Raw genomic sequence first — 72,089 nt, 5'->3', positions numbered from 1 at the left:
GGTACATTCCAAAAGGGACGTTGCACTCTATAATGGGTCTAATGTGTGTCGAGAAGAGGGGAACAATGACCTCTTTTTGTCCTGGATGAGAACCCTTTTATGATGAGGTGTGCCACGTAGGACTTCCTGACTACTGTGGTGATGTGACTATCAAAGGAGAGACTACTGTCCACCTGGGTCCCAAGGTCTCTTATCACACATTTGGTGTTAAGTAGATTGCTGCCTATGTTGTAGTTCATGGGTACAGAGTTTTTACCAAAGGGGATGACACTGCACTTTTTTGGCATTGAGCTTGGGGCCATGGCTCTGACACCAGGCATCTGTCTCAGCGAGGCCCTTCTGTAGGATGTCCACATCATTTGGGGACTTGACTATGGCTCCTTGTTTGCAGTCATCTGCAAACTTCGTTGGCCAAAGGCCTTCTGTGTTAGCCTGTACATCAGAGAAGTAGATACCAAACTGGAGAAGTCCCAGGACTGAACCTTGTGGTACTCCACTTGTCACTGGTTTGAGGTCAGATTTGGAGTCTGCAACTTTTATAGTGTGGGTTCTGTCAGTGAGCCAGTTGGCAACCCATCTTGTGATGTAGGGATTTATGCCTAGTTTAGTGAGTTTATCTATAATTCCATTTATAATTCCATAATATTATCCATTTATATAATAAATCCAGCTTACTACTTCTTTAAAGGCCACCAACTCTCCAGAAAAAAAATATGTTCCTTACAGAAAAAACAATGTTCGCAGAGTGACCCTTCCAACAAGGTGTGGCTTTTCTTTCACATAGAGCACTGAAACTAGGAAGCATTTCATTCCCTTGCCCAGGTAGTGTGATTTTTAATCATATTGTAGTGCATGGAGTACAGTGATTGTGCCCTGATACTGTGATAAAAGCAAACCAGGTAAGCACTTCTGTAGCATGAGACCCAATCTTAACAAATGTTAAGCACCACTGCTTAAGCTGTTAAGACCTAGTATTGTGTTATGTGGTAAAACCTACCAGCAAACCACAGAGGCAGAATTAAAAACAGCTTTTTTCTGCCTGCTGCCTGTGCCAATAATCTGTCCTTGACTTTCTTTCCCTAATGTAAGATGTGGTTCTCTGTCTTTTTGACAGTGACTGCTAAGTGCTTTATGTTTTTTAAAGCCAGCAAAACACTGAGCTTTTTCTGTAATTAGTAGCACATAAAGCATATGAAACTCCATGCTTTATAAAGAATTATAATCAGGTTTCTACTAATAACCACGGTATTATGTGTTCTCAATATGGCGGCTAAGATCACTCCTTGAGCTTTACTGTTGAGGTGAACTTCTTGACATCCATATCTCTAACACATAATACCTTGCTTATGATCGGAGGCCCAGTCATAGTCCTCTATTTTACTAATTATATAGTTTTCATATAGAAAAAAATATTTTTAGAAAATATGCTTAGCTGGACGCATTAATAACTTGATTGTAATTTTTGGATTAAGAAGAGTATGAAGAAAAAGCATGTGCTGAATAAAACTGACTCTAGTACTAAATGTTTTAAACATTAATGTGAATTCAACATTACTCTGCTAATGCTTTTGAGATGGCTAGATGTCTCTGTCACGTGCTTCTATGTCATCACCGTGGCCCAAGAAATGAAAGGCTTAATTGTTAAATTGTTCCTTTTATAGCACATTTCAGATTTTGTGATGATGCTATCATTGACTCATTTCGGGTCCACCTAGTGGCCGTGTTACTTTGCATTCACTTATAAAAACTGTCTTCTTATGTACCCCTGTTTGTCAATGAGTTTCAGGGAATGTCCTACTATATCACTGTTGCAGTATCCTAAACAGAAGGGATCTCCTGCCCAGGACAACTCAATGCTCGGCCAGTATGTAAAAGCCTCATGATCTTGCAAGCATAATACATCGCATTTATGCTCCCCACACAAAACGTAGGGCAGGAAAGGGATATATGGATGCAACTACTCAGAACTTCTTTGCTGCCAGTTCAAACGCCATTATTGCAAACTGGTAACAGTTTCTACCATACAGTGATTAGACTTTTGAACACGGGCACTAGTCCCAGGGGTCTGGACACATAATAAGTCATTTTTTATTTATTTGTGCAATATATGCATACATATAATCCAGGTAAGTGCAATATTTAGTTATTATATCCATAGTCAGTATTATTTAACTCACTCAAGTGCAATATTAGACAAATTACTTATGCATTTCAATATGTAGTGTGTTTTGTATTACTTTAAATAGGGTAGTTAATTTAACTCCAGGGAGGATATTCTTTTCATATATGTGTATTGGTAAATGTATCTGCTCTTTCTTGTGTGTATTGGGAGTAGTGCTGTATTTATTTATTTATTTAACATTTGTTAACCGGGATTGTCCGACTGAGCTGAAGAGCCATTTTTCAGCGGAGGCCCGGGGAGAAAAGCTCCAACATATTATACAATTTTCATTATAAATTAGCATTAAACAGCAATGTTATAGGATTATTACAAGGCATTAAGTAGCAATATAATGTTATACAGTGTCAATAATCAGGAGTATATCATAACTTTTTCAAAATGTATAAAAAGAAATATGTCATTAAGATGAGTATAGTTTTTGGGGTAAGTGGTTAAAAAAAACCCAGTTTTTAGTTTAGTTGTTAGTTATGTTTATTCCTCTACTTGTATGTGTTGTTTCACTTTCCTTTGGAATCTCAAGAATTGAGCTGATACACAAATTTTCTTTTAGGCTACAAGTGTATAACTCTAAATGACAATAAACTTTACTTTGACTTGACTTTGACTTGGTCTGAATGCCTTGCTGCTATATTGAATATTTTGCCACCAGATAAGTGCCCAGCTGGGATTGTTTTTTTTTCTTGGTCTTGTATTTATTTTTACTATCTAGAGTGCATGTCATCCAAGAAGGGAGGCAGATTCCCGATAAGAATCATCACAAACAGTGTCTTTTTTTGTTTGGATGCTTCCCACAACCATTACTCTTGTAGTATCTGTAAGGCATCTGTGCCTAAAGCACCCAGAATCCATTTGTCTTCCCTGGCCATTTATCTTGAAAACCAATGGCTTAAACAGTTAGCCCAGGGTACCAGTGCAGAATCCTTTAACCCCAAGATACTCCCGCAAGGTAAGAAGAAGGCCAACAAGTCCCAGCCAGATTCTTTAGCTGGCCAGCCTCCACCGGATGCCCCTCTAGAGCTGGATGATTGCTCAGTAAGTCATTTGATGTCTACAGCAGATTCCTCTGCCATGACCCCACCAGAGACCTGCATGGATCTGTCTTTTCACACATCCTGTGAGGCTTTGCAAGCATCTGCTCCAGATGTCGGGGGGGAGCTGAGGTTGATTATCTCTGAGGGTCCTAGAGAAATTACTGATATAGTGGTCAAGGGGGAGGTTCCAGGCTCTCTTATTGAATCTCTGCAGGGGGTTGGAACCTCAGGTTTTTGTTAGGACTGATGTGCCTTCCAAGAAAAGACAAAAAATGATGCACGTTTCAATCCATCCTAAGGATCCTCAAAGGAAATGGCAAGAGTTTACTCACGGCTTGTTTTCTGCCTGGATGGTCCTAAAAACTCTTCAAGGGGCTTTGGATCCTGCTCCTTCTTGGACCTCTAGCCCTTCTAAATGGCTTAGGGAACCAGATTCCTCAGATTAGGATTCAGTGTCATAGGCTCATAGGTGTTTACTAGGCTAATGACCACAAGGGCCTTTTTAAGCCTAGCCATGCATCCCAAATTTCTGACAAGTTCTGATACCCTTGATAATTGTAAGCATGGGCCTGGGAGATAAACCATTTACAGGTTACCTGTTTGAATCAGAGACATAGGTGCCAAACCAGGGATGAATTTCCGGTTTCCCATACAATTGTCCAAGTTGCACTTGAATTGGATTAGGGAGGAACTCTGCTTCACATGGATGTGGATGGATGTCTGATGAGTGGTCTTTGGCCTATCCTTCACAGATGCCTTCACTTTTTCTTATGGTTCTGATGAAGAGGTGTCTGTTAGCCCCGAGTCTCCTTTTGATGAATTGTCCCTTGGGGACACAATTGCTCAGATGATGGAATTCTTTAAGGGGGATTCTTTTCATGCGTCTGATATTCAAAGAAGATATTATAGTTGCTTCATGTGGATAGTCATAAACCATCAGCTGTTCCTCCTGTGTTGGCTTCTTTATTAAATAACTCCAATTCTGCTTCCAAGTCTCCTGATTCTCAGCCTCCTACTCCTGAGAAACCTGACAGGTTCTATAAGTTTCCTGGGGATTGTCTGTTTTTATTTAAATGTCCTTCTGCTGATCCTGCTGTAGTGTCAGTCTCTTCTGATAAACCTTTTAAGCTTTTTCCCTCTTCCAAATTTCTTCCTTCTGATAGGATAGTAGGGCAATAGAGAGGATTGGCAAGAAAGTTTACACTGCTTCTGCTTTGGCCTTTAGGGCTGTTAATTACCAGACCCACATGACCAGGAATGCTCTGGCCTTGATTTCTCAGGTTTGTCATGTTATTTCTGACCTCCCTGATTCTGAAGGCAAATCCTCTGCCTTATCTATTTAACATTCTGCTTCTCAAGTGGCTCACCACTCTAAGTATAGCTATGATGTTGCTGACGCTTCTCCCAGGGCTGCTGCTTTTGGATCTGCCATGAGGCATTATTCTTGTCTTCGTCTCCAGTCTCTGCCTGAGGACATTAAGGCCAAATTGTTGTATGCTCCTTTGGATAATAAACTTCTTTATGGGACTGTTGCTGCTGAAATGTTTAAGTCTCTTCAAGAGAAAGGCAAAACCTTGCAGGACATTAAACATATTGTTGTCTCTCCTATCCCTAAGCTCCAGAGGAATTATCCTTCTAGATCTGCTTTTGTTTGCAGGCATCACCACCATGAAGGTGTGTAGGCAGTCCCCCTCTTCTAAGGCTTCTTAGATTTCTGAGGCCCAGAAGCCTCCTTTATCTGATAAACCTGCTTCTGTTTGACAACCCCCCCCTTCTTTTAGACCAGGTTCCTTTGTCCCTTCAGCTTTCCCTTTGTCTTATAAATTGGCATCTCATCCCTTCAGACTCTTGGGTTCTTTCTATCATCTGTCAGGGTTACTTCATAGTATGGACGTCTCTCCCTTGTTTTTCAGGGATTCTTCAACCTCCTCTAGAGCAACTTACTCATTTCCTGGAGGTTTTATGGTACCTGGGGAACCAAGGAACCATTCAACCTGCCCCCCTTCCCATGTGGGAAAGGGGTTTTATTCTAGGATGTTTATGGTTCCTCAAAAGGAGAGCAATTGGAGACCTATTCTAGATGTCTCCCAGCTCAACATCTTCCTCAAGGTCCCTTCTTTTCGAATGCTTACTCTTCAAATCTTGTTTCCTCTTTTATTACCCAATGCTTTTCTGGTGTCCTTGGAGCTGAAAGATGCTTACCTTCATATCCCTATTCACCCTCATTTCAGGAAGTTTTTAAATTTCTCCATGTCTTCCTTTAATTTACAGTTCTCTGCTTTGCTCTTTGGCCTCTCTACTGCCCCAAGGGTATTCACAAAATTCTTAGCTCCTGTGATTTCTTTCTGCAGGCTCCAAGGCATTCAGAATTTTCCTTATATAGATTACATGTTGCTTTAGGTGCCTTCTCTCAGTTCACTATCAATTTCCAAAAGTCTGTCCTGGCTCCCTGTCAGGATGATGTGTATCTTGGATGCAGGATTCAGACAGTGCCAGTGCTGACCTCTCTTCCACCTCCAAAAGTTTTATCATTGGCAGCCTTCTTTCAGTCTCTTCTTCCTCTGACTGCAATGCCAGCCAGAGAGTTTCTTCAGGACCTGGGATTCATGGCTTCTTTTATTCCAATGCTCCCTCTTGCAGGACTCCATGTGCAGAAGCTTCAATGGTACCTCAAGTCAGTTTGGCTGCAGCATTGTCACCCTATGGATCTCACTGTACCTCTCCTTCCTTGTCTGAAGGAATTTGAGTGGTGGATTCACCAGTTTGGTCTCAACCAAGGCTGGTCTTTTCTGCCTCCAGTCCCTTCTCAAGAGCTGTATATCAATGTCTCAGACATGAGGTGGGGGGGCTTCTTTTGGTTACCTGAAAGTTCAGGGTCTCCGACCTCCCCATCAGAAGTCAGACCATATCAGCATCAAAGAGAAGAGAGCTCTTATTCTGGCCCTTCAAGCTTTTCACCCCATATTCTCTCCAGGCCCCTTGAAAATGTACACAGTCAACACTACAGTGATGTGGTATGTCAACAAGCAGGGAGGCACAAAATCTTACCTCCTCTACAGGATGGCTCTTCAGGCTTAGGAGGTGTCTCTCAGTTATCAGTTAACTCTTCAGACAGTATGCATTCCTTCAAAGTACAACATAGTGGCAGACTCTCTGAGCAGGTCCAAAACGCAGACTCATGAATGGATGCTTCACAGAGACATGTTTTTGAACATTGTCCATCCTTGGAGTATTCCTCGGGTAGATCTTTTTGTCTCCCCTCTGAACAGGCATCTTCCTCTCTTCTGTTCCAGACTGCCATGCCATCTGGCATGGAAGATGGTTGCTCTTTATTTTCCTTGGAAGTGGATGTCTCTTTATGCTTTCCCTCCTCTTTCTCTACTTCCAAGAGTCCTGCAGAAAATTCAGTTGGGCTCCCCAAAAATGTGCTAGTGACTCCCTTTTGGCCAAGATAGCAATGGATCCCCTCTCTTAATGCAGCTGGCAAGGGGCAGTCACCACAAGTTACCTCACAGTTGGATCTCCTCACATAGGACAAGGAGTCTCTCATCCATCCTCGCTTTTCCACTCTTCAACTGACAACTGATTATAGGGTTTTGATCCCTTTCAGGCATCTCTTGTTTGAAGATGTACTCATGGTTTTACAGGAGACAAGAAACGCCTCAACCAGAAAATCTTATATGTCCAAATGGAAAAGATTTTCTGTCTGATACTGTGCTCATAACCAGCACCCTTTTAACTGGGGGGGTCCCTCTGGTCCTCTCTTGTTTGTGTGAGTTGCTCCATTGTGGCCTGGCCTATTCTTCTTTGAAGGCCCGTTTGTGAGCCATTTCTGCTTGTCTGCCCTTGAATCCTCCTTTGACTTCTCATTTTGGGGTCAAACAATTTCTTAAAGGCATCCTGCATATTAGGCCACCAAGGAAACCTATTCCTCCGGTGGACCTTAATTTTGTTTTGGAAAACTTGAATCAGGCTCCTTTTGAAACTGCAGATCCTGCTTCTTTTCAACATTGTACCTGTAAGACTGTTTTGTTGCTGGCTCTTACTTCTGCAAAGAGGGTTTTTGAGCTCCAGGCGCTTATGAGCTGGCAGGAAACATGGTTTAAATGAGAGTGTTTGCTTGAAACTTTTCTTAGCAGGTAAGCCACTTATTAGGTAATTACCTGCATTCATTTAGATATATGTTTTTTTTAAGTTTATTTTTACTTATATCCATTTTTGTCTGCAGCTGTGGATTATCACAGTATTGTATGCACTTGCTTCAGCTTTTCATATTACTATAGTTTAGGTGCATTTCGGACACATAGGTATTTCATATTTGTTAGATACATTTAACTTTAGATTTAGGCATTTTTATTATGTTTTTGCATATGATTTTTCATCCAGCTTTGTAAATTAGGCATATTCTCTCTCTCTTTTTTTTTTTTTGCATAATATGAGCATTTTTTTAGTTAGCTTAGTGAGACTGATTCACATTTTTCATTGACCACTAGAGGGCACTAGTTACACTAGCTATCCTGTAATGAATTCAGAGAGACACTTTCCTTTTGAATGCTGTTCACAACTCAGGTAGTCTTGTACCTAAGGAATCTTACACTAGTTCAGTAATTGGTCTGTAGGAACTCATCCATAAAAATTGAGTTTTTGGTGAGTAAAAATTAGAATAAAATTTTCATGTGCAATGAGGATGTTGGATAGCAGGAAGGTTTAACTAGTGAGCTGATCCATGTCTTCCACATCTGTATGCATAAACTGTATCAGTTGACTTTGAAAGGCATTAGTATGCCGATTCATTTACAATAGATAAACTTGTTGATTTATGACAGGATGTGCTTAGTAAAACCATGGGGGTGTCTATATAAGTAATTTTTATTTATCTTGCTGTTCTTTATATATACAAGACTGTTGTTGTTTAGATCTAAATGCACGGACTGTTTAACTTGATTTTGAAACGGCAAGTGTATGTAGATTCATTTGAAATAGATATATTTGCTGATTAGTTACACAAGTTGTGTTAAGTGGAAGCCATGGGGGTGAGTATATAAGTATTTTTTACAAACTTTGTTGTTTTTTAGATGGAAAGATAGTAGAAATTCAAACAGAAATGACACAACGATGCAGGCCTTATGTTTACATCTTGAAGGGGTCATTGAGCAGCCTTGTATGTGTTTATTTGCTAGTTCTTATGATTTTCATTAGGGGTGTCTGACTGCTATTAATATGATTATGCTTTTGATAGTATGAGAACTGTTTGTTATATATAAATATGTATGTATATTTTATTCAGGAACTTTATATGTTAATTTTACTAGCTTTTCAGCTTTGCATCATAGGCTGAATGTTTTATATTTATTTTTCATGATAAAGGTGCTATTTGGGATTTTGCAAGCTGTAGTTTAGGTCAGGTGACTAGTATAACTGAAGAGTCGGGTGATTGTTTTGTGTATCATGTGACTACTACTAGTATTTTTATTGGTTTATGGAGACTTAAATACAAGCATTTTGAGATGTCATTTTATTGTATCTGAAGAAGTGTGGTAGCAACGCAAAACTGCTTATACTTCATTAAACTCAAGTTATCTTTTAACTGCCATGTTTACCGCCTCCTTGGTTTTGCCTTTTGTTTCCGTTTTGTACTAGGAGTTGGTTTCATCCATTGACATGGTGAGATTTGTTTGTGACTTAGCCATTTCTGCTTGTCTGCCCTTGAATCCTCCTTTGGCTTCTCATTTTGAGGTCAGACACTTTCTTAAAGGCATCCTGCATATTAGGCCTCCAAGGAAACCTATTCCCCCTCCTTCAGACCTTAATTTTGTTTTTGGAAAAATTCATTCAGGTTCCTTTTGATCCTGCAAATCCTGCTACTTTTCAACATTGTACCTATAAGACTGTTTTGTTGCTGACTCTTACTTCTGTTTAGAGGGTTTTTGAGCTCCAGGCCCTTATGACCATTTCCCCTTTTTTATTTTTTCAAAGGGACATGATGTCCTTTCATACTAATCCTTCTTTTATGCCGAAGGTAGTAAACATGTTGCCCTTGAATCACCTGGTACAACTCCCTTCCTTTTTCCCTTCTCATCCATCTGCTAGTAAGAGAGTCCTACATACCATGGATTTGCACAGACAGCTCAGATACTATTTCGATAAAACTAAGGTCATTTGTAAGTCTGATCAGCTTTTTGTTTCCTTTCATCCCAGGATGTTGGGTCTGGCTGTATCTAAGCAAACCATCTCCTCCTGGATATCTAAGGCCATTTCCTTTTGCTATACTTTCCATGGCAAATCTGTCTACTTCTGTTATAGTTCATTCTGCTAGGAATGTTGCCTCTTCTGGTGCCTTCTTCAAGGGGTTGGGCACCAATTCCATCTTTAAAGCCACTACTGGGTTTTCAGTGCATACCTTTACTAAGCATTATAAGCTGTATATGGTTTCTAGGGCCAGTGTAGGTTTTGCTAAAACCATTTTATGTGGGTTTGTTGTGGGTTCTTCTCAGCCTTCCACCTCCCATTCTGTTCTTGAGCTTTTTTACTCTCCCTTCTGTTTAAGATACTACAACAGTGATATAAAAGGACATAGTACAGTTGTGTAAAATCTTACCATAATAGTAGATGTCGCTCTCTTCAGTGTTGCAGTATTTGCTCCCTCCCTTCAACCCCCTCCCCCCATTTGTTCTGGGATTTGTTTTAGATTCCTCTCTGGCTGAGGTTTTCCCCTGTTTCTTCTGCATTATTTCCTTCTGGTTGTGCATGGACTCCTTTGTCCTATGGAGACTGTCCTCTTACGTGGTAATTCAGTTCCAGTTAGTTGCATCTGTATGCTCTGTGCAGGAAGTATAAATGTGATGTACAGTGCATACAAGATCATTAGGCTTTTGCATACTGGCTGAGTGTCGGGCTGCCCTGGGCAGGAAATCCCTTCTGTTTAAGCTACTGCAACAGTGAAAACAAGTACATCTACTGTCATGGTAAGATTTTACACAACTGCAGTATTTTTTTGTTCTTTTTTAAATCTGTGCGGGGACTACAGATTATCACAGAGAATCATGACAAGTGTTTACTCCTGTTTTGTTCTATACTGCTTACGTTTAAGAAATAGTTTCTTTATGCTAAGTTCTCTCTGCCCGGATGCTTAATTACTGTTTTTGGCACTCATCTTTGGTGACAACTTTTTCTAACCTTTCCAACAGTTTATCCACACTAGAATCCAGTTGAAAATACAGGTTTATTAATCCGGTAATGATCAATATCTAAAGCTCATCTTTGCTATAAAGCAAAATGTAGTATACTCAAGGGTAACAATTCTCATATTCCAAAACCACTGTTTTGTGCATTGAGAAAGGTTAAAGTGCTAAATGGACAAAGAGGAATCCATTGGCAAAGTATAAAATTAATAGTAGCATGAAGGACCTTGGTTCATTGTCCAGACTAAAACACTTAATTCTTTCTGAGTCACCTTAGTAAAGTCTTGGTGTACTAAAATGGGTTCAAACTACATGATAAAACTGTAGTATCATCAGAATTTGGTCGACAACACCCTCCTCTCATCATATTGTCTACAGAACACACCTCTACAAAATCAAAAATGTTGTTAGAGCTCTAGGTACTTGGGTTGATAGCTCCTTCTCTTGTGACCATCATGTGATAATAGTTGTCAGGAAATCCTTTTATTTAGATCAGCTAATTGCCAAAGGAATGTCATGGTCTAACTAGGTATTCAGTCCCTTACTAAGCACTGATCAGACCAAGTATTAAGTACAATGCTCAGTTTCTGAGTTGTTTGGCTTCTGCTACATACCTACAATCAACTGCATTACTAGCTGAGTTAAGTACAGACTTGCAGTGTTAAAGATTGCACTGCATTTTATTTTATTTTTTTCTGTGTATTTAATTATTTCATTGGTCTGTGTGTCTCTGTAGTTATTTATTTTTCTATTTAACTGTTTCATAGAATACTGTGGTCTCTCTCGTTTCTGCAGTTAGTGGGGGCTGTTGTGTTTCACTTCACTGATATTCAATGTTAAACTCTTAACCTAGAGGATTTCTGTGTATTTATAAGAGTTAGTCACATATTCTTTGAATTTATTACTCCTCAATTTCTGAGTTGTTTAGCTTCTGCTACATTCCTACAATCAACTGCATTACTAGCTGAGTTCAGTACAAACTTGCAGTGTTAAAGATTTTACTGCATTTTATTTTATTTTTTTTTGTATTTAATTGTTTCATTGGTCTGTGTCTCTCTGTAGTTATATATTTTTCTATTTAATTGTTTCATAGAATACTGTGGTCGCTCTCTGTCTCTGCAGTTAGTTTCCCACCCAACCTCCCTGTTCTTGTTGTGGTATTAATCTTGGTGGCTTTGGAATTGCCTGCCCCTCCTGTAAATTTGTGTTTATACATTCCTCTTGGGTCTATCTCATTTGCTCACTCAACCGAGTACAGTGAGATCATATTTTGACTTCAGACACTCCTACCAGTCCTATCTGTTCAGCTCTATCCCAGCTCTATTCCAGTCTAGTGTCACTAGCTCATTCTACCTAATACAGAGAGAACATTTGTGAAGGGCAAGCCACTTAGGGCCTTCATTTTGAATTATCTTCTGTTTCTCCTTTCTCCCTTTCCACTTTCTAAAAAAAAAAATTCTAAGCTTGTTTCCTGCCTTTCCTGTAACTACTTTAACCAGGACTGTTTGTAAGCTTCTGAGCCCCCAAAGCCTTAATGTGCTGGAGAGAAGCCTTCTAGCTTATCAGTGGGAGTGGTAAGCACTAGGTAGCCTATCTACCACAAGAATGGTTTCTGGCCCAGAAATTGTAGTTTATTGGCCGTTTGGGCAGTTTTTCCATCTCTTTCAACTTTCTGATTTAAAAGCCTGTGTTTGCGCTTGTTTCCCACCATTCCTGTAACTAGTCTAGTCCAGATACAGATTTGCTGTATCCAGGACGGTTTGTAAGCTTCTGAGGCCCCCATACCTTTCTCTGTTGGTGGGACGCCTTCTAGCTTATCAGTGGGAGTGGTAAGCACTAGGTAGCCTATCTACCACAAGAGTGTTTTCTGGCCCAGAAATTGTAGTTTATTGGCCGTTTGGGCAGTTTTTCCATCTCTTTCAACATTCTGGTTTAAAAGCCTGTGTTTGCACTTGTTTCCCACCTTTCCTGTAAGTAGCCTAGTCCAGATACAAATTTGCTGTATCCAGGACTGTGTTTGCAAGCTTCTGAGCCCCCCAAGCCTTTCTGTGTTAGAGGGAAGCATTCTAGCTTATCAGTGGGAGTGGTAAGCACTAGGTAGCCTATCTACCACAAGATCCAGGTACAGATTCTTAGTTTTAGCACTTGAATTTGCTTATTCATTCTCCGCACGTGTTCAGAACTTGTTGTTAGCACTAAATAAGCTACAAATTACTACAGCACTCAACCTTCCTCTTTACCTAGAGGAAAAACTGTTTTTGTACTTACTTTCCTCACTTGCTTAGAGAAAAACTGCTCTTATACTCACTTTCCTCATTTGTCTATGGGACTGTAGTTTTTTATTCAGGCATGTCCAAGGGTCAGCTCCCAGTGTTCTTCCTGTCTATCTGATGAATCTGGGCATCTTGAGGCAATGTAGTAATTGCCTCATGTACACAGACAACCCTCTCCTCCTGCCACCCAACACCACAACCTGTGAGAGATGCACTTATCTAGCCAAACTAGAGGTAACGCTCTCTCCAACCAAGACTGCACTTGATAGTCAAGAGGAGAAGGTAAACACTTGCACCACACCACACTCATCACATAGTCCCACTAAACCTACACCACCAAAATCAACACATAAAAACACAAAAACATTCACAGAAGCTCTCAATAATCATCTGCTCAAGCAACAGAGACCTTCAAAGCAGAAAAGCAAGCAACCTCCACCCCCAACACAACCCAAATGACACATAGCCCACAGACTCAGTGTGCCAATAAACCAAGGCCCATAAGGCAAACCAACGTACCCAACACACTAGTCATAGGTGACTCTATAGTCAGGCACACTGATGTCCCACTCACCAGACTAAACAAGGAGAAGGTTACTGTCAGCTGCTTGTTGGGTGCCAGGATCTACCACATAACCCACGCACTCAGGTCACTCCACAAAAAGTACAAATATGACTCGGTCATTGTCTATGTTGGTGTGAACAACCTGAGATGTACCTCCCTGGACTACATGAAAAGAGCCATGGAAGAGTTCTCCGATCTTGTAACCCAGGCAGGTATGACCCTAGCCCTGAGTAGCATCCTGCCATTGCCCAGAATGATACCACAGAAAAAGGACAAAATTATTGAATTCAACAATTGGCTAAGCTTCTGGTGTCATTCTAATGGGATCCAGTATCTCTCTACCTGGGACGACATGGTCGACGGATCACGATGCTTTGCCAGAGGTGGCCTGCACCTGTCGCCCCTGGGATTCTGGATACTGGCTAAGACTCTTGCTGCCCCTATAGTGCCTTTTTTAGGCAAGGTTCAAATGACAAATTCACCACTGTAACAGGAACAGGCAAGCAAAAACTGAGGGTAATGCTACTCAATGCTAGAAGTCTAAATCTCAAAATGCACTCACTCGAGGTACTCCTTAAAATGGAGACCATCGATATCTGTGCAGTGACTGTGACCTGGTTCAAGGCTCCAGAGAGCACCCCTGCACTACCAGGCTATAACTCTCATACCACACTTTTCTAACCTGGACCAGAACACCAAAGGTGGAGGTGTACCCATATTCATTAAGGATATCCACACCTCCAGGCTAGTTGCGCAGCATAATGCATCCAAGGTTATCCAAGTGCAACTAACTCTGGGCAAAACTGCAATCCAAATTGTAGCTTGCTACAGATCCCCACCATGCCCCATGATTCCCACTTCTCTTTTCTTGATATACTGGAAAATATTAGAGTTCAACAAAACACCCTAATAATGGGCGATTTCAACTACCCCACCATTAACTGGGAAAACAAATCATGTACCAACTCCTTCACTCAACGCTTTCTGGAATTCATAAATTTCAATGCCCTGGATCAACTTATCCACACCCCCAACAGGGGCAACAATATCCTAGACCTAGTCATTACCAACATGAGTGACTGGTGTTCCACACCTGAAATAAACTCCTCGTTGGTCAGATCCGACCATAAGCTAATCACCCTAGATATCCACATCCCGCCCCCACCCACCATTAAGGAAACCACTGTAAAAAATTTCTCCAAAGCCAACTTCATGCTTTTTAAGACAGAAGTGGTGAACTTCATGACACCCATGCAGATGGATAATACAGTTACGACTGCTGAATCCTACACAAATGCACTCTATAAGCACTTACACGAGTGCATGAATCGTGCTATCCCAAACAGAACCAAGATGCTATCCTCCAAAAAAAGGAAGCCAATCTGGTAGTCTCCTACCATAAACAAACTCTACAACAAAAGGAAGAAACTGCTGCAAAAGAGAGTAAAATCCCATGAGTGGAGGAGCTACCTGGTCAGCCTCAGTAAGAAGCTGAGATCCCTTATAATATCCTCCAAAGCTAGCTATGAAAACAAAAATCACCACTGATTCTAAGAGCAACCACAAAGCATTCTATATTTATGTCAAGACTCTCAATGGTAACACCCAGATCTGTTCTGAGTTACAGCACAATGCCACAAAAATTACAGAACCAGCTGATATTGCCAACATCCTGGCAGATAGGTTCAGTGCTAACTTTACCCCCTCTCACCCCCTAAAGGGCCCATAACTATACAGAAAGAATGCAGAGTCCCTGTAATCACATCTATGCAGGTAAAAGCTGCACTCTCTAAAACCAAAAACACAGCATCCATAGGACCGGACAACATCCTATTCTGTGTTTTACACAAACTTCAGAATGAACTGGCTCCCCACCTAAGCACCATGTTCAATCATAGTCTCATGTCAGGCTTTGTGCCCACTGAATGGCACACAGCAACAGTTATCCCACTTCACAAAGGGGGAGCCACCACTGATCCTGGGAATTATCGCCCTATTAGCCTGACGAACTTGGTTGGCAAGGCCATGGAACGTATCATCACAGAACTCATAAACAAAGACATTTGTAACCTCCAAACTCTGGATCCCACTCAGTTCGGGTTTGTGAAAGGCAGATCATGCCTTCTGAACCTGATCAACTTTTTTGAGGCAGTCACCAAAGCCATAGACAAGGGTAAGGTGGTTTGCACAGCTTATTTTGACCTCGTCAAGGCTTTCAACACCATCCCACATTCTGGAATTATAGCTAAACTCACTAAACTAGGTATAAATCCCTACGTCACAAGATGTGTTGCCAACTGGCTCACTGACAGAACCCACACTATAAAAGTTGCAGACTCCAAATCTGACTTCAAACCAGTGACAAGTGGAGTACCACAGGGTTCAGTCCTGGGACCTCTCCTTTTTGGTATCTACTTCTCTGAAGTACAGGCTAACACAGAAGGCTTCTGGCTAATGAAGTTCACAGATGACTGCAAACTAGGAGCCATAGTCGAGTCCCCAAATGATGTGGATATCCTACAGAAGGGTCTTACTGAGATGGATGCCTGGTGTCAGAGGCATGGCCACAAGCTCAATGCCAAAAAGTGCATTGTCATCCCCTTTGGTAATAAACTTTGTACCCATGAAGTACCACATAAACCGCAGTCTACTTAATGCCGAATGTGTGATAAGAGACCTTGGAACCCAGGTGGACAGTAGTCTCTCCTTTGATAATCACACCACCACAGTAGTCAGGAAATCCTTCTATGTGGCACAGCTCATCATAAAAGGGTTCTCATCCAGGAAAAAAGAGGTCATTGTTCCCCTCTACTCAGCACTCATTAGACCCATTATAGAGTACAAATCCCCTTTTGGAATATACCTCACAAGACATCTGCAGCAACTGGAAAGACCACAGAAGTACCTCACAAAGAGGATTAATGGCCTCAAACAGATGCCCTACACTGACTGTCTCAAAAAAACTCTCTACCTAACATATAAAGCTATGTTAAACCCAGAGCTGTTGGACATGCTACACCTTAAGAAATCCCAGTCCCTCCGAGCTGCATGCTCTAGGGACCTAAACCTTGTCACCACAATAAACAGGACATGCTGGAGGGATAGATTCCTGTCCCAGAGACTTCCTATACTCTGGAACAAGCTACCCATCTATGCCAAGCAAAGTTCCTCATTAGCACTCTTCAAGAAAAATCTTGATGAGTGGATGGGAAATGGGAAATACACCCCGGGATCACTTCTGTGGCTCTGCTCGACAGGGGCACAGGAAATTAACTTTCTTGGGTGGAGTAAACCAGGGAACCTTGTTGGCTATGCTTACTTATGCCCTTGGGCCGATAGACTAATACCTACCTATGCTTCCCATGGGAAGTCCGTCACTAAACATATCAAACAATTAGAAAGACCCCAAAGGCTCCTAATCAAGAAGATGACATAGCTAAAGTTCCTGAGCTAGCAAGAGAGACTGGATGATCTATCCTTTTGTTCAATGTCTTAAAGATATTTTTGAGGTGATCTCTGTCTTTCTTACCATGCCATTAGAGACCAAATAGTCCTGGACCTTTGGATAGGAGTAGTTTACTGGGACTGGCTCAAAGTTTGATTCAGGTTATTAATCCTTCTTGTATAGTAGTTTCTGGTAAAAGAAAGAGGGTTACCTCCTTTCCTGAATAGATTCAAGATTATGAATCTTATCAGGAAGAGGCAGGGACAGATGCAAGGTTTTGTCCTCAGATTTCTGATTCAGACGCGAGCTCTCTTTCTGATTTTCCCTATTGGGGTGGGGGGGTGGGTTCTCTTTCTCTGAGACTATTGCTAGAATGTCCCAGTGTTTTCAGTGGGAAAACACTGAGGTTTCTCAGTCCCTAAAAAATACTATGAGTTGTTACAGAAGGATTTTCCAGAACCTACACCCGTTTCCCCTGTCTTGTCTGCTTTAAAGTATGTGTGCCTTTCTGCCTGCAATGTTCCTTATAGTCAGCCAGCTGTCCCCAAAAGGGCAGATAAAGACGCATAAAGTTCCTCAGTTTTTTATTTGTTTATACAGTACTGCCAAACCTGACCCAGCAGCTATAGCATTAGTTGTCTCATCTGCTAAGCACTTAGTTAATTACAGTCCTACTCTTTCTAATAAGGATGGGAAAATTAGTGACAGGTATGAGATAAAAGTGCATACTACTGCAACTTTGAATTTCAGAATTTTAAATTGTCGGGTTTATATGTTAAAGTTTATTCGGGCATACTGTGAAAGTATGAAGAATGTTTTATCTACAATTTCTTCTTGTGAAAAAAAATCTGTTTTAAATAACGTAGTTTCTTCTATTGTACAGGTCACTACTCATTGCTTGCAGTGTGTGTGTGTGTGTGTGTGTGTGTGTGTGTGTGTGTGTGTGTGTGTGTGTGTGTGTGTGTGTGTGTGTGTGTGTATGTAAGACTTTGTTGATACTTCTTTCAGGACTATGGCCACTGGTACAGTTTTAAAGAGTTTTGCTTTGCTGCATTCTGATGTTAAAATGTGATTTTAAATTCTCCCTTGGATAGAGACTTAGTGTTTTGCCCCTCTACTGCAGAGGTGACCAAAAAGTGTGATGAAAGGGTCAAGGACATTTCTAAGATTTTTCTGCCGTCTTTTTCAAAATTGCCTAAGGGATTTTCTTTTTCCTCATCCAATTTCACAAAAAAAAAAAACAACAGTCTCAACAGAATTCAGGTAAACACACAATTAAAAAGAAGTGGCAAGGAGGTTCCAAAAAGAAGTCTCAAACCTCCCAAAACCAAGGATACTCCAAGTCTGAAGAGACCATGTGACCCCCTCCCCCTGGCCCTCTTTCTCTTCCAGAAAGTCTGAATCTCTATTTTTCTCTTTCGCAACAGACTGATTCAGACAAATAGGTTCTGAAAATCATTCATCAGAGTTACAGATGGCAGCGGGAGGAAACCCCTCCTTTCCAGGGGGCTATGCCTCATCCTGCAGATCAGACTCTTTTATTGTCACATGTTCTTTGTCATATGCTGTCCCAAGTGACAGCACCAGTTCCTTCTTCCCAGGTGGGGAGGATTTTCTTTCAAGGATATTCCTTGTCCCAAAGAAAGAAAATGCTTGGAGACCAGTTCAAGATCTTTCTTTCCTAAACATGGTTGTGTTAGAGCCCAAATTCAAAATGATGTCACTTCACAACCTGTTGCCTCTTCTTCCTCTTTTAAGTTTACTGGTAACATTAGACTTAAAAGATGCTTATCATCACATTCCTATTCATCCGGACTTTAGGTGTTTTTTAAGGTTTGTGCACCTGGATCACATTATCAATTCTCTGCCTTACCTTTTGGTCTATCCTCTGTACCAAGAGTGTTCATAAAGTGTCTAGTTCCAGTTATATTTCATTGCAGGTTACAGGGTATCCACATTTTTCCATATTTAAATTACTTGCTTACCTTTTGCAGAGTCTTTTTCAAAATGTCAAGAATCTTTGTCTTAGGTGAGAGATCTCTTGCACAAGCTGGCATTCCACGAAAACATTCAAAAGTCTTTCTTAACTCACTCACACAGGATTGTGTTCCTGGAATATCAACTAGACACCTCAGTTCAAAGAGTGTTTCTTCCAAAGGAAAAAACAGATCTTTATTTAGATCTGTTTCTAAGTTTTTTCACTCAGACTTCAGTCACTACATGGGAATACCTCTGGGTTTTAGGTCTCATGGCATCCATGATTCTCCCGATACCCCTGGCAAGACTCCACATGAGATAGATACAGTAGCATCTGAAATCTCCTTGGCCCCAGCATCAACAGCCCTTATCTGACAGATATCCTTAATTCATTGACCCCTTCTCCCTTCCTGCTCCAAAACAGTCAGTCACCACAGATGCTTCAGACTTTGCTTGGGGAACAGTTTCAGGAGAGAGAAAAGTTCAAGGAATGTGGGACACCAAGGACAGATGCAAGCATATAAATATCAAGGAGATGTTTGCTCTGGTCAACGCACTCAACTCTCTGAACCATCTTTGGTATCAGGGTCCTCCAGGTGGTTATAGACAATATCACAGTGATGGGGTACATCAGCTTCACAGCATAATCTCTCTCTGCAGGCATCCTACATTCTGTCAGAGCAGAATTGTGTGGCAGACAAACTGAGCAGGATGAGGGTAGAACTTCATGAATGAAAACTAGATCCAGGAGTCTTCCAAGATGTGAGCCATCTGTGTGGCATTCCTCAAGTAGACCTGTTTGTCTCACCTCTGAATAATCAGCTGGCAAATTCTGGTTTAGAACTCCATGCAAGAAAACCTAGAAAATAGATGCAGTTTCTTTTCTTTAAATCCACCTTTCCACTAATACCTAAAGTACTTATGAAGATTCCGAAGGAATCCCACAAGATCATTGTGGTGACTCGCTTCTGGCCCAGGCAACCATGGTTCTCCCTTCTTTTAGAAATAGCCAGGGGCAATTACCACAAGCTTCCTCACAGAATTGATCTACTCACACAAGAACAGGGGTGTTTGATACACCCCAACACCAATCATCTTCAGCTGACTGCCTGGATGATAGGGTCCTAGTTCCTTTTACGCAGCTGTTTTCTGAGTATGTGCAGCAGGTACTAATGGAGGCAAGAAAGGGTTTTCTAGTTGGTGTCAACAACATAACCAGCACTCCTTCAGGGGTAGTTGTTCTCTAGTTTTATAATATTTGTGTGAGTTACTATCTTATGGCCTTTCTTATTCCTCTATCAAGTTTCATTTATCAGCCATTTCAGCATGTCTGCCCATGAATCTCCCTCTTTCAAGGCTGTTTAATGTCAAAATGTTTTTGAAAGGGGTTTTTCATAAGACACCTCTAAGTAAACTAATGGCCCCTCCTTGGGATCTTAATTTTGTGTTAGAGAAACTAAGACTTGCTCCATTTGAACCAGCTAATCTGGCTGATTCGAAGTTCTTAACATGACAAAACAGTTTTATTGATTTCTCTGACCTCTGCAAGAAGGGTATCTGAGTTGCAAGCTCTTACGGTGAGTCAAACCTACCTCATTTTCCACAAGGACAGGGTTTCTTTGAGAGCTAATCCAAATATGGACAGCTAAGAAAGAAGGAAGGGAGACTACTTTGGCCTGCGAGGAAGAAAGAATGGAGAGTGTTGTAGGTTTGCAGTCACAAAACATGGAAATCTGTATGCCATTACCCTGGACATTAGTGAATGCATATTCTTAAAGTTAGGGAAAAAGTAGGAAATGCATCCTTCTGTGAAATGAGGAATGTTCTTATGAGCCAAAGAGCAATAACACAGGAATATAACAAGGTGTTAAAATAATAATATATCTGCTTTCATTGGTAACTAAATGAAAAACATCTGTCTGCTGTAATCTCTCAGTGGTATTAACTTCTGGAGAAATGCTTCCTCGCATTAGTATGTGCTCTCTCTCTCATGCATACACACACAAAATCTTACTCAAGCATGTCTGCATGCCTAAATGTGTGTGCGTGTCTAAGTATGTACACATACATGCCCCCCCACACGTGTCTCTCTCTCTCTCTTTATATATATATATATATATATATATATATATATATATATATATACACACACACATATATATATATATATATATATATATATATATATCCATACACACATATAGGTGTACTGAAATTAAATGAAACGCCCAAAGATCTATGCTTATAAGGTGGACCACAAAAAATTTACTTTGTAAACATCGATACACTACTGCATATGCACAGAGCAACAATCTTAGTGCAAACAAATCTTTAAACTTAATAGAACAATAAAATAAAACAATTTTTTGCAGGGGGCAAGCCCCCCTGCATCCCCACACCCCTTCCTAATTAGATGTACTAACTCCAAGATTACACAATCTCCCCTCCCCAAGAAATGTGCAATCTCACACAGCTGTTAACTATCTGTGCAGCTGACCATATTTTATCAGCAAAACAGATATCAACCAATGATCAATCTGATGTATTTCAATGACCCATATATAAGTATATTGGTCCACTGAATTACTAAAGGTTGAACAGAAACTGTTCAAGGCAAAAGTGATCAAACAAATGCAAAATTAAAAAAATATATAAAACTGTTTTTAGGGGTGTAAGCCCCCCCCCCCAAGTATCCACCCCCATTCTATTTATATATACCAACTCTGAGCTTGCACAACAGTGGTGGAAAAGGCAAATTCTCCAATATTGCTATAGTGCAATCTCGTAGAACTGATTTCTGGCACCATGAAATCAAATGAAAAAACAAATGCTAGTGTCACGGCTTAGTCTGTTCAATGAACTGAGCATTCGAACAAACAATGCACGTAGAAATATTTTTGTTTATAGATATGGATATAGATATTCCTACTGATTCTGCCCTCTTCTCAGGAAAGATTATTTAGGCACCTCAGTGTCACTCCTCACTCAAGAGATGGGCATCGGCACTGCACACTGACTGCTGTTAGGACTTGAGCCACTGCTATTCTATGTCCTTACAGACATGAAGACTATAGAGGGGGGCAATACAGTCCATGCAAAATATGATTAACAGTCTGTACATTGTCTTCAGGACATTGATTCTGTTATTGGTAACACTGTTGCAACACACTGGGGCACCTTTGAAAACAATGACTCTCACATTCTGGTATTCAGTTTGTTTATTTTCTTGTGTTATGCTGGCACAACTGTAATGTTAAAGAAAATGCATTCACATCTTATCAAAACAGGAACAAATCAGAAATTAACTTACTTGCTGACTGATAAATAAATATACCAATTTCAAAAGCAGATAGATATTTCAATTGAAAACCTAACACAAATACCAGGAAGTGCACACTGTTAAAATGTTTCAGTAGTTTACCAGTAGCATAAGGAGCTGTGACTTCATCCAGTCAAAATGTAGCAAAATGTGTCAGTGCAAATTAAAATCAGCACAGCACCTCTCTCAAGAGCCACACTATATGATTATAAGAGAAGATACATGCTGATTATGTGATGCACATTTCTTAGATCTTGAGTCATTTTAAATAATATTTTCTAATATCCTATATTTAAACCATTGATTAAAATCCACAAAATTTCTATGAGTTCATTGGCACAATATCTGACCAACTTATCAACAATTAAGGTCTGTGTGACTTACAATTTGATGTAATCATTACAAAACTACCCTGTAATCATTCCAGTCATGTAAAGAGTTAATTTTCCACATCTGCTGCAGATTACTGGCTCAGAAACACATCAGAAAACCAAACAGCGGGAATAATGTATTGGTACCTCTAATGAAAGCAGTTCTGCATAGTACCACACACACACACATGTCCATATTGTGTAGTCAAAGTCTATCTAGACAATCAGGGATTCAGTTTGTTGACTTAATTACTTTGTGGTAAAATGTGAGCAGCTGCTACTAAATCATAAAAAATACTCCTTCAAACTTTTCTTAGAATCCGCCCAGACTTCCTCCAGTCCCGTGACCGTTCTCTTCTTGGTGATAATCCCAGGGATCTGACAGTGTTAGGCCCCACTGATCTGGCATTTCTAGAAAGACAAGGGAAAAAAAGGAAAAATTAGCAGAACTGCACATTCTCAGTTGTCACAAACATGTGCAGTGTGATTATCTCTTTAATAATGGCTACTACTGATGTGTCGTCTTCTGTAAAGGTACTCTGCAGTAAAACTTAAGCATGGATCTACAAGCTGGTGGTCTACATCATTATTTGGCTAATTCTGATATATCTTATTAATTCACAAAATATTTACAAGGTACCAGAATGCATCTCGGCCATGTACTGCCCACTACAGCAAGGCTTGCACTACAGAGCGGAGACACACTGCAATGTAAAGTACACAATAATATTCAAATGGTGACACAGTATGCACCTGTGCAGCTAGCTGTGCCCCAGAGTGAAAAACAGAGCAAAAGCCAACCCCAGCAGAACAGAGCAACAAGTAAGCTGTAAAGCAAGAAAGTGGACATGCACCAACTAGTGTGACCTTCATGAGACTGGAGGGCCACAGGTAGCATGAACTGCCACAGGGAGGAAAAGGCTGCTGGCAAATATTGCATACTAATAATTTGCAACACAATGAAAAACACTTGTTGTATGGTGTTTAGTTAGATAGACAGTTACTGTTTCCATGAAATTGTGAGGAAAGGGGAGTATTGGACAGTACAGGATGGGGGAACATAGCAAGCAGTGGCACACACAAAAGAGAAGTAGAAAGAAAAATGCAGATGGGAATAGGTACCCTATTTTATATATATATATATATATATATATATATATATGTATATATATATATATATATATATATAAAATCTATGGAATCCGTACAGATCCCTGGATGCACTTTCCACCGAAGCAGCACTTTCAGATGAGTATGCTCGATGTTCCGGTCGTACTATGATGCGGATAAGGGAAAATTCCCTTTTCCCCACTGTAGTGCAACCTCAGAGTGGGAATATTAAAGTGGGGGGGCAGGGGGACTTGCCCCCCCCCCCTGCATAGAAGTAGGTTTAATGTTGTTTTTCTTTTTTTTTGTTAAACATACTTTACTGTAAGCGCTTTTTCGGTGAAAGCGCTTTCGGTAAAGTATGTTCAGTGATCATGGATTCGGACTTTTGATCGTTTGATCAAAAGTCCTAGATCTATATCTATATATATATATATATATATATATATATATATATATATATATATAGCTATATATATGATATATACATACATAGCTATATGCATGATATATACATACATACATACACAGGGAGAGAGACAAAGGGAAAGAAGGAATGATGAGGAAGAGGAAAGGCAAGGAGTGTAGTCAGCAGGGACACACAAACAAATGCAAGACAGTACAGACAAGCAGAGGTAGGTGTGCACACATGAGGTGGAGAGACATGGGTAAGGCAAAGACAAACAGAGGGTGAACAAATGGTAATGGGGAGGAGCAGAATATGCACATACTGTGAGTTAATGCAGAATAGCATGGAGTTACACCTGATTGGGGTTAGGCTGGGGTACAGGAACCATGGTAGTTGCTGATTGGCCAAATTCATTAAGACCCATCAGATGGCTGAGACAAGTCAGGGTGGCTGGTGTCAAGGTCCACCATGTACCAGATAATAGACTACTGGAAAGCTGTCCACAGCCACACAAATAAGCTACAGTCCTGCAGGTACAAGCAAGCTAGCAGAAGCCTGACTTGGTGCCCTCAGTTTAAAAAAAGCAATGGCAAACACTTCCCATACTATTTGAAAAATTCTTGCTTAACCTCTGCTTACCAACGCCGGAGATCTTTAGGGCCTTAGTGCCACTGGTCATCTCATTAGTACCTGCACTGGTCACTGATCCTGAGAATACTAGTAGTCCCAGTCAGTCACATTGAACCAAGCATCTGCCTTCTTAAATGGAGTGACACAGGGTCCCAGCAGCTGCTCTTTGAACTGGCAGTGTAAGAGTAAGGGCATGCTTTTGCTCTTGTTAGCACACCACACAGGCACAGTCTTTGAAGGCATTACCATCAGCAGCCACCATCACTGATATCTTCTAAAAATGGCTACACTTTGACAAGGAACAAAATGGTAGCCCATAATACATGCTGGATATATGATTTCTGAATCACATCACCACAGCTTAGTGCCACCCTAAAGCACAACATACATATATGTGTCACCATTCTGCACAAGCCTTTGGATATCAGAGGCATGTGACAGAACCTAGCTGTGTTTCATATCACCCATGCATTTCACCAAAAATATAGACATTTATAGGTTCATACTAGGCTATCTGCCCTAGGGCATTTATAAGCCTAGCCAGAGTGTGTTTGGCTTTCGCCACCCATTTTAAATTAATTTTGATATGCCCTTTTTCGAGGTTAGTATACTGTGCCTCTGTCTAACAGTGACACAGAAGTGATACCCAGGGTAAACCTATGATCTCCCATCCACTCATCAAGATTCCTCTTGAAGAGAGTCAATGAGGGACTCTGCCTAACCTGGACTGGGATTTTATTCCAGAGTGAAGGGAGCCTCTGGGTTATGAATCTGTCCCTCCAGCATGTCCTATTTATTTCAGTGCTGAGGTTCAAGTCTCTCGAGCGCGTAGCTCGATGGGATTTGGATTTTCTGAGGTGCAGCATGTCCATTAATTCTAGGTTGGACATGGCTTTATACGTCAGGCACAGATCGCCTCTGAGCAGGAGGTATGCCACTGAGTAGAGCTTGAGTTTCTTTAACCGGGCAGCATATGGCATCTGTTTGAGCCCTATGATCCTCTTGGTGAGGTACTTTTGGGGTCTTTCCAGTTGCTGCAGGTGTCTGGTAAGGTACATCCCAAAAGGGGCATTGTACTCAATTATGGGCCTGATGAGGGATGAGTAAAGAGGCACGATGACCTCCCCTGATCTAGATGTGAATCCCTTCATGATTAGGTGGGCTATATAAAATGTTTTTCTAACCACTTTGGCCATGTGGTTGTCAAATGAGAGATTGCTATCAACTTGGGTCCCCAGGTCCCTAATTACTTCTTCTGTACTTAATGGATTACCACCTATGTGGTAATATGTGGGCACTTTGTTTTTGCCAAAGGGGATGACTATACACTTTTGGCATTTAGCTTGAGGCCATGGCTCTGGCACCAGTTGTCTGTTTCTATGAGGCCCTTTTGGAGGATGCTTGTGTCAGCTGGAGAGTCGATTATGGCGCCCAGTTTTCAGTCATCTGCGAACTTAGTCAGCCACAGTCCTTCCGTGTTGGCCTGTACCTCCGAGAAATATATACCGAACAGGAGAGGTCCCAGGACTGAGCCTTGTGGGACGCCACTTGTAACTGGTTTGGAGTCTGACATGGCTCCAGCAATTCTAACCATGTGGTTCTGTCCTTGAGCCAGTTTGCAACCCATCTAGTGACATAGGAGTTTATATTTAAGCTGGTGAGCTTATCTATAATGCCCGAGTGGGGTACTGTATCGAAGGCTTTTGCGAGGTCCAGGTAGGCTGTGTGGACCACCTTCCCCTCATCAATGGCCTTGGTGACTGTTTCAAAGAAATCAACCAGGTTTAAGAGGCAGGATCTGCCCTTAACAAAGCCGAACTGGGTAGGATCCAGTGTCTGTAGGTCCCCAATATCTTTATTTATGAGGTCCATGATGATCCTTTCCATAGCTTTGCAGACCAAGCTAGTCAGGCTTATGGAGCGATAGTTTCCAGGATCCGTTGAGGCACCACCTTTGTGGAGAGGGACCACTGTTGCTGTACGCCACTCTTTGGGTACATATCCTGTAGTAAGGCTGAGACTGAACAGTAGTTTTATGTTTGGGTTTAGCTCTTCTTGGGTTCAAGTAGGACGCAGCCCGGGACACCGTCTGGTCCCATTGATGCTGTGTTTTTTGCTTTGGAGAGGGCAGCTCTTACCTGAGCATCTGAGATGTCAGGGGGGCAGCACTCTGCCGGGATAAATATTTGCCCTTTTGGTGGGGGGGGGGGGAGACGTTTGCGCTGAACCTGTCAGCTAGGATGTTGGCAATGTCTGTGGGTTCGGTGTATTTTTTGTCATTTTGGACTAATTCTGAGCATATCTGGGAATTCCCACCCAGGTTCCTAACATAACTAAAGAAAGCCTTGTTATTATCCTTAGTGTCCTGTGCAATTTGTCTCTCGAAGCTGGTCTTATTTATGGAACCTACCCTCATTTGAATACATATTGTGATAACTGTTATAAATTTGCAGCATTAGGAGCTGTGCTGTCATTTTAAATGCTAAACTGCACACCAGAGCAATAAGCAGGTCAGTTTTCCAAACTGGAAACCCCCCAACCCAAGCTTGAGGACTAAAAAAAGCATCTTTGCAAAACTGAGAATCAACAGCAGCAACAATAAAAACAAGTTAAAAAATGGAATTCTGTAATTATAGCAAAGTGCCTGCTACAACTGTAACAAGCACTTTCCTATAGTTACTAGTACACAGTCTAGCTGCAGCCTTGAATGCAGTATTGCCAAGTAGCCATGTACTTATAAAGTTGCTTTATCCTCATGAACTTATAAATGAGAGGCAGTACCCACTGCTTCCCCCCACCTTAGTTACAGCTATGCCTCACATCAAAAGGGGAGATGCAGTATTACCAAAAATACAGCAGTTTGAAGCAAGCTTCTGGTAGCACAGCAGCAGCTTTTAAAGAGGAGACAGCCCTTAGAAAGTATACGGTATTCTGCAGTACTGTGGTGAGATGTATATCTCAGGTCTGTTTTACATGTGAGCCCTTACCTTGGAACATGTAGTTATACTAATTTGTACTATGGTTACCTGCAACTTACCCCTGCAGTTACAGCTCACAAGAAATGTATTTAGCTGTAAATCTACATTTTAGCCATGGTAAGGAAGCCCCCTATATCAGGACTGCCTATCCCTACACTATCCTGTATATCCTACACAAAGAGTGGGAGTGTGCTTATGCTACAGGGACAACTGCAGTGAGCATTCCAATGTGTAACACTGACATCATAGCCCAGAACCACACTGTCATCTGTGATTCCCTAAATGCCCCCTATCCATGCTATTTGTGAAGTGTGTGTGTGTGTGTGTGTGTGTGTGTGTGTGTGTGTGTGTGTGTGTGTGTGTGTGTGTGTGTGTGTGTGTGTGTGTGTGTGTGTCTGTCTGTGTCTGTGTCTGTGTGTATCCCTGTAGGCCTCTTTATGGCAGCTACTCCAGCTGTATATTTATTTATTTACTTACTTACATTTGTTTACCGGGAAAATCCGACTGGGCTTGAAGTCCATTTTTAGTGAATGCCCGAGGAGAAAAGCTCCACAGAAATACTATCAATATATAATAATTAGTAGTACAACAGTATACATACAGTAAGGTACAGAATGCATATTTTCTAGTTAGTCTATACAAAGTAGTATTCAATACAGTTTTTTAGTAAATACAGGTTCAAAAAGAAAAACACAAGCATTTCAGTGAAGATCAATGTGAGAAAAAATAAAGTTAGTAGTGTGCACATATTAAATAATAGTTATATATTTAATTTATATATATTATTTATAGTTGCATATGTGTACATGTTGGTCCCTACCTCTAGTATGGGGTGTCAGTGGAGTACCCCACAGTCCATAGCATAGTACAACATATTTGTGGCACCTATTGAATTCCTATTCCAAACCACAAGTACAATGTTGTGTAAACCTATGACAACCCACTGTCTATAGCTGGTACCCCACTGTCCCCAACATTAACCATCCTACAGATATCGCTCTTATTTTCATAGGTGTCATTACTCCTTGAAGGAGTGGGTAGATGACACAGATAAATTCAACCAAGCTGAGAATGACATCCTACTACAATCACTCAGTACCCATGGACAGTGCCTGTTGTGGAGAGAAGGTGCTCACCAACCTTTACAGAAGTGTGGCTGAGAAAGTTCATGACACAATTTTGTTTGTGGACAGAAGTGAACAATACAGGCATGCCGCTGACATGATCAGATGGACCTGAAAGAAGATACACAGCATAATGTTAGGGAGATCAACTACGGGAAAGTAGCACCTTTCATTACAAACCTAACTAACACGGAGTTCCTAGTGTCCCTGCCTGGGCATCAAGAATCACAAAAATAACCCAAAACAATTTTGAAAATACATCTCAAATCTCCTTACCCCAGGCTCTAAACAAACTTCAACACCATACCCTGACAAAACTCCCTCGGAGATAGACAACGTATTTAATTCTCACTTTATACATAGCATAAGTAAACTGTTAACAAATCCCACTACCACAACTAGCTCAAGCCCCATCGCAGGTCCCCTCCACCCTTATCTCATGACTCCTGCTCCAACAAAATGAACCCTTCATATCATCATCAAACTAGTACTACAGCTTCTGTCTCCTTTCTCTTAAGCCTGTTCTACCACACTCATAATAAACTGCTTCAAAAAACTAAAACCATGCCCCCCCCCCCCCGACAACCTCACCTCGAAAATTTAAAATTGATGCATAAACTGTTCAATAGCATAGTCGAGGGTCCTTAACCTCTGGGGAAAAAAATCTGTCATCACCCCTTTACATAAAGGGGCGACTCCAATGAACTATCGACTGATCTCCATCCTCTGTCCACTGTCCAGACTCATGGAAAATGTATACACAGGCGACTGCTCCACCATCTCATCCAGAACAATCTAATTACCACTACCCAGCATGGTTTTCACCCATCTCACAGCACAACCACTGCCCTAATCTCCTTTATGGACACTGTGTCTAAATCCATCGACTCCTGTAATATCACCTCTGTACTACTACTAGACTTATCAAAGTCATTTGACACGGTGTCCCACAACAAACTTATTCATCAGCTATCTTTAGTTGGCTGCACCCAATATACTCCCTCCAATAGTTTGAAAGCTAACGAACAATTCGCCAACAATGTGTTAAATGGCATAATAAACTATTCCAATATCAAACCAACACAAATGGGCTACCACAAGGATGCATATTTGGACCCTTACTCTTCATTGTTTTCACCAACAACCTCCGCACCTCATTGCCCCTTAGCTCCATTATCCAATATGCAGATGACATGACAATAATTTCCTCCTCTGATAACCTACATCTCCAGCAACTTACGCAAACCACCTTCACCTCAACAGAGACCTGGCTGAGAGAAGCCCAGCTACTTTTAAATCCTAAAAAAACACAACTCTTGCTTTTCTCCTCCAAATAGATCTAACCTGACTCAAATATTCTTTCTGGATAATACAGAAATTGAAACAGTTCCTACAGCTAAACTACTAGGCATCATGATAGACAACAAACTAACTTTTGAAGACCACATCTGCAATAGCATTACACAAACAAAGCTAGGAACTCTCTACAGAAAAAAAAAATTGGGGATATTTCTAGCAGAGAAACTCTCGCCATCGCCAACTTGCTCTCTTCTCTCTCTCTTAAATGCAGCCCCCTTATATACCAACTTACAATCTTCTCTTAAAAACAAACTCCAATCCTGTTAACATAAAATTGCCAAATTTGCCATAGGCCACTCCTACTGCTCTCACTACTGCCTATCTCTGAAACATTTAAACTGGCTCGAGCTCACCCACTACCTAAACTTAATTCAGCTGTCTTCTGCACATGAAATGATTTATACACCTGATAGCTGCCCAGCCCTTAAATCTATCCTGAAACCCTACATCCCTACCAGAGCCCTCCACTCTAAAAACAAACAACTAATCATCTGCATTCCTAACAAAAGAGCTGATCAGTGCCTATAATCCCATGTTACCGCTAAGCTCTGGAACTCTCTGCCAACAAACATTGCTACCTATTGCTCCTGTTAGAGAAACTGCATTCACTCTCACCGGCCTTTCTTTTTTTCTCCTGATTTCATCCACTAACCACCACCACATCCTTCTCCACAATTCTTCTAAGCACATCTGGCTTCTATCATTTTATCATTGTGCCTGATCTTCACTCTTTACCCTTATCTACCTGAGGGGAGAGAAAAAGAAAAAAACATTTTAGTATTGCCTATCTAGAATATTATTGCATCTACCTCTGCAATTACTTAGTATTTCATCACTTACTTATTGTGTGCATAAATACTTGATATTTTGTTCATGTACTGTACAATGTCTACACTTTCATGTATCATTTGGAGCTTTTCTCCCTGGGCCTCTGCTGTAAAAGGGTACCTGACCCAGTCAGACTTCCCTGGTAAACAAATGTTAAGTAAATAAATAAATGAATGAAAGAAAGCACAAGTATCATACCTGGTGGAGTGGACACAGGTTCCAGGAGTGTTAAGTCCTAATGTATATCAGAGGGAAATACAACACCTTAGTAACCATCCATAATGTATCTACAGGAGCTATGTATATATGGCTTATAAGCAGGCCACAAAAACTCTGTATAGGTTTCCAGTAGGAATGTAACGAGTGCATGTACTGAGGAATGGAAGCAGATATATGTGCTTGTGTCTGTGCTTTGTCTGCATTTTTTGGACCAGTGTTTGCAAGCACAACACAGAGCCAAACATGTATGCATGGGCATTCAGACTCGCTCCATTTTATTTTGTATTCTGCATCTACAAACTAGACTACTGTTACTGGGACACCTGCACAGAGTAATACAGGACAACAGGCTAATATCAGCATCTGTTTAAGGTCTGATGATGATGTTGAGATACAGATTGAGTCATAATCAGACAACACAGAGGCAGTGTCTGTTTCCCTCTTGGGTGGTTCTCCATCCAATATTTAGGGTGAAGACACACCCAAAATAGAGGTTGTACACCATGAGCACTCACCATCCTAACAGAGGGTGGATCCTCTTGACACTTGCAGGGCCCCCTACTGAAGCAGCAGAGGAATGTATTGCATATGATGTGGTTATACACACCAAAGAGCAGCATAGCAGGGAAACCTAGCACCATCACATGTAGCACTAGGGCTCAATCTGCAGACATACAGGGCTCCATATGGGTACAGTCTGCTGCTGACCATGGTTATATAAAGATGATTGGTGTGTCACACAGCCCTGCTAATGCCTTGATGGGGCCATGGAGTCCAAAGACAATGTCATGCTAGGTCTCATGAAGACTATGGTTGGAATACAACATTATTATATGGACATCTGAGCAAAGGACAGCAAGTGCCACCATCAGTATCCTATCCAGTAGTGTTGTGCATCTGTTGGGGGATATACGTGGGGTGGTCATCTTTGGAGGCCATGACAGAGTACACTGCTTATGCCTTACAGTCCAGAATATTATGCTTTCCCACTTCATGCAATGGATGGTGGCAACTTGCCAGCTTCTACGGGGCAGGATACTTCACAGTAGACTCTATATAGTTCCCATTGCTGCAGTTATGCAACATACCTGTCACAGAGACCTCTATTCCTGCCACATCAAACCAGCACAGTGGTTCCAATCACTGCAGGATCCCTCTCTCCACTTCCTGTGATATATGCTTCCCTATCTAGATTGTATTTACAATGATGTGTCAGGTCACCACTTTTGAAAGGCTGGCAGAACATTTGTTGAGGGAACAAGACCTTCGCATTTTGCCTAAGGACACGAGTATCTGGTTGGCAGACTGAGAATGTAACTCTGCAGATGAGTTGGGGAAAGGGGGATCTCTTCTTAGTAAGCAGGGCAGCCCTGTACAGGAAGGGGATAGACTCTGCTGCACATGGATAGAAGGGAACCCATGGTGGGCAGCCTAAATCACCCAAACAGAGTCCGTCAGTAACAGGGGAAGCCATTACTTCAGGTACATGGCAAGGATCAAGGGTTAAATACTTTACATGTAGCCAGTGCAGCCATGTAGCATATAGATGTCCAGAGGCTAGGTGGGGAACAAAAGGTTGGGGAGCCAGAAAGTAGGAATAACAGAATATCAGTGCAAGCTGTCTGGAGACAACAGGCGTACCAAACTGCCACCAGAGTTTGTATCCTATCTTTGTGGATGGAAAACAGGCCACTGCCAAAAGACACTCAGCCTTTGATATAACTATTGTGAAGCCTGCAGTGGTTGAAAAGGAGCAGTACTTGCTTGGGTAGTCCACTCCAGTCAGAGCTTTAGTAGCGATTCCATTTCAAATGCCTTTGGCCAGGGTTCACTTTGAGTGGGAGGGTGGAAAAAGAAGCAAGCAGGTTGGTGTGTTTGAGGATTTCCCTGCAGATGTCTTGACAGGGAATGATTTTGATAATGCAATACCTTGTGTGCATGCAGTAACACACAATCAGGTTTGGAGAGAGGCATGTGGATCTGATAGCCTGTGGGAGACTCAGACAGACCACACCCCTGAAGCCAGGACTGGGGATGTGGTTAATTCAGTGAGGGAGCCACCCTGTAGTAGTGAGCCTGAAGATGAGCCACAGCTGCTGGTAGGTACTGATGTTCCCTTGGACAGGGTGACTGCAAGGGCAGAGGTGAGTAATAGTACCTAGGGCTGACAGTGAGGCACCACAGTTAGAAGATACCAGACTTCCTGTGGAAGGGAAACTAGGAAAAGTCACAAAAATATAGTTGAAACAGGCTCAGCTCTCAGACCCTGCATTACAAGGCTTGAGGGAGGTAGCTAGGGAGGCGCCTGATTCTCAAGGAAAAGGGGAGTCTCTATACTGAAACAAAATGTTACTATATAGAGAGTGGACACCTGAGGGAAAGCTAGAAGGTGAGGTAATACAACAGTTGGTAGTGCCCATAGCCTACCGTCTGATACTTCTAGCCGTAGCCCATGACATTCCCTTTGCAGGTTATATGGGCACAAAGCATACCAAGAGACATATTATGCAGAACCTTTATTGTCCTGAGATTGCCAGGGATGCAAAAGGGTACTGCAGGACCTGTGAGCAGTGCCAAAAAGTAGGCAGCACTGGAGACAAGGTCAAAGCTCCTTTTATGACTTTGCCTGTGGTTGAGGAGCCATTTCAGAAGGTAGCTATGGATATTGTGCGGCCTCTGAATACCCCAAGTTTCACAGGGAAGAAGTACATCCTAGTGGTAGTAGATTATGTTACTAGATACCCTAAGGTGGTGGCTTTTTCCTCCACAGAGGCAGTGAAGTTGGCAAATGCTTTGCTAGAGATTTTCAGAAGGGTAGGTTTCCCAAAATAAACACTGACTGACAGAGGTACTAATTTCATGTCAGACCTTCTGGCTTGTCTGTGGAAGTTCTATGGGATAAACAGCTAAAGATCACAACCTACCACCCCCAGAATAATGATCTTGTGGACAGGTTAAACTCTACACTAAAGACCATGCTATGGGCATTTACAGACCAGTTTAAGAGAGTGGGACAAATATTTGCCCCATCTGTTGTTTGCATACAGGGAGGTGCCCCAGGAATCCACAGGTTTTTCACCCTTTGAGTTGCTGTATGGGCATAGGGTGAGGGTGCCATTAGATTTGATTAGTGATGAGTGGGAGGGTGATTGTGAATCCCTCAAGGAGTCTGCTGTGGCATATGTCCTAAACCTCTGTGCAAGGCCTAAGGAGCTTGTGGGCTTGGCCCAGGAGAACCTCGCAGTAGCCCAACAGCAGAAAAAGGTCTGGTAGGACAGGAATGCTTGAACCAGAAAGTATGTTGTGGGACAGCAGGTGATGGTGCTCATTTTCTGTCTGACACAATAAGCTGCAGGTGCCTGGGAGGGACCCTTCAAAGTGATAATGAAGGTCAGTGATGTTAACTACATAGTAGAACTGCTAGGCAGGAGGCAGGGGCACAAATTGTATCATGTTAACATGATGAAGCCTTGCCATGATAGGAAGGCCCTTGTGCTGATTATTTGCAGTGGATATCAGGAGGAGTCTGAGGGGGATCTGGTGACTGATCTCCTTATTGAGGCTCGTACTGACACCTCAGTGGAAGGGGTAGCAATGTCCCAGTGGCTATCCACTACCTAGGTTTGAGAAATCTGAGAAGTGTTACAGGAGTTTGGGGACATGTTCACTGGGAAACCAGGATGCACCTACCTGGTGCAGGACCATGTGAATACAGGGCCCCAAAGACCTATCAAGCAGGCCCCTTACAGGTTGTGAGAGCAGGTCAGACAGACTCTGAGGAAGGAGATACAGGAGATGTTGGAACTGGGAGTAATCCAGGAGTCTAGCAGTCCCTGAGCCTCCCCAGTGGTGCTGGTATCAAAGAAGGATGGCAGCACCAGGCTCTGTGTGGACTACAGGAAACTAAATAGTAACACAAATTCAGATGCTTACCCCATGCCTAAGACAGATGAAGCCTTAGAGAAGCTGGGTGGGACAAAGTATCTGACCATGGGCTATGGGCAGGTGCCCTTGACTTCCAACACTAGAGAGAGGTCAGCCTTTGTGACTCCTTTTGGCTTGTTTGAGTTTAGAAAGATGCTCTTTGGAAGGAAAAATGCCCCAACAACTTTCCAGAGGCTGGTAGATCATATCTTTTTGCAGGAGCAGGAGATTATGCCCTTGCTTGCCTGGATAATATTGCTAAATACAGCCATTCCTGTCAAAAACACCTTCAGCTTGTCAGAGAGGTGCTCTTGCCAGATTGCAAAGGGCAGGGCTGACCATTAAGCCCAGTAAGTGTCAGGTGGGTATGGCATAGGTCTCCTACCTGGGACATAGATTGGGGAGTAGTAAGATCAGGCTAGAACCTGCCAAAGTGAAAGCCATTCAGGCATGGCCTTCCTCTGTTACCAAAAAGCAGGTAAGGGCATTTGTATGGACAGTGGGGTATTATAGAAAGTTTGTCTCCAGTTATAGTACAATAGCTGCTCACTTCACAGACCTGATGAGGAAAAACAGGCCATATAAGGTAGTGTGGACCACAGTGTGTGAGCTGACATTCCAGAAGCTTAAATGAGCTTTGGGAGGACCCCCCATGTTAGCTAGTCCAGATTACAGAAAATAATTTGTTGTGCAGGTAGATGCTTCAAACTGTGAGGTGGAGGCTGTACTTAGCCAGGTTTCCTCAGAGAGAGAAGAGCACTAGTGGTATATCTCAGCTGTGGGCTCCAACCCAGGGAGGAATGTTATGCAGCTGTAGAAAAGGAATGTCTAGCCATAGTATGGATGCTGCAGAAACTTCAGTCTTATCTGTATGGAAGGAAATTCACTGTAGTTACAGACCACAGTCCCTTAACATGGCTATATAGAGCCAACCAGCAAAATGCCAAGTTATTAAGGTGGAGCTTAGGATTGCAGATATATGACATGACAATACAACACCATAGTGGGATCAGCAATGCCAATGCAGATGGCCTGTCAAGACAGGGAATAGGGCAACATATTCCCTGATAGTATTATTTCTGTCAAGCTACATTTCTCAAAGGTCACTTGAAAAACTAGCTCGAGTCTTCCAGGGGTGGGGAGATGTGATGGTATGGGCTACTGCCAGCATAGCTAGCTGGATTTTTTGTAAAGAATGATATCCTCTAAATATCAAACTGATGTGTACAAGATGCTTGTGTTACAAATGTATTGGAACTATATGGCAGTTGAATATCAAACTTATTTGTACAGATATGGCATTTGAATATCAAAATGTGTTTGTAAAGTTACTAGTGCTGAAAAATGTATCAGCAGTGGATCCTGCTGAACCGAGAAGGAAAATACATGTGAGAGTGCATTTATATATGTTAGCAAAAACCCTGGAAGAGCAGAGGATAACTAGCTAGCTTACTTTAAGAAAAACAAGGGAAATGTAAATGAGCTGTTAAACCATTAAAATGGCATCCCACAATGATGAATAGGACCAGAGTCAGTAGGTCTGGGAGAGGCCATTGTTTAATAGCCTCTGTGAAGAAGAGGGGGCGTACTGTAATTACTTCATGGCTCCAGGGCACTACCATAAACATTTAGGTGTGTATTTTAGCTGTCTATGCTAAATTCCTGTCTCGGCTTCAGAGAGGAATGCTGTGAGAATCTAGAGTCAGGTGACCAGATGAGGTAATTCTGCCAGCCATTTGGGAATTGTGTTTTAGATATTACAGTGGAAAATCTCTGAGCAGCGAGTATTGTGTCTTGGCCCTGACAACAAGAAGGGCCATTTGCATCATCTGCCTTGCTTTATTAAGTAAGTAGGGAATAGTAATTCTTCTAGATTCAGTCAAGATAATATAGTGAAGCTTAGTTTGGATATAGTTTTTCTTTATTTGTCTGAGTCTATCCATCAGTGTTATTTTCAATATTTCCTGTGGTTTAGTATAAATGTATATTCCGTATTTTCATGTTCTTTTATTATTTATTATTAAATATATTAGAAACTTTTATTGTGTCTGGTTCTTTTAGAAAGTATCTAACCTTTGAGAGTGCTTATATTTATTTGGGGATCCTGTGTGGGCCACTCCTCTGCTAAGGATCTAACCCTATGACTGTACCAGTAAGGAATCTTATTGAGGACCTGCAGGGAGACAGATATAAAGAAATCCAGACCCTGGACTGTGTGTGTTCCCTGTGTGCTTTTAAGGGAAACTGAGCTTGATACAGAAAGGTCTGCATCTGGAAATACTGAGTGTATCAATTTGTATTCCAAGTGAACATCCCTCTCCAGTGTCAGTGGTGAGGATTCAGGTTCCTTGATTACCGGCCCAGGGAGTGGTCATTGCAGTCACTATAGAGTAATTTTAACATTCTTATTCCCACTCTGTTTTGCTTGCTGAAAAGTAGCACTAACTGGTACTATAAATCACAATATGCCTGTGGGCATCCATTTGCTAAACAATAGCACACACTGCAGTATGTACATTGGACTATGAATTACAGCCTTTAATTTTTAGGACATTCTCTTTCTACTTCTCATCTTCATTTAATAATTCTGAAAATATCTCTGTACAGTGTCACATAGGAAAGACTCTGTCAATTTCATTTTTATTGTTTTTCCTTTTAAAATTGTCTATTGCCCATTTTTCTTTACTCAACAAATAATGTTAAAAGAATTACTCAGTTTATCATTTTACAATAAAACATTGTTAGGCATCTGCAACTTTTTTCTTTTCTACTCCATGATTACTTGTAAGCTGAGAAGATAGCAAAAAAGGGTTCCAGCACCAGAATAAGAGTATAGAGGCTACATTTATTGTATTGTTAAAATAAAAAAACAATACAATAAATGTAGCCTATATACTCTTATTCTGGTGCTGAACCACTTTTTTGCTCTCTTGACTGTTTTGGTTTGGCCCGTGCACCTTGTCCTACGTGTGTGATCTTTGTAGATATTCCAAGCTGAGAAAGATATCACCATTGTTCTTTTTTGTTCTTTATAATTTTTGGCTAAGCATGCCTATACTTCAGCCATCTAAAGCATTATAGCTGCAAGGTAATTTGTCTGAGAATTGGAAACTGTCAATTCAAAAGTTTGAGCCGTCTCACTTCTAGTGGAATTTCAGACAAGTCAGAGTAACTAGAGTATGCAATGTTCTTACATGTCACAGATGACTAAACTGTCAAGGTATTTAGCACTTGTGTCCTTAGTGAAGAAGAAAATATTAGCTAGCAGCAATGAAAAATAAATTTCAGTTTTACTGTGAACAAAGTAAAAATCTTCCTTATACCAGGCATTTTGTTTTTCACTAGAAATCAAGGAGTTCTAGGTACCACTCATGACTGTGTAACTGAAGGTGACTTGCATGACTTCTGATAAGAAATGGAATTGTCTGTGGTGTTTTAAATGAACAAGTTAGAAGCAGACTTTGAGCAAGTAAGATTTTTTTCATTTGAAATCATGACCAAGTTGCTGTATCTTGAGAAACAGTTGTCAATAAATTCACCTTGAAGGACGAGCAACTCAAATATCAACAGGTGAATCTTGACATCCGTTTAAAGAATATTTAACTACTTTGTTATGATCAGAAAAACACAATCATAATTCTTTTTAATATATGGAGTTTTACCTGTTCTTTGTACTACTTGTTACATTGATAGTATGGGGAGCTTTAGCTGCTTCAATGTACTACAAGATAAAAAGACTAACAGAAGTAAAAATTGTAGAAACATAAAGTACTTTGAAAGCTATGGCACATACAGTGCTGACAGGCAGTGGCCAAAAACAAATGTACCTCTTTATTCTAACAATTTTAAAAGCTGCAATACACATACTGCAGTCACAAACAAACCAGCACACAAATATCTGATAATGCAAAGTGTATCACTGCTTTTTGGTGGTTGTGTTTTATGCTGCAGTATGAGATCACAGCATTACAATGGGTCATTTTTGCTCCTGAACTAATTTTTGTGACTACTGATGTACATAGTTTATTTTCAGTCATCCCACATCAGGAGGGTCTCAAATGGTTTGAAAACCAGGTGACCAAATATTTTCATCTAGAAAGTTGGAGGACTGTGGCCATGACATGTTTAATGGAGTTAGTACTGGAAAACAATTTTTTACATTTTGAGGGTCAGTTTTTCAGACAAGCAACAGGGGTGGCGATGGGAGCTGACTGTGCCCCCTTGTTTGCAAACTTTGTCATGGCTGAATGGGAAGAATAATATGTGTTAAGCAGGAGTTGCAAGGAATGTTGGGTCATGTATATACATTTTTTGGACATTTTATTTTGTGAAGGAATACCCTTGACAAACTGGAAGATTTTTTGCAGTATATCAACAATACTGTTGAATTTTTGACCTCATCATGTTGCAATGAGAATAAAACCTATTTTTTTGATATAGAGATTACCAAAGATTTTGGGAATAGTAGATTTATATCCAATATATATATCGTAAACCAACATTTTCCAATACCTACTTGCATTTCTCCAGCCTGCAAGGGCCAGCTGGTGAGATTGGCTAGAATGATATCTTAGACAGACATGTTTAAACATGAATGTGAGGTTTCGATGAGCATGTTTTTGAAGAGGAGGTACCCCTTGGAGTTCTTAGATGAGGTAAAGAAGGAAGTTATTAAAAGGGAGAATGAGTACTTTTCAACCTATTCTATAGGGCAGAGAGTTTATGGGGAAAGTTGTTGAAAGAGGTAACTTACCACAAAATAATAGAAAAACTTTTATATCTACATTCAGTTTGGATAGCAAAGCTATAGCTACAGCCATTAGGAAAAAACTGGAATGTATTTAAGGAAGATCAGAATGTTAGTGCAAAAATGGGAGAAAAACCCATAATGATTTACACAAAAGATAAGTCATTTAAGAATTGGTTAGAATGGTGGCTTAAGAGTGAGCAACAGCTTGTACACTGCAAGTTCATACAGCATCTGATCACAGTAAAGAAACCACAAGTTCACTTAGATCATCTGATCTCTCATTCAGCACCTGTGTCATCCCTTATTTATTCCTATCCTGAAGGGATAGGTCCTTCACCACCATAGTTCTCTTGATCTTAAATGCTTTCTCTAGCATAATTTATCAGCCATCCACTTATTCTGCCTTCACTGATCAGCTAAGATTATTACTAAATCACATGTTGATTTAATTAAATATGTGTGATAATACAAGTGAAATATCACTATTCAAACCCAGTGGTGATTATAATGGTGTCTTTAAGGGTAAACACTTGAAATGTCATGACCAGTAGAGTGTGTCCCAAAACATGGAGAATGAATGGCTGTGAAAATGGACTTACATACATTATGTCCAAGATGACCATTTCTCAGTTTTCAGGATATACCCTTTTCTCCATGGTATGGTGATATATATATATATATATATATATATATATAAATTCAGTGGGGTGTGGGTGATTGCCCCCCACATCGAGAGTGCAGGGAGCTTGCCCCCTGCAAAAAAGAAGTTTAAAGGAGAGGAGTGATGTTCAAGATTGACTCTTGTCATGCAGTTTTTTTTTTTTTGGTGTCTGCACTCAGCATTTGGAGTGCAAACATTTCAAGATGGGGCATATTTAAATGCCCTTTAGTCATAACAGAATTAAATGCCTTTGATTGCACACACACACACACACACACACACACACACACACACACACACATATATATATATATATATATATATATATATATATATATATATTTGTTTATTTATTTTTTGTATGTGCATCTACAATTGCAAGTAGGCCATGAATGAAAAAAAGGCCCATATGGTCCAGCTCATCAACTTGTACAAAACAAACAAATAAATAATATATATACAAATGAAGACACCAACAACAGTAGGACCTTAAGACTTTCATATTTTGTTAGAAATTTGTAGCTAGCACTCCAGGGTTGCTAGCCCTTCCAAACTTTGCGCCTTTTTTCCTTAATCTGTGTTCCAAGTAACTCAGAACCCCTCCAATGGATTAAACTGTTCCTCTGCCACAGAAAGCACATTCCGGGCTGCACTACCATCTTTTTGCAGCAGTATGTTTTCAAGCCTAAACTGAAACCTTTCCTTTTCATCTGCCTACCATGTCCCATCTACCCCCCTCCATTTTTTTGTTCAGCTGTACCCCTGCCATTCGAGCCAAGGTACTATGCTACATCTGCTTCCCTTTTTATGTTTTAAGGTACATCTTTCCACCTTTTTAACCATCTTCTCATGTTGCTGCTTCAATATACAACTTGTCATTTTCATAACCCCATATTGCACGAATTCTACATTCCTGATTCTTTTTTTTTCCCTTTTGCATGGCTCCTGACTGGTATATGGGACTCCAGATAAGCATGCTACAATCAACAAGATTAAAGCACATTTCAGAACAATAGATAAAATGGCAATATCATAAACCATAAGGCAACCCCTTTTATTATACAACATTATTGTTGTCAATCACAAAATGCTTGCACTGCTCCTATACAAATCTCTAATTAGGTAAGCATTTCCAAATCCAAATCCATATCCCAGGTTCCTATCTTAACATGAATAAATGCTAGTCTTCCAGTCCCACAGAAGAATCATCACATGATCCCAGATCTTCAGAAACATCGTCTCCTTACACTGGAATCATGTATTTTATAAATATCCTGCTAAAGCTGCAATTCTACTGTGAGAAAGTTTGCCAAGTTGCGTTATCAGAGGATAACAAGTATTATCTTCCATAAAGGTACCAAAGAACCACGGTTACTGCACACTTGGTGGACTCCCCAGACCTTTCCAATGTTTAAAGATGCATCTCTTGAAGAACTTTCACCATCACCTAAATTACATTCCAAAGATTTGATTAACTAAAACATTAACACCTCATGTCATACCATACTGCTTATCAATAACAGGAGGATCATGAGGCACTAGAACCTTAACACAACACCTGGTCATACTTTGTTAATAAAGAGGTGAAGGATCTAAAACTTTAACATAACCATTGGTCATACTTTATTTGCTAATAATGAGGAGGGGGATCTAGAAACTTAACATAATCCCTGGTCATATTTTATTTGTTAATAATGACGAGGGAGAACTAGAAACTTAACATAATCCCTGGTCATACTTTATTTGTTAATAAAAGGTGGAGCATTAGGAAATAGAACCTTAATATAACCCCTGGTCATAGTTTATTTGTTAATCTAGAACCTTAACATAACCACTGGTAATACTTTATTTTTTAATAAAGAGGAAGGGGAATTAGAACCTTAACATAATGCCTGGTCATACACTATTTGTTAATAAATAAGAGGTGCATTAGGAACTAGTTCCTGAGCATAACCCTGGTCTTACTTTATTTGTTAATAAAAAGGAGGAGTATAAGGAACTAGAACCTTAACATAACCCTGGTCTTACTTTATTTGTTAATAAAAAAGAGGAGTATGAGGATCTAGAACCTTAACATAACCCTGGTCATACTTTGTTAACAAGAACTAGAACCATGACAAGAACAGTGGTCATACTTTGCTAATCAAAAGGAGGAGGATGAAGAAGAAGAAATATACACCAGTGGCCATTGGGAAGTATTTTATTTATATTTTGATCCAAAGTCCATATTTAGGGAATTGTGAGAATGTTTTCTCCACTGTGCACTTTGGAGCCTTAGACATAAATATCATAGACTAAGCATGGGATAACATTCAAAAAGAATGTTCTACTGGGACCTGCTATTTTTCTTCAACTGCTTCCATCAAACAATGAAGCCAGGGTTTGCACAAAGGAAATGGCATCAAGATGGAGGTTACCATTTCTGAAATAACCTTTGCTAGGGATTTACCTTCAGTGCTTTGAAGCCTATCATTTTTCTGCAATAGCCTTTGCTAAGGATTTACTCTCAGTGCTTTGAAGCCTATCATTTTGTGTTTAATCAAATATATCTAATTACAGGTGCTATGGTGCATTTTTTATCTGCATAATTTATTCTAGATTTTTAACAGTTGTTAGAGCAACTGAACACTGCATATCTAGATGTTGCATAGATGGCTACTGCTAGGGGTGACCACAACTCCGGGGATCATAAGAAAAGTACAGTTTTGTACCTACCATAAATGTAGATGTCCGATAGGTATGCATCTGCAGTCCTTACATATGGGTTGTCCTGCCTCAGGCAGCCCTTCGGTCGGCCGGATTCCAAAGTCTGGGTCCGGCGTCGGCTGATGTCGCCCCTTCCCCGACGTCAGAGCGCCTGGGATATAAAAGTGTCAGCCGACGCCATCTTCCTCATTTTATCTTGCCCCAGATGCCAGGTGCCCTCTAAGGAAGGCTAAATTTGTTAGAAATACAAAATATTGCAAACATGCACAGTAATATAAAACAAATACACCATAATAGATAACCCCAGCTAGCTATAAGAGGGATAAGTACCCAAGAAGTACCACAGAGGGAAAGGAGGGAGGGTAAACCTGACTGCAGATGCATACCTATCGGACATCTACATTTATGGTAGGTACAAAACTGTACTATGTCCTTCAAGGATGCATCTGCAGTCCTTACATATGGGTAGAATACCATAGCCAAGCTGGGGGTGGTAGGCTCTAAGAAAATGATGGTGTAGCTAAAATGCCCTGCAGGACTGCCGTAGCAAAGCCTGCTCTGGATCTGGAATATAAGGGTAAATTGTAATGCTTGGAAAATATATGCACGGAGCTCCATGTAGCAGCTTCTAAAATGTCCTTGGTAGCCACCCCTCTTAAGAAGGCTGTGGAGGTGGCTGTAGCTCTGGTGGAATGAGGTCTGATGTTAGCTGGCACAGCTTTTCCGTGATAAGAATAGCAGAATCGAATGCAATTTCCTATCCATTTTGAAATTGTCTGTTTGGAAATTGCTTTTCCTTGAATGCCTGCAGCATATGCTACCAACAGCTGGTCAGTTTTTCTGAAAGTCTTAGTTCTGTCCAAGTAGTAGCGTAACTGTCTGTGAATGTCCAGGGTATGCAGAAGTTTCTCTCCCTTGTTTTGTGGGTTTGGAAAGAAGGTAGGCAGGTGAATAGCTTGGTTCAATGAGACCCTGGATACCACCTTTGGCATGAATGAAGGATTGGTTCTCAAGGAGACCCTGTCCTGATGAAAAATAAGAAATGGTTGTACTGCCATGAGTGCCTGCAATTCAGATACTCTTCTTGCTGAGGTTATGGCCAGAAGGAAGGCAGTCTTCCAAGACAGGAACTGTAACTCTGAAGATGCTGCTGGTTCAAAGGGAGGTAAAGTCAACTTTTCCAACATGAAGTTAAGGTCCCATGTAGGCACTGGTGGTTTTCTTGGAGGATTGATGTTTTTAATTCCTCTTAGAAACTGCCTTAGGAGAGGATGAGAAAAGACAGGTGGATCAGTATTGTATTCTGCTGAAATTGCTGAAGCATGAATTTTTATGGAAGAGTAAGAAAAGCCATTATGGAGCATGTCTGCCAAGTATTCCAGGATATGTGCCATGCTCATCACTGTGGTATCTAGGCCTGTTGCGGTGCTCCAAGTGTGGAATCTTTTCCATTTTGCTGAATATGTCTTTCTCGTGGAAGGTCTGCGAGCTTCCATGATGATATCCTTCACTCTCTTGGATAGCTTTTCCTGGTGAGGAGTCAAGGTATTCTCCAGGCTGTCAGCTGCAGGGTTTTCAGGCTGGAATGCAGAGTTTTGTAATTGTGCTGTGTCAGAAGGAGTGTCCATAGTGGTAGAGGCCATGGTTTCGTGTGTGACAGGCTCCTTAACAGTGGGTACCAGTGCTGCCTTGGCCAGTCCGGGGCTATCAGAATCACTTTTGGCTGCTCTGTCTTGATTTTCAGTAAGACCTTGGTCATTAGTGGGAGTGGTGGAAATGCATACACTGTTAGAGTATTCCAACTGAATGAGAGGGCGTCCACTTTCCATGCTTGTGGGTGGTATGTCCTTGTGCAGAATTTCTTCAGCTGATGATTGTGGTGGGAGGCAAAAAGATCTATGTCCGGCCTCCCCCATGATTGTGTTATCTGAAGGAAGATGTCTGGGTGCAGCATCCATTCGTGTGGGTCCATGGTATTTCTGCTTAGGCTGTCCGCCAGTATATTGTCTTTTCCTGGCACAAACTGGGATTGCAGCTCTGTATTGAGTTTTAGGGAAAGTTCCCAAAGATTCATTGCTAGTCTGCAAAGAGGGTAGGAATGGGTACCTCCTTGCTTGTTTATGTACCACATAACTGTGGTATTGTCTGTCCTTATTAGCAGGTGGCCTTGATGTAGAAAGAGCTTGAAGGCCTCGATTGCATGAATCACTGCCAGCATTTCCTTTTGGTTTATGTGCATGCAATTCTTTCTGAGACCAAAGACCTTGGATGCATCTGTCCTCCATATGTGCTCCCCATCCATGGTCTGAAGCGTCCGAGGTAATGGTTTGGCTGGTTACTGGTTTGCTGAAAGGCAGGCCCCTGTTTGACTGGCTTGCTTGGGCCCACCACAGGAATTCCTTTTGAAGGCATGGAATGAGTGGTATCAAAGCTTCTAGGCTGTGATTGTGCTGAGACCATAAACTCCTTAGGTACCATTGTAGTTTTCTCATATGCAGCCTTGCTTGTGGAATCAGAAGAATGCACGATGCCATGTAACCCAGGGCCTGCAGGATTTTCCTTGCAGTCATCTGAGTTTGTTTTGTTAGATTTTTGAAGTAATCCGGTAGTTGCCTTTGTTTTTCTTCTGTGAGAAAAGCCATTTGGGTGGTTGTATCTAGTTCCGCACCCAGAAAAGTTATTCTTTGGGATGGCACAAGTCTTGACTTGTGAATGTTGACTGTGTATCCCAAGGCCTGTAGTAGGTGGATGGCATAATTCAAATGTTTTTCCAAAGTTTGTTGGCTGTCCGCTTGTATAAGGCAGTCGTCCAGATACGGGTATATTTGAATCCCCTGAAGTCTGCAGTGTGCAATTACTGATGCCAGGCATTTCGTGAATACTCTGGGCACAGCAGATAAGCCAAAGGGCAATGCTGAGAATTGATAATGCTCTGAACCTGCAAGAAATCTGAGGTGTCTTCTGCAACTTTGTCTGATAGGGACATGCAGGTATGCCACCTTGAGGTCTAGAGTTACCAGCCAAGACCCCTTGCCCAGCATGGGAAGAGTTGCTGTAGGGTCAGCATTTTGAATTTTGGCACAATGAGATAAGTATTCAGTGTGGACAAATCGAGAATAGGCCTCCATTGTTTTTCTTTTCTTGGGACAAGGAATAGTCTGGAATAAAATCCTTGGCCTTGTTCTGCGAGAGGAACCTTTTCTATAGCTTTCATTTGCAATAGGTTGGCAATTTGTTTTAAAGCCTCTGCCCTCTGATTTGGTGGCAGGTTTGGAATTCCCTTTCTTTCTGGTAATGTATGGAAATGGAACCTGTATCCTTTGTCTATTATTTGCAGTGTCCATTTGTCCCTTGTAATACTGTGCCAATTTTTTGAGAATAAAGACAACTTTCCGCCCAAAGGTGCTTCTAATTGAGCCCTGGTCAGCGGGGTCAAGGTGAAGTCATTGAGTCTGTCCTTGTGCAGCAGGTGTTGGACCTGCACTACCTCTCTGGTTAGGAGGCTGCCATTGACGTCCTCTGTAGGAGCCTCTAGCTTGCCCTCTACCTCTGGCACGCCTGTTCTTGCCTCTTTGAAATCTCTCTTCTGGAAAGGACCAATTCTTAGAAGGCCAATTTCTGCTGAATCTTGGTGGTTGTACCTGGAGGAAATCTTTGACTGTTTATACAGATTTTGCCTTTTCCTCAAATTTCTTTAAGACCTCTTGAGCAGTGGAGCCAAATAACTTTTGCTTTTCCAGTGGAGCATCCAGAAGCTTAGCCTTAACATGATCTGGCAGAGATTGTTCCTTCAGCCAGGCATGTCTACGTATGACTGCACCTGTCATTGCTGACCTACATGAAGCTTCCAATGCATCATAACCACACTGCAAGAAATGGTTGCTAACCTGTTGTGAATTATGTACCAGATCCTGAAGTGACTTACAATCTAGGGGTTCAGGCGAAGACAGTTTTTTCTGCAATTCATCTAACAAATACTTTGAAATTGGCAGTTTAAAGCCCTCATAGACAGAGTGGAAGAAGTGTACACTTTTTTACCCCATCTCTCTAAAGCCCTGGACTCCCTTTCAGACGGGAGTGGATTTTTAGAAGTGGCAGCTGCAACCCCTTTAGGACCCTGGGAAATAGTTTCTGGGTCAGCAGAGTGGGCCTTGTAAAGGAAATGATGTGGGTCCGGGACCCTGTAGTACCTATCGGGTTTAACAGGAGCCGGAGGAAGGGTGTCAGGGGTAGTGCTAGACTCAGAATACACATCATCAATGACACTTAAAACAGGAGGAATAGCCAAAGGTCTATGCTGAGGTAAATGAAGAAAAGTCCTTAATCTCTTCCTGTTATCGGAGAATTCCTGGCCCTGCCATTGGAAATGCTCTCTCATGGAGTGAAGGGTCTCCCCAAAGGACAGCTCTTCAGGAGGGGAGGCAGAGGGAATAGATTCCTCTGCATCAGAATCCTCGTAGGCCATGAAGGCTTCCTCCTGGTAGTCTGATAGAGCAGAGCCATCAGAGGCCTCATCAGAGGACTGAGGTTCAGCAGACTCAACCCTGGGCCTCTTGTCAAGTGGGGGTTGAGAGCCCCTGTCCAGATGAGGCTGAGAGCCCCTAATTTAGGAAATAAGGTCCTCAGCCAAACTTAGTATCTGAGAACCTGTAGTGGATCCCTGAGAAATAGACTTGGGAGGCAGGGTTTTTTGTTGCTTAGCAGCTTTAGCCCTAGTGAAAGCTTTTATGGACATGGATGCAGGAGGCCTGGCTGCCCCACGTGCTGGAGTAGTTTTGTCTAGGGGGATGGTGTCGGTAGGTTCCTGAACACCGGTTTCCGAGGGTAATTCTATAACCGACTCAGAAAGGGCCTCCAGGACCGAGGCTGTCGGTTGAGCGGTTTCTACGGACGGAAGTACCAAGGACTCAGTTTCAGCCGAGACCGAAACACTCACGGCAGGCCTAGGAGCGGTTTCAGCCGAAACCACGGTCCGCGTGTGTCGGTCCTTGTCCTTCCGTTTCTTGGTTAAATGAGAAGTCGGAGTCTCCGACGGCATTTTATAAGAGAAACTAGCCCCAAAAAATTCCTCTGCAAACTCCGACCGATGCCTAAGAGTGAGTCGATTAAAGGAGGCACAGGCAGAACAGGCCGAGACGTCGTGGTCTGGGCCTAGGCAGGGGAGGCAGTAGGAATGGAAATCCTTATGAGGTATTTGTTTCCCACAAGTCAAGCAATTATTAACTTTAAGCGTTTGATCTGACATCGGCTGAGGCAAGAAAGAGTCCCCAACGGGGTACTTAGCTTTTCGAAGTCTTCGGTAGCTGAAGTTACAAGAGCTGGCCGACCGGCACTTGCGAACTGCTTCTGCTTCGGGCACCACACAGCAAGAAAGACTAAGGAAAATGGCGTCGCCTGACACTTTTATACCCCAGGCGCTCTGACATCGGGGAAGGGGCGACATCAGCCGACGCTGGACCCAGACTTTGGAATCCGGCCGACTGATGGGCAGTCTGAGGCAGGACAACCCATATGTAAGGACTGCAGATGCATCCTTGAAGGACATCTAGAAATGGATACATGTGTTCTTTTCCTGAGGCTGGCACACTATCATTAAACTGAACACCATCTTTTTATATATTTGCCGATCCATTACTCAACCAGGTAATTGAACAGCTCCACTCTGGCTGAAAACATTTATTTGGACCTGTCCACCTACCTGGTCAACAAATGAATAAAGCAAGCAGAAAGCCATAACCAAGCCAAGAGCATTAAAAGCAAAACAGTTACAGTGACATTAACATTTAAGATACCACCGCAAATTACATTTGTGTAAAAAAAACAGAAACAATACAGAGAACAAGTTATAATAAAAAATCTGAATATCCAACATAAAGATGGAAAACTAGCCCATATCACTTCAAAATAATCATGAATTTAAGAATATTTAAATTGTACATGATTACTGCAAAAGAGTGAATTAGAGCTGGTTGCACTGAAAAACACAGGATTGCATTGCGTATAGTAGGCCAACTTCAAATATAACAGGGAGTCCATTTTAAAATTAAGTCCCTAGGGAAAATATAGGTTCCTGACATATAACAACAGTAATGAGAACAAACCTACAATAAAAATAAACGGTATTACAAAAGATTCAGAAATGCTGCTGTTTCATTGGTTCTAAGCACCAGCACTTAAGAGCCTTATACTATCTTGCACATTAACAGACTAATTGAGATTAATGACTGAAATCCTTAAGGACCAGACTTAATTATCTATCCCAAACATGGCTGTTACACTGTAAACAAAACCTTTAAATGGGTCTACCACAAGAAATTATATTAAATAGTATTGGAAATAAGTTAAATGCTCTCCTTATCAGTTAATAAATGAACCAGAAGGATTAGCTATTATGCACATTTTTTATTATATCTTTTTGTTGCCAGGTGACTGAAAATATTCCTGCTAAAATCTGTTGGCTAGTAATTGAAAATGCTCCATCGGTGATCAGCTTGCAGGCTAGTGATTAAAAATTCTACCTCTGTCTTACCCTGCTTATCAGATAAAACTCTTCAGTCTGCCCTGACATTTTGATAATATAGCTTTTGGCTCTATGAAGGCCTTTGTTTTCACTGTGTCCAATAAATGATGAAAGAAATGTACTGTGGCAATGGATGCCTAATAGAGCGATGAATTTAAACAGATCCATGGCAACCGTTCCTTTATGTAAATCTCAAAACTAAACAAAATAAAAAGCAGTGTGTGTCAGGTTATGTATGCTGCCACATAAACTTGTGCGAAATGCAGCTATTTAGATAATGTCAGATGCAGTTTGTATATTTAAAAAGCAAGTGTATTTGAGATTCATTAGATTTATGAAAGAATTTCAGGGTTTTTAAGTTGATTCCTAACCAACTTCCTGTAATGTGTGTTTGTGTGTGCGTGCGTGTGCACATAAACATACAGGCAGACAACACACACACACTTTTCATCTAGTTGAGTTTTTGAGCTGACTCTGAGTACATTTGGCTCATCGTCCAGCTGTGTAGCACTTGCACAGTCAGCCTTGTGCCCATCATCCTCACCACTGTAAAATACTTAAACATCGTCAGCAGTTACTCCACATTCTGAGTTTGTGGATGCTGATTCAGCACTGTGGCAAATGCCAAACTATGTCACTTAATCGTATGTCTGCCACATGGAGGTTCCCAGCCTGCTGGTTGCTCTCCCTACTCTTCTCATTGGTTAATTTAGTTTTCCACAGCTTACGAAGGAAGTGATGGTCTGAAGTGATCCAGAAGGAATGTGCTGATTATAATATAGCCAAGCCTCAGACACCCTAGACAACAAAACTTTATTGCCCAATTTAATTTTTTTTTTCTTAAAACTAATTTGCCAGTTATCCCTGCTGATCCTGTGTATTAGCAATGCCAACATATAGGTGTCCTCAATTTTATATGAAGTTAACAGAATTCATTTTTTTACTGATTTTGGCCTAGGTCATTACTGACAAGGGTCAGCAGACCAATCCACTCATTATCTCTTAATAAATAAACATATGGATATACAAATAAAGTCGGTTACATTATGGATACTGAGCTTGCCCTGTTGTTTATTTTAGGGTATGTGTGCTGTGCAAACATTTTCCTATCATCAGCTTCTTTGTTTGGCCATACCTTACTTGGGCAAAAAAGGAAGTTTCTTTGTTCAACAGTGAGAGTGGGGACCTCTGAACAGCCTACCTGCCCTTGGAGGAGTGGTTTCTGCCCAGAAACTGTAGTTTTATTGGCCATTTTGGGCTAATTTCTATCTCTTTAATCTTTCTGATATAAAAACTGCATTTGTGTGGTTTTGCACACCGGGCAGCGCCGGTTCATAGGTTAGTACTAGGCTAACTGCCCTTGCAAGCCTAGCCAATTATCCCTTGTGAAACTCAAACCATGCACCTTGTGTTCGTAAGGCAAACACCTTAACCATTAGGCCACCCTCCCAAAGTTTGGGACGGACAGTTTCAAACTCACATACCTACTGCTCAAAGTCAGAAGTCCTACCACTAGACCAAAGAGGCACAAACACTAGCTAGGGTTAAACTATTCCTGACTCCAAAAAGTCTACTCTTCAGTTTTTCCCTTGGAACTAGACAAACCTTCAACTTTAGCACTCAAGCCATTCATTTTACAGCCCAGCACTTACTTAAAACTCATAACAAGCACTAAATACCCCTAGCACTAGCCCCCCCCCCTTATACTGTCCAGAAGGACAAAGTTCTGTATTCGTCCCACCAGTCAATCAGAAAACAGCTCACTCTACCTATTCAGGCATGTCCAAAGAGCAGTTTCCGGTGTACTCTCCAGTCCAACTGGTGAATCTGGGCATTTTGAGGCAATGTTACAACTACCTCATGTACACAGGCAACCCTCTCCCTCTACCACCAAACAGTAATATATGCGAGAGATGCAATTATACAGCCAGAATGGAGGCAAAGCTCTCTCAATCCCAGACTGTAACTGACTGTCAAGAGGAGAAGGGTAATACTTGCAACACACCACCAGTCTCACATAGACCTAACAAACTGACAAAGGCAGATAACACACATAAATACACAAAAACATACTTGAAGGCTCTAAATAAAAATCTGCAAAAGCAACACAGACCTCCAAAGCAGACATCCAAGCAACCTCCACAACCCATCACCAACCACGAAACACATACTTCACATAATCAGTGTGCCACGCAATCACAGCCCTTAAGGCAAAATAACATACCCAACACACTAGTGATAGGCAACTCTATAGTCAGGCACACTAATGTCCCACTAACTAGACTGGACAAGGAGAAGGTTACAGTTAGCTGCCTGTCGGGCGCCAGGATCCGCCACATAACAGAAGCACTCAGGTCACTCCAGAACAAGTACAAATACGACTTTGTCATTGTTCATGTTGGTGTGAATGACCTGAGATGTACCTCCCTGGACTACATAAAAAGAGACATGGAAGAGTTCTCTGATCATGTAGTCCAGACAGGTATGACCCTGACCCTGAGTAGCATCCTGCCCTCACCAAGAATGATGCCACAGTATAAAGAAAAAATGATCAACTTCAACAATTGGCTAAGTTTCTGGTGTTATTCAAAGGGGATCCAGTATCTGTCTGCCTGGGATGACATGCTCGACAAGCCATGTTGCTTCACAAGAGATGGCTTGTACCTGTCATCCTTAGGCTTTCGAATACTGGAAAAGGCTCTTGCTGCCCCCATAGTGCCTTTTTTAGGCAAGGCTCAATAGAAAAACCCACCACCATAAATAGCACAAGTAACCAAAAACTGAGGGTAATGCTACTCAATGCCAGAAGTCTAAACCTCAAAATGCACGCACTCGAGGCACTCCTCAGTATGGAGAACATTGATATCTGTGCAGTAACAGAAACCTGGTTTAAGGCTCCAGAGAGCACCCCAGCACTACCAGGCTATAACCCATACCATACCTTTCGGCCACAGAACCCGGACCGAAACACAAACGGTGGGGGTGTATCCATATTCATCAAGGATACCCACACCTCCAGGTTAGTGGTGCAGCACAGTGCATTAGAGATCATCCATGTGCAACTAACAACGGGCAAAACTGCAATCCAAATTGTGGCTTGTTACAGATCACCCACCATGACCTAGGACCCCCATTCTGCATTTCTGGAGACACTGGGAAATATGAAGGTCCTACCAAACACCCTAATACTGGGTGATTTCAACTACCCAAACATTAACTGGGAGAACTACTCAAGTACCAAGTCCCTTGCCCAATGCTTCCTAGAATTTATAAACTCGAATGCCCTGGATCAACTGGTCAACACCCCCACCAGAGGGAACAACATATTGGACCTGGTCATCACCAACATGGGCGACCGGTGTTCCACACCTGACATCAACCCCTCGCTGGTTAGATCAGACCATAGACTAATCACTCTGGATAGTCACATTCCACCCCCAACCCCAATCAAGGAAACCATCGTGAAAAACTTTTCAAAAGCAAACTTCCTGTTGCTTAAGACCGAGGTGGAAAGGTTCACAGCCCCCATGCCAATGGACAATGCTGTCCAAGCTGCTGAAACCTATACAAAGGCACTCTATGATCATCTGCAGGAATGCATGGATCATGCTATCCCAAGTAAAACCAAGGCTCACTCCTCCAAGAAAAGGAAACCAGTCTGGTGGACCTCTGCCATAAACAGGCTCTACAATAGGAGGAAACTAGTACAGATAAGAGCAAAATCCCTAGAAGGAAAGTCATCCCTGATCAGTATCAGCAAGAAACTACAACCCCTCATTAAATCATCCAAGGCTAGCTTCGAAAGAAAAATTGCCAAGGACTTCAAAGATAACCACAAAGTGTTCTTTAGCTATGTCAAGAACCTAAGTGGAAACTCTCAGATCTGCTCTGAGCTGGTGCAGAATGGCACAAAATACACTGAACCAACTGATATTGCCAACATTTTGACAGACAGGTTCAGTGCAAACTTCACACCCCTCTCACCCCCTAAAGGGCCCATAACCATACCAGAAGAATGTAAGGCCCCAGCAATCACAGATACACAGGTTAAAACAGCCCTATCCAAAGCCAAAAACACAGCCTCAATGGGACCGGATGATGTCCCAGGCTGTGTCTTACAAGAGCTCCAAAATGAACTAACCCCTCACCTAAACACACTGTTCATACTCAGCCTATCTACAGGCTATGTATCCACAGAGTGGTGCACAGCAACAGTTATTCCACTCCACAAAGGTGGCACCACAACGGACCCCGGGAACTATCGCCCTATAAGCCTGAATAGCCTGGTCTGCAAGGCTATGGAGCGCATCATCATGGAACTCATTAACAGAGGCATTGGGAATCTCCAAACTTTGGACCCCACCCAATTTGGCTTTGTTAGTGGCAGATCATGCCTCTTAAATCTGGTGGACTTCTTTGAGACAGTTACTAAGGCATTAGATGAGGGTAAGGAGGTCCCACACAGCCTACCTAGACCGCGCAAAGGCTTTTGATACCATTCCCCATTCTGGTATTATAGACAAACTCGCCAACCTGAACATTAACCCCTACATCACGAGATGGATTGCAAATTGGCTCATGGACAGAACCCACACGGTGAGAGTTGCAGACTCTAGGTCCGACTCTAAACGGGTTGCAAGTGGCGTCCCCCAGGGCTCAGTCCTAGGACCCCTCCTGTTCGGTATATACTTCTCAGAGGTACAGGCAAGCATAGGAGGACTTTGGCTGACCAAGTTCACAGACGACTGCAAACTAGGGGCCATAATTGATTCTCTGGCTGATACAGACACCCTCCAGAAGGGTCTCACTGAGACAGATACCTGGTGTCAAAATCATGGCCTCAAGTTGAATGCCAAAAAGTGCATAGTCATCCCCTTTGGAAAAAACAAAGTGCCGGCTAACTACCACATAGGTGGTAGTCCCCTAAATACAGAAAAAGTAATAAAGGATCTGGGGACCCAAGTTGATAGCAATCTCTCCTTTGATGATCATATTGCCAAGGTGGTTAGAAAATCCTTCTATGTGGCCCACCTAATCTCAAAAGGGTTTGCATCCAGAACAAAGGAGGTTATTGTGCCTCTCTACTCATCACTTATTAGACTCATTATAGAATACAATGCCCCATTTGGGATGTACCTTACAAGACATCTGCAACAGCTGGAAAGACCACAAAAGTACCTCACCAAGAGGATTACTTGCCTCAGATAGATGACCTATGCATCCCGACTAAAGAAACTCCAGCTGTACTCGGTTGCATACCACTTAGTCAGAGGTGATCTCTGCTTGACATACAAGGTCATGTCCGACCCAGAATTGATGGATATGCTCCACCTTAAAAAAAAAAACAAATCCCTGAGAGCCACACTCTCTAAGGATATAAACCTTACCACAATGATAAACAGAACATGCTGGAGGGATACATTCCTGACCCAGAGACTCCCCATGCTTTGGAACAAGATTCCAGTATACATCAGGCAGAGCCCCACACTAGCACTCTTCAAGAGAAACCTTGACTGGTGCATGGGAAACAGAAAATTTACCCCGGGGATCACTGCAGTGGCTCTGCTGGACAGAGGCACAGGGAACTAGTGGCTCTGCTGGTCAGACACACAGGGAACTACTCCAAGGGGGTGATGAAAGTCAACACACTCTGGCTAGGCTTATAAATGCCCTTGGGCAGATAGGTTCTATCAGCTGAATTTCAACTGGTGACAAAAGGCCTTCTCCTTTCTTTTGCTAAGGTATGTAATATTTCTTGTTAATGACAAGCACAAGTTTCAGAACTGCCCTGAGTCTATACATATGCTTAAGGCTGTACTTCTTTTATTGACATTTGACTTCCATGATATAGGTTCATAGGTTGGTACTAAGCTATCAGCCCTAGGGCCTATACAAGCCTAGCCATAACAATTCCCTGGCTATTTCTTCCCACACTATTTACTTCCCTTGACCCCTGTCTAGCAGGGTGACGGACGTGATCCCTGGGGTGAATTTCCTTTCTCCCATCCAATCATCAAGGTTCCTTTTGAAGAGGGCCAAAGAGGTGCTCTGCTTGACATGTATGGGCAGTCTATGCCAGAGTCTGGAGAGTCTCTGGGTCAGGAACCTATCCCTCCAGCATGTTTTGTTTATTGTGATGACAAGGTTTAGATCCCTGGAGCATGTGGCTCTGAGGGATTGGGATTTCTTTAAGTGTAGCATGTCCAACAGCTCTGGGTTTGACATGGTCTTGTATGTTAAGCAGAGATCGTCTCGGAGTAGACGATATGTGACAGAGTATAGCTGGAGTTTCTTAAGGCAGTCAGCATAGGGCATCTGCTTTAGGCCTGTGATTCTTTTAGTGAGGTATTTCTGCGGCCTTTCCAGTTGTTGCAGATGTCTTGAGAGGTACATACCAAATGGGGCATTGTATTCTATAATGGGTCTAATGAGGGATGAGTACAGTGGGACAATGACCTCCTTTTTTCTGGATGAAAAGCCCTTAGTGATGAGGTGTGCCACATAGAAGGATTTCCTGACTGTTGTGGCTATTGAAGGTGAGACCACTGTCCACCTGTGTCCCTAAGTTTCTTATCACTCTTTCGGTGTTTAGTGTACTGCCACCTATGTGGTAATTCGTGGGTGCATGTTTTTTCCCAAAGGGGATAACTATACATTTCTTGGCATTGAGCTTGAGCTCATGGCTCTGGCACCAAGCATCTGTTTCTGTAAGGCCCTTTTTTAGAGTATCGACATCATCTGGGGATTCAATAATGGCTCCCAGTTTGCAGTCATCTGCGAACTTTGTTAGCCAAAGTCCCCTAGAGTTGGCCTGTTCTTCAGAGAAGTAGATGCTAAACAAAAGAAGTCCCAGGACTGAACCCTGAGGTACTCCACTTGTCACTTGTCTGTAGCTGGCTTTGGAGTCAGCTACTTTTACAGTGTGGGTTCTGTCAGTAGGCCAATTGGCAACCCATCGAGTCACGTAGGGATTAATGCCCAGCTTAGTAAGTTTATCTATGATTCCAGAGTGGGGGATGGTGTCAAATGCCTTGGCAAGGTTCAGATAGGCTGTGTGGACTGTCTTACTCTCGTCCATGGCTCTGGAGACTGATTGGAAGAAGTCAATCAGGTTGAGGAGACAAGATCGGCCCTTCATGAATCCAAACTAGGTGGGGTCCAGTGTTTTAAGGTTGCCAATGTCTTTGTTTATAAGTTCCATGATAATACGTTCCATGGCCTTGCAGATCAGGCTCATCAGACTGATGGGGCGGTAGTTCCTGGGATCCAAGGTGGATCCCCCCTTGTGGAGTGGGATAACTGTAGCTGTGCATCACTCAGTGGGCATGAAGCCTGATGTGAGGGTATGATTAAACATGGCACTTAGATGAGGTGCCAGTTCATTTTGTATTTCATATAGTACACAGCCCGGGATGTCATCTGGTCCCATGGATGCTGTATTCTTAGCTTTGGAGAGTGCGTTTTTTACCTGTGTGGCCGTTATTACCGGAATTTGGCAATCTTCCTGTATTGAGATGGGCCATTTAAGGGGTGAGAGGGGAGGTGAAGTTGGCACTGAAGCGTTCTGCCAGGATATTGGCAATATCCTTGGGATCAGGGTATTTAATGCCATTCTGTTGTAGATCTGAGCATTGCCATTTAGATTCTTGACATAGTTATAGAATGCCTTGTGGTTGTACTTGGAATCTTTGGCAATTTTATTTTCATAACTAGCTTTGGAGGATTTTATGAGGGATCTCAGCTTCTTACTGAGGCTGGTAAGGGAGTTTTTTGCATTCTGGGATTTTCCTATTTTCTGCAACAGTTTCTTCCTTTTGTTGTAAAGTTTGTTTATAGCAGGGGACCACTAGATTGGCTTCCTTTTTTTTGGACGAGAGCATCTTGGTTCTATTTGGGATGGCACGATTCATGCATGAGTGGATGTGCTTGTACAGTGCCTTAGTGTAGGACTCAGCAGTCGAACTTTCAGTTCCCATCTGCATGGGTGTCATGAAGTTTGTAACTTCTGACTTGAGTAGCATGAAGTTGGCTTTAGAGAAGTATTTTATGGAGGTTTCCTTACTGGGGGGTGGGGGTGGGATGTGGATGTTAAGGGTGATTAGCTTATGGTCTGATCTGACCAACGAGGGGGTGACCATAGGTGTGGAGCATCAATTTCCCATGTTGGTAATGACCAGGTCTAGGATATTGAAGCCCCTGGTGGGACTATGGATTAGTTGATCCAGGGCATTGGAATTTATGAATTCCAAGAACGTTTGGGCAAAGGTGTTGGTACATGAGTAGTTTTCCCAGTTAATGGCAGGGTAGTTGAACTCACCCAGTATTAGGGTGCTTGGGTGTATTTTAATATTTTCCAGTAGGTTTAGAAAGGTGTAGTGAGAATCTTGGGGCATGGTGGGGGATCTGTAGCAAGCTACAATTTGGATAGCAGTCTTGCCTAGTGTTAGTTGCACCTGGAGAATTTCAGACGCATTGTGTTGGTCAACTAACCTGGTGGTTTGAATATGGACACTCCTCCACATTTAGTGTTTTGATCCTGGTTTGGTGGCCGAAAAGTGTGGTAAGAGTTGTAGCCTGGTATTGGAGGGGTGCTCTCTGCAGTCTTGAACCAGGTCTCAGTTACTGCACAGATATCGATGTTCTCCATTTTTAGGAGTGCCTCAAGAGAGTGCATTTTGAGGTTTAGACTTCTGGCATTGAGTAGCATTGCCTTCAGATTTTGCATGCTTGTATCTGTTATGGTGGTGGTTTTGTCCTTTGAACTTTGCCTGAAAAAGGCACTATAGGGGTGGCAAGAGCCTTTGCCAGTAACCTGAATCCCAGGGGCAACAGGTGCAGACCATCTCTGGCAATCATGTTGTCCTAGGCAGACAGATACTGGAACCCCGTTGAATGACACCAGAAGCTTAGCCAATTGTTGAGGTCAATCATTTTGTCCTTATATTGTGATATCATTCTGGGCAAAGGCAGGATGCTACTCAGGGCTAGGGGCATACCTGCCTGGGCCACATGATCTGAGAGCTCTTCCATGTCTCTCTTCATGTAGTCCAGGGAGGTATGTCTCAAGTCATTCACTCCAACATGGAAAATGACAGAGTCATATTTGTACTTGTGGAGTGACTTGAGTGCATGAGTTATGTGGGGGATCCTGGCACCCGACAGCCTGCTCACTGTAATTTTCTCCTTGCTCAGCCTGGTGAGTGGGACATCAGTGTGCCTGACTATAGAGTCACCTATGACTAAAGTGTTAGGTACCTTGTCTTCCTTTAGAGGCTGTTGCTGGGTGGCACACTGGTGTTGTGAGCTATGTTACACTTTGGTTGTGATTGGTGTTTGTTTGCATTTCAGCTTCGGAGGTCTTTAATGCTTGGGCAGGTTACAGTTATGGGCCTCCGCATATGTGGATTTAGTGTTGCTATGTGTGGGTGTTGGTGGTGTGAGTTTAGAAGGGTTATGTGTTGCTTGAGGTGTAGTGCGGGTGTTAACCTTCTCCTCTTGACTGTCTAGCACAATCTTGGGTGGAGAGAGCTTTGCTTCCAGTTTGGCTATGTAAGTGCATCTCTCATAGGTTGTAGTGTTAGATGGTAGGAGGAGAGGGTTGTCTGTGTACATGAGACAATTGTTGCATTGCCCCAGTATGCCCAGATTCACCAGGTGGACAGGAGAAGTCAACGGAAGCTGACCCTTGGACATGCCTGGTTTGGTGCTTTTTCTTGAAAAGCACAGGAGCTCTTTTCCCTTACCTTAGCAAGGTACTTTGCAATTATAGGATGTTTAGTGCCTATGATTAATTTCTCCTTATTAATAAGGAGAGTTGAGTGCTTGTATCAGTTAGGCTTCCCAGTGCTTTCCAGCAGATATTAGAGCAAGTGCTAGTTACAGGGATGCTTAAAGGTAAGATGGAAAAAAATGGTTTATCCTAAACACTGCAGTGTGCACTAGAGAAGTTAGATGTGAAAGTAGGTAACTTAAGTTTTACCTGTTTAAAAAGTTAAGTTTTAGTGGAGAGTCACTATTTTTAAAACAGCAAGATAGATTGATATATATACATATATATATATATATATATATATATATATATATATATATATATATATATATATATGTGTGTGTGTATATATATATATATATATATATATATATATATATATATATATATAACATTTGTTTATCCCTCTTCTGGTCTACTGGTTCTAGTTTACTTGTTGCTGCATTGTTTACATTCTTTCATCTTTATGTCCCTCTGCAGACAGGAGTATTATGCACAAACACACAATCAGTTAAAACATGAATTGGTCACCACCGAAATGGAAATTCTGCTCTTCCCAGGCCCAATGTGTAGTGATTGTAAACTTAGTTACATCAGCATAGTGGGTGCAGGGGCAGAAATTGCTTACATGGGATTGTGGAAAACTGCCCTCCACAAAATACCTACATATGGTTTCCAGTTAACTAAATGGTTCATAAATGTATGCCCTGGACTTCTCTGCAAACATTTTGCTCTGTCATATTGCCTGCTTTACACCACCTGTGTTTTGGCACATATGGCATAGAACAGACTGTTACCATTTTATAGTGCTTTTGAAAATTTCTTCTATGATTTGCAGAGTTGCTCTGGCTAGAATCTTCAATAATACATAGTAGAACTTGTCTATAACCTCGGATTTATGTCATGACAGTATAAGCTTTAACCTAATTGTAGTTTTCCATTCAGAACCATGAATGCTAATTCTAAGCATGCAAGAGATGTATGTTGTTTTACAGCTGATATAATTCTCTTTATTACAGGACTGAATGCCAGGATAGGCTTTGTCTCCCTACATCCCTGTACACATTAAAGCAGTTATTGGATACTGAATGAATAATTCTATTTAGTTTGGGAACGAGCAATTTTATACTGACAGCGAGACACAGTTAAGGATTAAATAACTTTTAATTTATACTGTGAGCTCATACATGACTTTTTTTGAAGCATAGAGTAGAATTAATTTTCAAGGCTAATATTTGCTATCAAGTTTTACAAATGTTTAGTACCATTCAGATGTTACTTTTTTCTGATCGTGCTTGCTGTGATGGGATAGCTAGCAATGTACTCAAAAGCACAGATTAAAAAAAAAATACCAAATTCAGATTTAATGGTATACTAAAATGTGACAAACTAAGATCCGCGGTGGTGATGCTGCGGTAGCATTGTCGCCTCACAGTAAGACGCTGTCCGGTTCGATTCTCAGTTAGAGCGTCTTCTGCGTGGAGACATGCGTGAATGGGCGTACCTTCGTTGAAGGTTGTGCGTCAGGGCTGGTAACTCGGCATGTAAAAATCAACTACCAGTCATTAGCGGACCGGAGTGCCGCTGTGGCGACCCCTAACCGGGAAAAGCCGAAAGACACAACAACAACTAAAATGTGACAAACTACTTGTTCAATAAGGTTCACTTTCACATTTCCATATATAACTTGGTATTGGCTTTCTTTCAATATTTTCTTATCAATGTTTTACAGAAGACTTCATGCAAAAAACAAAAGGAAAATAGAAAAGTACTTGTTTGAGAGAAATATCTGTATTCAGTATTACCAGCTCTCTGTAGAATTAATTATGAATCCATGACACAAGAAAATAAAAAATAGTAAATAAATAATTATCTGGCTATATGGTACTTTCTAACAGCATTACAGTTCTGTCCCAGCAATTCAATCTAATGCTTTCTGGGAACTCAACACACTCCACAGAAATTCTACAGTATAATTAAGCGAATCAATTAAGTACAGTTAAGAACAATTAAATGCAATTAATTAAGACCTTCCAGTTTAGCTGCTTAATACGTACTTTGGGACTTAAAAGTGTGATACTTCAAAATTAGCTTCCTTATCTATTAAGATATTTTAAATGTGCCACCATTTCCTTTATTAAGTATAACATATTCTAAAACAAAAGCTCTCATCAATGTTGATCTCACCATTATTAACTGCTATCTCATGTTCAGCAACTGGGTTTTCATATTTTTATGCATATTTCTTATATACTCCTGAATTCTAAATTGATATTTTCTTTTTGGCTTCCTTCTATAAGCCAAGCCACAAATGCAATGAAATATATATGCCACTGCTACAGTACTACAAGAGAATTATTCCTTACATGGGAACTTGGTGCCAGTCAATAAATCACTCTTATTAGTCACAAACTTACAAACAGTATATTCTATACTGCACTTGCTTAAAAATGAAACATTCCCAACTGGGTCTTATTTTTCTCACTCAAGTTATTCATTTGCTTCTACTTCCCAGCAACTTTATTTGACTTTATTACTTACGGAAGTGATCTTATTTTGCCCGGATGCCTGTGGGGCAATTAATTCAAACTCTTATGTAGGGTCCAGTATGATATAATACTGCGTCCTAAAGTCTACCCAATTTGTTCCAATAAGAATCTTAATGAGTAATCCAAATGCAAGATTCTTCAGCATCCTTCCTGTTTAGCTGGTTCTTCTTTGGAGTTAACATATCTCCTGTGTCATGATTGTAATGTCTTCTAACGTTTGAGCCTACTCCCATTTCCAATTTCTTGTTATTCATGTCTTTTCCACTGTCATTAGTGATGTAAGCAATATGATTTTATGCCTACACATAATCCCACAAGCCCCTCGTTGTTTGAAAACCAGGGATAGTGATAGCTGCATCATTTGTAGACAGAGATTATCTAAACCTCCCTACAAGTCTTTAAGGAGTTCCAAAGAGTTACACTCCCAAAATGTTGGGCCAACACCCTCTCTCCTTGATTCACAACCTCCAACAGTCTGTTGAGAGAGTCAGATCAATTTATTACAACAGTCAGCATAATAAAAATATTTTGTGGAAGCACTTGCATGCAAATATTTTAAACTAGCTTATAAACACAGATGCCTCCACTCATCCCTATCTATTTCAACTCTCAGAGTGTTTTTTTCAGTCTCTTATTAAACCCTCACTTTCCTTTTCTTTTTTTTTAACTTTTGGGGCATATTATTTCTTTATAAACTTTAATTTTATCAGTTTTTGGTATCAAAGTGTCAATAATAAAGTAACTATTCTCCTCTTAAGCTAAATTTCACTATACAATGGTATACTGTTAGGCCATTACCCCAGCCCCACAAGCTATTACCAGTAGAAAGTCGATGAAATGCACTACAGTGATTTTCAAAATGGGAGAAAATTAAGTGTGCCGAACTTTTAAAAAACTGTGGGACTCCTACTGATATATGGGCATAAAGTTCCGAAGTTCATACAGGCAAGTTACTTTATAATTATTTGTCATGTTTTACAGCCACAGAATCTACTGCCAATCATTAGCAGACCGGAGTTCCGCTGTGGCGACCCCTAACCGGGAAAAGCCGAAAGACACAAACAAACATTCTGAAGAGTAAATGAACAGGATAGACCATAATCACTGACACAAAACATGCCATAAACACTCATAAACCTAAAAAGGAGCCAAAAACATGATCATTTGTATCCTGGCACAGTCAATATCATTAATTAATACAGAGATGCATGCAGCTGTAATGCATCCATGCTGTGCTGTATTCTTTAAATCTCTTGAAGTATACAAAGACCAGACTCTTACTTTATCATAATATCTCAAGACCCTGTGTTATAAACATGACCAATCCCTCACCATAAAAACTAAAACCTTAATTTCAGTGGGTAAAGCATTTTGATACATCATTTGGAATATGCTCTGCCTCTGTTATGCCTTACTCTGCTCCCAACAACCAGCCACTACAAACTCTACAGCCAGTTTGGAGGAATGCCAATTCACCTACAGCATGTCTTTGGGATGTGGGAGGAAACTGAAACACTAGGTGAAAACCCAGAGAGACACCTGGAGAACTTGCAGACTTTGCAAAGAATGCACCCTGGCTGAGAACTGAACCAGAGACCCACACACTGTGAGGCAGCACTATTAACTACTGCATCACTCTGCCACCCTACAAAAATACATCAGTTTCATATGCATACTTTATTTCAATTAAATGGATTCTGTGTTGTTTATATTTTTTCCTACTTTCGCTGTGTATAAATCAAAAAATATTTTAGAATAATTGTAAAATAAGAAATGCAAGTTTCTGGTGACTGCATGAAATTAAGGGTTCAAAAGAGATTTTCATGATTTTATTTCCCATGAATCAGTCTTTCATTTACAATACAGCCCCAAAGAAGAAACAGCTTCTGCAAACCTTGCCACCATCTTTCCCCTTCCCCTTCCCCAGTAATAGAAGCAGTTTAGTGACTCAGTTTGTTAGCTCTGTCATTTTCACTTTACAAACCATGCAGAAAGTGCATCAGAAGGCTAAAGCCAAAGATAACTAGTAAAGGTGTCATAAATACAAAAGTGAGACACAAAGAAATGTAAATCAAGCTGCACAAAATATGCTTAAGATTTAGTCACAGAGACTGATAGCTTCACAGTAAAGCTCACACAGCCTTACAGTGCCTATAAAACAGTAATGTGTTAATGGTTTGTGAAATCTCCCTACTATCCAAACAAACATCCATATAAAACATGTCTCTGTCTCACCTAAAAGCAAGTATAAAGATGATATTTTACTTCACAAAATGCATGTTTTGCTTTTTCTGTGGAAATGATGTAGAGAGAAAGATCTGTTCCGTATGTTCTGCTGCTAACTAAAGCATGTAATAAAAAGATGTGCTATTCACTTACCGAGAGGACCAGACAGGACCTACTTGCTTCTTCGGCTTGGCTGCCTGCCTCTGATATTCCATCCAACCGCACACTAGCTCATGTAGAATAATAAGGTAGACAAGGAATACGAGAATGCTTGGGTCCAGACGCATTACCTCCATAGGCTTTGCATGAGGTTGGGACGACATGAAATAAAGTGTATACAGTAAGAGAGACTGAGAAAAAAGAGGAGGAGAAAGACAGACAGAGTTGAAAGAGCTGTTCCTCTATGGTTTAGGGATTGTGAGATGCATTTCCAGCTACCCAAGAGAGCTGATGCACAATTTATTTAATCAAGAGCTGTCTTCCACATTTCAGCAGGAAGAGAGAGAAAGAGGCATTAATTATGTAAAAACATCACCAGGGAAAAGAGAGAGAGAGAGAACACTACACTAATCCATTCTTACTGCAAGCACCTCGCCTGTGTGATACATGTTACGTGTTCACTAGTAATTCTGCCTGTCATGTTTCAGTATGCCAAGTCCTTGAAAGTCTTTAATTCTAATTCAGAATGACAGATGCGCTATGGCCCTGCTCCCCAGCTTGCGTGTGTGTTTGAGAAAGAGAGAGAGACCTTTTTTAGAATTTATCTTGTGAAAGGGCATGTATGTTATGTTTATATACAACTCTCTGCAACATTTTTGTACAGACTGACAATAAAGATTCCTCTGTTGCAAAGGTCATCTTTTAATCATAACATATAATGTTTAACTTTACTCTAATTACGCTTTATCTTTTTCATGGGTGTTAAGCTTTATAATGCAGAGATACTCTCAAACACACAAGAAAAATATGTCACACTTACATAAAATTCAATGAATACTAAAAAATGACATTCCGTTCTAGCTATGGCATGGACTATTTTTCCGTTTCCTTCATTGAAACTTCTCTTCCTCAATTTCATCACCATCTTGTTTGTCTTTTCCAGACACTATTTAGTTTTTATATACTCAAGGTTCATTGTATCCATTCTATATCAGATACCAAACACATGTAAACACACACACACACACACACACATATATATATATATATATATATATATATATATATATATATATATATATATATATATATATATATATATATATATATATATATATATATATATATATATATATATATTCCACTTCATTATATTGACATTTGGGAAACTTGAAGTGCATATGGTTGAGACCATATGACTGACTTTCCTAAATGTCGGACGTTTTTGTATACTGAGACTGCAATACAGTGGAGATCAGGGAATTTACCTTTTTCCCACCGTAGTACAATCTTGGACTTGGTATATATAATTTGCAGGAGGTGTGGGGGGTGCAGGAGGATTTGCCCCACTTTCAAAATGCAGTTTTCAATTTATTTTTTAGTATTGTGTAACTTACATGATATGATCTTGACCATAGGCAGTGCAACATTCCATAGAATCAGTGTTGTGACACAGACATACATATATATATATATATATATATATATATATATATATATATATATATATATATATACATACACACACATATATATACACACACACACACACAGGAAAGCTCACGTTATCACAGCCACCTCAGTAAGGCACATATAAAAATTAAAACTTAGTACAGACTCTTGAGTTCTTAAAACAAAATAATTAATGAATAAATAGCTAAAACTGGTGTTAAAACTATGAGATAAGCACTTTCAGGTACATAACTGCACCCTTCATCATATCTAATAACTTCTCCTCAGTGTAAGAATTTAAAAGTCAGCATCAACCAATCTCACCTTTTCCTCCAATCACAACCTCACCACCACTAACCAATCTTCTCTTTTCCCTCCATATTTCTTTCTTAACCACTCCCTTTCACAACCACCATTACCTTTGCCTTGCAATACCACACCCACTACATTTGTACTAGTAACTAGAACTTAATATCCACCTTTACAATGTTTAAACTCCCCACCCTAATACTCAAACATACCTTACTCATGCTCTCACTTCTTCCCCCTTTAATATTAGCACACCTTATAACCTCCTACGAACAACCACTACTATCACACCTTCCAAACCCAACTAAACAATCTACCTCTTCAATTCCTACCTACCAATACCATCACATCAACATTACTTCCACACCTAGCTATCTTTTATCTAAATATCATAGGATAACCCGCATAAAATATATTCACCTAAATCCTAGAAGACTACCCCTTCCTCAAAGTAAATATACAAACACTGCATATCTAACCCTACTACTCTCACTAAATGATGGCGATATTCACCCAAACCCAGGTCCAATTAGCTCCTCTATAAATCAGACCTTTAACCTAAACCCCACTGCTAACCCCCTACTTAAAAAACTTAACAACTCACTCTCAATAGCTAACCTCAACATACGTAGTGTTAATAACAAAACAACACAACTCTATGCTCTCTTAGAACTCTATTCCTTTGATATTATTTGTCTAACAGAAACCTGGTTAAAACCGTCAACAAAAGACACTGAAGTCATCCCTCCTGGCTATAATATCTTGTGTCTTGACAGGGTATCTAAAAAAGGTGGTGGAGTAGCTATCTTATTTAAATCTAGCCTTCAAATAACCACTTTCCACCAAAAACCTCCTCAGGACTCTAATGCTGAAATTCTTATTACCAAACTTAAACTAAACTCAGTCAAATCTTTCTTTATTATCTGCATCTATGTCCCCCCAGGAAATAATATTTCTACCATCGAAAACATCCTATGTTGGCTATCACTAAACTTACCCCAATCTTGCAACAACAAACACCCTACTAGCTATATTAACCTTTATGGATTTTCTCAAACTATCACCTCCCCCACTAGAATAAATAAAACTAACAAAAAAGAAAGTACCTTAGACTGGATACTCACCAACAATCAACCCCATACTTATGAAACAGGAACCCTCCCCGATGATATAAGTGATCACTTATTAACTTACATTATCAGGCTCAAAACCAACCCACCTACCCAAAACATAACTAGAACAATCAGAACCAAAAAAAACTTCAACTTGGAGCTATTTCAAAGTGAACTGAATGCATGTAACTGGTCCCCCTTAAAACACCTTTCTCTTGATGAAGCTGTAGATTTCTTTAATGCTAAGTTTCTGGCCATACTCAACTACCATGCCCCCGCTCGCTCTATTAGAATTAGAACTAAATCTGGTCCTTGGCTCTCAAAAGAAACTAAGCAAAAAATCCATCTCAGAAATAAAATCTGGAACAAATCTCGCTTAACTAAAAACACAATGGATTACCAACACTACAAACAACTGAGAAATGAGACCAAAAAAGCAATAATGACTGATAAAAAAACTATTACCTGAAATCTCAGCAAACTCGCCAAAATAATCCACAAAAGTTCTGGGCAAACATAAATCAGTTGCTACAGCCAAGTAAACCTATCACACCCAACCCACAAGGCTCTGACATAAAGAATCCCAACCAAATTGCTAATGACTTTAATTCCTTTTTCACCAAAACAATTCAAACCTTAGCCAGTCAACTCTCTAACAAAAACACAACTATATCTAACGGCAACTTAAACCCACCTTCCCCATTTCTTTTCCAACCTGTCCCAAAAACTTACATTCTCTCCTTTATCAAAAAACTCAAACCATGTACTCCTTCTGCTGACCTACTACCCGCAGAATACTTGCAATTAGCAGCCAAATCCATAGCCTACCCAATTTCCATACTGATCAACAGAACCATCGCTGAGGGATATGTCCTTAAACTTTGGAAAGTCTCCCATATTATTCCTCTTCATAAGGGTGGAAATTCTACTGAAATCTCTAACTACCGCCCTATAGCCCTACTCTCTCCCTTATCTAAGATTATGGAAAGATGTATAAACAAGCAACTGCTTGGCCATCTTCTCCAAAATAACTTACTCTCTAATACCCAACATGGTTTTAGACCTTCCCACAGTACCACCACTGCCCTCCTCTCCTTTACAGACACAATCAACAAAAATCGTAACCATAACACCCTTTTCTCTGCACTTTTCTTAGACCTGTCCAAGGCTTTTGACATGGTCAACCACCAAATACTCATACACATTCTTCAATCTTTGTCACTTGAAATCCAACCTATTAACTGGTTCAAATCCTACTTAAATAGCAGACATCAAGCAGTACTCTGGAACTCCACTCTATCTTCCCAGCTACCTGTTAACATTGGTGTCCCCCAAGGGTCCATACTGGGTCCCCTCCTATTTTCTTTATTTATCAATGACCTCCACCAAGTAGTTCCCCAAGCTACATGCATACAATACGCAGACAATTCTACACTAATTTGCTCAGCCACATCTGTATCAGATCTTCACTCCCTTACACAACACATATTTAATTCTGTAGAATAATGGTTTTCACAATGCTGTCTCCTACTTAACCCAAAAAAAAAACTAAACTCCTTCTCTTCACACCTTCCAGTAAATCTCCCCATATAGACTTTACAATAACATCTAAAAATGGAACACCTATATCACAAGATCCTACTACCAAACTACTAGGCATTACCATTGACAACAACCTTAACTTTGATACCCATATAAGCAACACTTTGAAAACTATTAATAAAAAATAGGCTCTCTATACAGAATCAAACCTTTCCTCACTCCAGATTCTAGAATAACTATTGCCCAGTCCCACCTTATCTGTCCCCTCCTCTATGCCTCACCCATATTTACTAACTTATCAAAAAAGAATCTTTTGAAATTAGTACACTCCTACCACAACATAGCCAGATTTGCTACATGTAACCCTTTCAGAACCCACCACTGTACTAATCTAAAGCAACTAGGCTGGCTTGAATTTCAGCAGCAACTCAAAATTAATCAACTAGCAATAGCCCATCAAATTCTATATCAACCTGACAAAACACCTATACTATCTACTCTTATTTACCCCTACCATAACCTAAAGTCCCTAAGATCCGCACACAAACTTCTTGTAAATACTGACAAAGCAAACAACAAAGCTGGAGATTCCCTTTTTTCTAACACTGTTGGAAAACACTGGAATCTGCTTCCCTCTGAACTTTCTACTATTCCCTCTAAATCTCTCTTTAAAAAGAAACTTAAGCTCTACCTCAAATCACAATGGCTGTGCCCCTGTACTAATCCTGACTAACTCTAGCTCTTGACACCTGACTAAATTCTAGACCTTTAGAACCCTAAATCTACTTCATATGTACATCCACTGATCTATTTCTCCTTCTTACTATCTACATATATATATATATATATATATATATATATATATATATATATATATATATATATATATATATATATATATGTGTGTGTGTTTTTTTATACATATTCTTTCCACATGTTATACCACTAAGATGTACTTACATAACTGCTGTTTTCTTCTTACTTTCCTTTATCCTCAATTACTGTACATTATGCTAGTATTCTCTCAGAATGTCACTTGTAACAATATTTTTACCATTTATGTTCTACTTACTGCATTTTTACACTTTATAACTATGTCACCAGTTATAATGTTTTCTTTTACTCTGTTATTTTCATGTATTTCTTTAATGTAAATTCATTTTAACTTTGGAGCTTATCTCCCCAGGCCTCTACTGAAAATGTACATATATCCAGCTAGACTAGCCCGGTCAACAAATGTAAAATAAAAATAAAAATAAAAATAAAAAATATATATATATATATATATATATATATATATATATATATATATATATATATGTGGGGCCTACTGTACCCTGGCTTCTGAGGTTGTAGGTTAGGGTGGTAGTGAAACTTTAATTTTAAGCAGAAAATGGACATTTTGGTGGAGTAATTGGAATAGTTGGGAGCCTGGAAAAAGGTTGGGTCTGGATTGTACTGGGATCCAGTATGCCTTGGATAAAGTAAGGCAATGGTGCACAAGGTGAGGGAAGTGTCGGAGCATGTTTTATAAGGTAAGGGTTGTAGTGTTGAGGGTTCCTCTCTGATAAGTTGTATTTAATTAGAGGGACTAGGCAGGGGTGTCTTCTTTCCCATTTGTTATATGCCTTATGTTTAGAGTCACTGCAAAGAAAATAAGAGACTAAGAAATACAGGGATATAATTGGTATGACAATCAAGAAACATTGGCTTTATTTTCAGATAATAATATTTTGTATCTGATAAATCCAGAAAAGGACATCTCAGTGTAGTGGACATCTCAGTGTAATGGAGCATTCTAAGACAGTTTCAAATCTTTTTGAGATATAAAATAAATGAAAACAAAACAAAGGCCATGGCTGTAAATGATGTAGTCACACATGAATTGGTTCAGCAATACCCATATTTAGGGGGACACAATATGATAAAGTATTTATTCTGTTATGGCCAATAAAGATATGTGGGAAGAGACTAAACAGAAGATAATACAAAATAATTAGAAACTGGAAGCTCTTGTTTATGGATATGGATATGGATAGTAAGATACAAGCAATGAAAATGTTTTTTGTCCCTTTAGCTTTATATATGGGTCAGGCATATTTTTATCAACCAGAGGAGAAGTTGTAGTCAATAATTAATAACGAGTTGAAGAAATTTATCTGGTAGGGGAAGAGGGCAAGAGTTAAGTGAGATAAGTTCAGCCTTCCAATAGAACGAGGAGGTTTAGATTTACCTGATTTGAAAATATATTTACAGCTATACAGTTAAGGTTTATATATAGCACAAGCAGAAGGTTATAATTCAGAATGGAAAGGGATGATGATGGAGCAGGGAAGGGGGAGTTAAGAAATAGAGTGGGATTCTAGATACAGATCCTTAAAGATAATAACCATACAGAATACTATATTCATAAAGTAGCAGAAAATATTCTAAGAACTAAGTCAACTCAGGAATGTAGATAGGAGATTTTGCTAATAGGGATGACTGACTGCAAGTAGTTGTACAGAAAATAGGCACAAATTAGCTTTTATTTACTGGGGGAAGCTGGCAAAGGAACCAAGGCATTGGGAACAAATAACTAGAGAGGGAAAGGTCATAGAGTGGGATTAGGCCAAGATGGTAGGTCTAGAGACTGCTTTCCTTACCATAAATTGATATCCGAGTATAGGCTAAGAAAGAGGGATGGAGGAATTCTAAGTGAAAGACCTGCCTGGTAGTGTTTTTAGTTGAATCTAGAGCAGAAGCTGCTGTTAAAATGGATAATTAGTAGGGTTTATAAAATATTGCATAAATATAAGAATCAATCGGATGTGATTAGAAAAGATTGGGAAGAGAAACATGAAAAGCAATTCACAAGGGAACAATGGGAGGATATGTGTTGTGTCTTTCGGCTTTTCCTGGTTAGGGGTCGCCACAGCGGAACTCCGGTCGCTAATGATTGGTAGTAGATTTTTATGTGCCGAGTTGCCGGCCCTGACGCACAGCCTTCAATGAAGGTACACCCATTCATGCATGTCTCCACACAGAAGACGCTCTAGCTGAGAATCGAACAGGACAACGTCTTACTGTGAGGTGACAATGCTACCGCAGCACCACCACCGCAGTATAATGGGAGGATATGTGTATGGCTCCCAAATATGCAATAAAGTCTAGAAGATTTAGGAATTTTGCTTGGAAGTGTTTGCAAAGGTATTTTATACTCCAAGCAGGCTCCAAAGAATTTTTCAAGTACATGTCAAATACTGAAGATGTGATGCAGAAGAAAGAGGCAATTGGGACATGTTTTAGGAGTGTAATGCATTGGTAGACTTTAAACATTCCCTACAGAGTACTCTGTCAGAAATACTGGATGATCAAATGAGTTTAACTACGAAAATTATTCTTTTTGAGCTGTGATACAGGATCTGAACTG

At 40.9% G+C, this 72,089-nt stretch overlaps 1 long non-coding RNA gene across 1 annotated transcript; it reads right to left on the bottom strand.

The window, feature by feature from the left end:
- Positions 1-21,857: 21,857 nt before the first annotated feature.
- On the bottom strand, positions 21,858-64,818 carry LOC122790364. Its single transcript, XR_006363004.1, has 2 exons — positions 64,257-64,818; positions 21,858-22,755 (listed from the first exon to the last, which is right to left on the bottom strand). It is a non-coding gene; the product is annotated as an uncharacterized LOC122790364 (long non-coding RNA).
- Between the last annotated feature and the right edge of the window lie 7,271 nt (positions 64,819-72,089).

The sequence above is a fragment of the Protopterus annectens genome, chromosome 16.part0 (assembly GCF_019279795.1).
Source record: "Protopterus annectens isolate FY-2018-M chromosome 16.part0, PAN1.0, whole genome shotgun sequence".
Taxonomy (NCBI): Eukaryota; Metazoa; Chordata; order Ceratodontiformes; family Protopteridae; genus Protopterus; species Protopterus annectens.
The sequence above is the reverse complement of the archived record's forward strand: the minus strand, read 5'-3'. Positions and strand labels throughout refer to the sequence as shown.